We start from the raw sequence: 60,948 nt of genomic DNA, 5'->3' as shown, positions 1-60,948 counted from the left end.
AGAGGACGGATCCTAAGTGACACTGATGATAAAGTCCTTGTGTTGTGTGAGTGCAGAAAAAAGTTGTTGGCAGAGGGAATCCCAAAAGAAGTGCGCACAGACGCCAGCACAACCGGATGGCCACTTATCACAGCTTTTGACACACCTGCTTCTGAAGATGACTTCTACATGAAACTAAGAACTCTTCTACAAACAGAAAGAAAGACAGTTGATGATATACAGGCATTGTTCACAGAGCTTAAGCAACCAATGTCCTCTTCCACAGAGTCATTTATTCGTGCTGTCACTGATTTGTTAGATAAGACAAACAAACCTGCACCTGAGGGTTCAGGGTATCGTCGCCTGCCTGTTTTCTCTGGAATTCTTCCTACTCTGGCTGGAGAGGAACAATTCAACCACTGGCTAGAGCAAGCTTCCCTGATGGTTGAGGAAAGCGGTGGTCCTGATAAAGATAAAAGGAGAAGGATCATGGAAAGTTTGAAAGGTCCAGCTCTGGAACTGGTTAAAGCAATACGCCTTTTGGAGTGTTTAGAGGCCCTCGAAAGTGCTTTTGGTGTATCTGAGTCTTGTGATGACCTGTATTTCTCCTTCAGACTGTTACAGCAGCAACCTGGTGAAAAGTTATCAGACTTTCTGAGAAGACTTGAGCGCGCCCTGACCAAAGTTGTGCAGCGAGGTGGCCTATCAGCCAGAGACATGGACAGAGCAAGATGGGAACAGTTACTCAAAGGCGCAGTCAATGCTGACTTAATGCTGTTGCTACTCCAAGAAAAAGAACAGAAAAGCCAACCTTCCAACTTTTCTTGATCTACTAAAAGAGATACGGAAAGAAGAAGAATACGAAACTTCCAAAGTAAAGTTGAGTCAGTCAGTCCACACTGTCCATGCCAAAGTTCAAGCTGAAAACAAACAGTCAAAGATTTAAAACTTAAGAGCTGAAATTAAAGAAGTTAAGTCAATGTTTGCGGCTCTCGCCACTCAAACTCACTCTGAAGTGGAAAGTCCAGAAAAGCATTCATCGCCAGCTGAAAGTGCAACCAGTGTGGATCCTGAAGTACAGGCTTTAAGGAAACAAGTTAAACATCTTCAGCAAAAGGTGAACGTCAAAGTTTCGGTCAAACCACAGTAATGGCAGTAAACTCACCTGTGAAATCCTCAAGTGAAGTAGAAGAACGTTTCTGTTACCGCTGCAGTGAAAATGGTCACTTGGCAGGAAAATGTAACAGACCAGAAAACCAAACAAAAGTTATACAAAGACTTCTTCAAGCACTCAAGAGAGCCAAGGCAAACATTCCGCAGCCCAATGCTGAAAAGTTATCACAAGACCCCGCCTGCACGGTGAGGAAAAGTGCTGCTGAAACCCAACTGTTGTCCGGCATACCTGAAGGTTTAATTGGCCCACTCTCGATTGAGCCATTAGAAGTCAATGGACAATGGTGCTATTGGATAGTGGCTCTCGAGTGAGCATCATCTTTGAGTCTTGGTACCGAAAGTACCTGTCAACTACTTCCATTTACCCAGTAGCCAAACTTGACATCTGGGGCCTAAGTGACTCAAGCTACCCCTACCTCAGCTATGTAGTTGTAGACATGGAATTTCCAAAGCAAGTGACTGGTGCACCCACAACTATGTCTGTTTTGGCCCTGATCTGTCCAGACCCGCCAGGTCCTGATCAGACACCAGTCATCATTGGAACTAATGCCAAAGCCAGCCTATCAAAGAGGTTGTCCAAACTATGCATAGACACACCAGGGGTCCGTTTCATGAAGCAGGTTCAACAAACTCTGAGTATGTATGTTAACTCTGAGTTGACAAACCCTGAGATGAAAAACTCAGAGTTTCCTGTTTCAACAAAGCGGATTCGCATTAGTTTTGTCGACTCTGAATATGTTAACTCTGAGTACGTTGAGGCAAGCTCGTGCACCGCGACCATAAAAAAGCCATCATCAACGGAGCCCGGAGGAGAAAGAAAGCGCTCAACATATTTTTCACCACTGGAGCTGGAAATTTTGATGGAGGCGTACGGTGAATATCAGTAAATATTCCGGAAAAAAAGTAACACGGCAGCAGCGGCAAAAGAAGAGAAGAAAAGTGAGAAGAAAATCACTGCTCGAGTCAATGCGTAATTTTTGTGTTTAATCACTCATAAAATATTGCATGTAAAAAATGGTATTGACCCTCTGTTCATGTAGGTGCAACCACGGAGGTGAAAAACGGGTGAAATATAAAAATATAATTCAGTCAGGTGAGGCGGAAACATACCATGCCTGGTTGTATCTCACTTTGCTAACGTTTGACATGTCAAACTATTTAAATGTATTTAAATGATTTAATTCTGTACAATGCTTTCATCCCCGCATGATGTTCTCTGTAATGTTTCATTAATTAATGTGGTGAAGTTAACATCTGACTCCTGTCTAGCCAACAGAAAGAGGGCAGAGGCCCCTAAAACGGGTGGAGGATCCGCACCACCACCTCTAACAGAGGCAGAGGAGATGGCCCTTAGCCAAACTACTGGAAGGCCAGTGGCTGAGGGAATCCCAGGGGGCAGCTCATCTGAGCCAGTCATCCCCCAGGACACAAGTGTCTTCATATATGTAAGAAGTCCACACCTCTATAACATTTTTTGTGAAGCCTCTTTTAGAGACAGGACATTTGTTCTTTGTTTTCTGGGAGGTTTTCTGGGAGGTGGATGGGGTCCTCCTCATGGTCTTCTGTTTGTAGGGCAGGGTGTTGCTCTCCTCTAATAGTTGCAATATTATGGAGAATAACATATGCCACACTTATGTCACAGGCTCTCTCAGGGGTTACTCTGAGATGGCGTAAGCACTGGAAACAGGCTTTCAACAGGCCTACAGTCATCTCTACCCTGGCTCTTGTCCTGCAGTGTGCCACATTGAAGTGCTGCTGGGGACCTGGTTGAGGGTCTGGGTAAGGGGTTATGAGAGTCGGTTGGCAGGGGTAACTCCTGTCACCCAGAAGGAGGCCTTCAATCTCTCCTGCAAGTAAAGTCACATTTATTTAGTCCTGATATTTTTCACAGACTAATTAGACAAAGATCTTTACAGTGACAAACAGCCACCAGTGCAGTGTTTCAGGCCACTTGCCACAGTATATTCTGTTGCTCAGAGTAGACCATTGATATATATACAGGAGTCATGCACAGACTCAGGCCACTTGGCTTCCACATTTGTGATGATGTGAGCTGCATCACAAATGATTTTAACAGTACAGAAAATGAGACAGGTTAGTTGAAATCTGTGGGAGGACTTCATATTCACATAATATTCATTTTCTGAAGGAGCAGTGATAGGAATGTGAGTGCCATCAATGCAGCCAATCACATTTGGAAATCCTAAAAGACATTCAAATTTTTGCTCCCAGAGGTCTCAGAAACATGTTAACAGAAAAATTATTATTCATTTGAAATTATTTACCCGCAGTCCCATTTGATGGCTCTCACAGGCTTGTGGCCAGGAAAAACAAGACAAACTGAGAGAAACCGTTTCAGAGCGAGGCTCACCTTTCTGACAGCTCTGCAAACAGGTGCTTTACTTATGTGCTCTGCATCTCCAGTGTTGTATAAAACACTCCCATTTGCAGAAACGTAGAGCAACGCAAAGTATCTGCTCAGTGGTGAGTGCATGGCCACGGTGGGTGATGTGAGCGATAAGAGGACGGATGAGGTTGTGAATGTATTGCAGTGACTGTAACGAAAAACGCTCATATAAAAAGTGGGAACAGGATGAAAAATTACCCAGACGTGCTCGGAAAATCCTCGCCCGACACAATCACATTTCTCTGTGAATCAGTATTGCTTCTTCGTCTACAGGCTCCTCCAGAAACAGACGCTCGATTTTCGTAAACTTAGCAGGTTCGACGGAGACTCAGTGAATAAGGAAACGGTTCAGGCTTATGTTCTGTAAAGGGGAGGAGTCAGAGACAAACTCAGGGTTTCTGGGATAAAACCTGCTCCCGACCAGGTTATGTTCACAGACTAAGTTACCGCGGTAACAGACTCTGAGTATGAGTTACCTCGCTTTATGAAACGGGCTTAACTTACTCCTGAACTCAGGGTTAACTTACCTCGCTTCTTGAAACGCTTAACTCAGGGTTTCGCTGATTTCAGGCTTAACATACTCCGAGTTTCCACATAACCTGCTTCATGAAGCGGGCCTCAGGTGTTTCTGCACATTCTGCTCTGTTGTTAGTCGTCTTTGTGTTGCTGATGTAGTCACCTCAATGCCTCGCCATGAGTCCAAGTCTGAAACCTTTGACACAAGCCAGATCAACTTTGGGGAGTCGCCTATCCCTGAAACCTGGAAGGCCAGGCTGTGTCAAAAACTAGCAGAAAGATCATCTGTTTTCTCCTTCGATGAGCTGGATGTGGGACAGGTTACGCATGTCTGATCCGAAGCCATTCCGTGAACGCTCTCGACGCATTGCCCCTGCAGACGTGGATGATGTGAGTCGCCACATTCAAAAACTGCTAGCTGCAGGCATTATCAAGGAGTCCAGGAGTCCTTATGCGTCTCAGATTGTGATAGCAAGAAAAAAAAGTGTTGGTGTATTTGGATGATTTAATTGTGTTTGGACGGACATTGGAAGAACACGAAGAAAGGTTGTTGAAGGTCCTTGACCGCCTTCAGGAAGTTGGGCTGAAGATCTCGCTGGATAAGTGTCAGTTCTGCCAGACCAAGGTTCAATATGTGGGTCACATAGTCTCCGCAGATGGCATTTCGACTGATCAAACAAAGATTGAGGCCGTTACCAACTGGCCTAGACCCCACAACCTGAAGACCCTCAGATCCTTTCTCGGGTTCTGTGGGTACTATCGACGTTTTATCAAGACTCGTCGATTGTACGCCCACTCACAGACCTTACCAAAGGTTATCCTCCCAAACAAAAGGGGAAGAGCCCCACCAAGGCACAAAAGAGTACCTACCTTGATGAGAAAGAGCCATTTGGATCAAGATGGGACGAGTCCTGCACGGAGGCATTTGAAAAGATCAAGCACTGTGATCAATGCCCCAGTGTTGGCTTTTGCCGATCCAAAAAAGCCATATGTGTTGCATGTGGACGCAAGCCTAAGTGGAATAGGAACTGTCCTCTACCAAGACTATTCAGAAGGGCTAAGGCCAGTAGCATTTGCAAGTCGCAAACTGAGCCCATCCGAAAAAAATTACCCTATCCACCAGTTGGAGTTTCTTTGTCTCAAGTGGGCAATAGTGGAAAAATTTAATGACTATTTATATGGAGCAAGGTTTACTGTCTGTACTGACAATAACCCGTTAACATACGTCCTCACCACGGCAAAGCTTAATGCCACAGGACACCGGTGGCTGTCGGATCTCTTGGTGTACGATTTCGACGTCATCTACCGACCTGGGCGAAATAACATTGGTGCTGATCTGTTGTCGAGGATGGAGATCGGAGAAGATCCGGAATGGCAGAGTATCTCGCATTCCGGTAAGTCAATCTGTCAGTGTGTTGGTGCCCGAGATTCTCCCAAAGAATCACCTACGTACGCAGAGCAACTAGGAGCCCCTTCGGAATGTATTCCTGAGGTGTATGCATATCCAATACGCATGCAGTTGAATTCACTTAATCAAATGTCAAGACAAGAGCTTGTAACGGCTCAAAGCCAGGATGCAGTGATCCAGGCAGTTCTGCAGGCAATGAAGTCTGGTGAATGGCCTGAGGATGTGAAATCAAACCCTGACATGTTGGCCATGAAAAGGGAAGTGGGAAAGTTAGTCATGAAAGATGGACTGTTACATCGTGTGAGTACTAACCACACCGGAATGCAGATCAACCAACTGGTATTGCCTGCTCAGTTTCGGACAGCTGTACTTAAGTCCCTACATGATGATCTTGGTCATCTCGGAGTGGAAAGGACCACAGATATGCTCAGGAGCAGATTCTTTTGGCCCAAATTGCCCACACACGTGGAACAATATATAAAAAACTGTGGAGAGTGTGTGCTACGGAAGACTCTGAGTCAAATAGCAGCCCCGCTGAATCAGATTGTGAGTACAGGTCCGGTGGATCTTGTGTGCATAGACTTTTTGTCCATGGAACCTGACGCTAAGGGAATTAGCAATGTATTAGTGGTAACCGACCACTTCACACGCTATGCCCAGGCCTTTCCTACTAAGAAGCAAACTGCTCTCACTGTTGCTAAGATCCTAGTGGAGAAGTATTTCTTTCACTACGGTTTACCTTTGTGTATTCACTCAGATCAAGGTAGAGACTTTGAGTCCAAGCTTATAAAAGAGCTACTGCAGATTCTGGGGATACGCAAGTCTCGTACTACACCCTATCACCCTCAGGGCGACCCTCAGCCCGAGCGGTTTAATCGTACCTTACTGTCAATGCTGGGTACGCTAAGCCAAGAGAAAAAGAAACAATGGAGTCAGCTAGCCCCAGCCTAGTTAAGCGAGCATGAACTGATGAAGCCTCTTGGATGAGAGGTGAAACGTCTTCAAAGACAAATAACTAAGTCCAGTTGCGTTCGATTGAATTTCCTTGAGATAACCATGACCTGGGTGAATGAGAATATTCACAGGCTTAATGGAGTCAGCATGTCACACATCTGGTGCATGCTTATAACAGTACCAAATGTGACTCTACTGGATATTCCCCGTACTTTCTAATGTTTGGGCGAGAAGCAAAGCTCCCTGTTGACTTGTCCTTTGGCACAAGTCCTGACAACAATGGAGAAGCAATGCACTCAGCCTATGTCACCAAGCTGAAGCATGACCTTCAAAGTGCATACAAAATGGCAGCTGAAGTGTCAACCAAGACACATATGAAAAACAAGAAGGTCTATGACAAGAGGGTAAGATATCAGAACCTTGAACCAGGAGACAAAGTCCTAGTGAAGAATCTTGGGTTGAAGGGAAAAGACAAGCTTGAGAATCGTTGGTGTGAAATTCCCTATGTCATTCTACGACAACTGCCAAATCTTCCTGTGTACGAGATGAAACCATTAAATGGCAATGGCAGAGTAAGAACACTTCACCAAGACAATCTTTTGCCAATTGGAGATCTTGTGAGGATCCCTGTGCAAAATGAAGATGGAGAAGTGCAGAGAAAGCCACATACCAAAAACAGTGTGCAAAGACGACAAAGTCATTACTATCACTCGGCCCAAATGGAAAGTGAACTGTCATCCGAGTACTCAGACTTTGAGTATATTCAACCTCGAAGATTCTACAGAACTTACCTGGAATAAGTGCTGCGACAAAGACAAGACACGAGTCGTAACACACGTGGACAACCAGATGAAGAAGACAATGTTCAAGAAGAACACCCACCAGATGATGTCCCTCAATCAGATTCAGATCCAGAACCTAACTCAAAGATGTCAGACAGAGTCCTCAGAACATACCACTGATGCAGACACATAGACCAAGACGAACAGTTAAACCTGTCGTCAGACTCACTTATGATCAGCCAGGTAGATCAAAAGATCAACCTCTTACCATTGTACATAGAGGTATTACCATTCATATTGGTAAAAGTTAATTGCACTCCACACATAGTCACGTTAGTCAGATGAGGACATCAGACGTTTAGAATGGGGAGGGTGTAACCTGGATAGAAATGTACATATACTAAGAAAAGAGTGATACAAGTTCATAATATAAGGTACAGTTAAAAAGGATTAAAAGCATAAATAAGTTATAAGTTACATAAACACAGTTAAAAATATATTTCATTTAGTAAGTAATGTGTTTGAAAACAGTTAAAAGCTGTACAATGTATATTGCAGTCGATGTATTTTATTTTGTTTTATTTTGGAAATCTACCGGAAGTGCAATGTGTGTGTGTTACTGTTTCTGGACTGTCTTTGTATTAGCTTGACTCATGTTGACCCAGATGATGTGATGAGACTTGCTGTTGAGCTTGACCTAGAGAAGGAAGTGAGCAGATGAGAGGAGAAGAGAACGTGTCTAGTTGCAGATGGTAGAAACTAATGTCAGGACTGTTTACTCGAGAGTCCGATCTAGAGAGTTTTATACTTTTTGAAGTGTACACGGACAGTTGTCAGCCCGAAAACGGACTGGCAGCTACAGCTACTAAGTATTCTGATGCGAAGTATTGCTGTTAGCTTCAGTCATTAGCATGCGCTGGCTAAGCGTATCTTTGGACTTTAATTAAGCTAACCCAGCTTGATAAAAAAAAGACTTTCTCTTGTGTTCGGCGTGAAGCATGAGAGGTTGCGAGGAGAGGAGCTGTACATCTCAACAAAGAAGGTACACTTTTATATTCTTTTATTTGGCTCGTAGAGTGAAACAGCCATTTGGTTTTAGGCCTCACCGCTCCCAAGCATTGCTCAGGCCTGCAACATAAGACTAATATTTACGGTAGAGCTCTTGTGTTGTCTGTGTGTGCGAGTGGTTGGTGACTGTGGCCACTTGAATGTTGATTATTATTTCAATTATTTGAAATGATAGACAATTGCATTTGTGAACAATTGAATTTATTAATACAGTAAATTTATTGTTCTTTCGTTTAAACAGGTCTGATCATTTCCAATTATTTTGAGTGTTTAAAATGTTTACTGGTGTTTAAAAAAAGTGTAAAGAGTGATATTTGGAGTTTAGACAGTGAGTATTTGATTTCTATAAATTTAGTTCACTGTAGTTCATGAGTTAGAAAGAACTCAGGGGCCCTTACCTTATTTCATTGGGTTTAAGTGGGCTACAATTCTCAACATTAATTTTAGGAAGTTGTGTAATTATTTTAGCTTGTTCCCATTTCCTATAATGGAGATCAATTTATGGACCTCAGTATTTCTAAAACCCTGACCACCTCAAAATACTCAATTGCATGTTTCTGCTTAATTTAGTCAGTGTGACCCTGGTTTGATCATTTTAACCATGACACTGTATTGTACTTCATAAACAAACCTGTGACAACAGTGATTTGTTAAAAACCACTTAGAATAGTTGGAATGAAGCGACTGAGAGGATGATGTGTATGTGTGTATTTTCAGCAAGAACAGAATTAAGCTCCCTGCTTTAAATAACAGCATATTTAACCAATTTTAACCCAAACACCTCATTTATATGTCACTCATCCATGCACACCTCCATCTGTTAAACCGTAGCACATAATACTGTAGTTTTAGACAATGCATTCCTCAGGGCATCAAAATAACTGCATGTATTTATGATCACCTGATTACTTAGGGATCGTATCAAATGATCAATGTGGGAAGTCAGGATTGGAGGAGGATTATGTATATTTTCTTTTTGTTGAAGAGAGGGTAGTCTGACTTTTTTGGGAGAGCAGGGTAGGATGCAGTACTCTACACAGCACTGGACTGCTCCCTCCGCACCGCATGTCACTTTAACCTGTTATGTGCCATTAGTTTTATATTTATATTTACTGACTTTTATCTGAAATAGTTTATTTTGCATGTCCTTAGCTTTTTATATTTTTTATCTTTACATTTTTTAACTTTACTTCTACTACACAATTTCAATCCTCTGTATGTGCTGCACATATGGCAGAATTCACAATAAAGTTGGCTTCGACTTGACTTTGACTTTGTTTGCAGCTTGAGCACAGGAGCCATGTGGACTAGCATGAATGACATCTCAATTTAAAAAAATGATCCATGCTCCCAGAAAAGATTAAAATTATCAATAAAAGCTGTGTAAGGAGCATCCTGACTGCTGCCACATATCGAGAACGAGCAGCCTTGTTCTTCCTTTTGAACTGAGGAACTGGTTGTAGGGTGCGTAGTGAACTGTACACAGCCAGGTCATGAGGAGAGGGGATGTTGTTGAGACCAATGGTTAACAGGACAGACGAACAGCTTGGAAACAGTTGTGGAGAATGGATGCAGACAAGGGCCGTGAGGCTCTGGAGAGGATAGGGGAATGTGGTCATAGGGGAAAGAGAAACAACTATGGCACTGGTCTAGTCTGACCAACTACTCAAAGCCCATTACAGCAGAAGGTATTAAATAGCCAGGAAAAGTATGACAGTTTCTGACCAACAAACAAAACACAGATACATGCTCAATGTCAGTGAGATGACCTCTCTGTAAGGTCAGTGGTGCACCACTGTCATGAAAGGTGATTCAATAAACTAAAATTTATTATTATAAGAAGTGACATTATGTAAAAAATTGACATAACATGTTATCAGGAGGAGCATGGTGGTTCAGTGGTTAGCACTGTCGCCTCAAAGCAAAAGGGTTCCAGGTTCAAATCCTGGTCTGAGCCCTTCTGTGTGGAGTTTGTATGTTCGTTGCATGTTCCTGTGCCTACATGGGTTTTCTCCGGGTACTCCAGCTTTCTCCCACAATCCCAAAAACAGCCACATTGGGTTAACTGGCTACTCTACATGTCAAGTCAAGTCAAGTCAACTTTATTTGTATAGCCCATTTTTACAAGCAGTTTGTCTCAAAGGGCTTAACATAACATCAGCAACATCCTCTGCCCTTCGACCCTCACATCGACTAAGGAAAAACTCCCAGAAAAACCTTTAACAGGAAAAAATGGAAGAAACCTCAGGGTGAGCAACAGAGGAGGGATCCCTCACCCAGGACGGGCAGACGTGCAATGGATGTTGTACAGGCAGGAAATCAATTAACAACATGAGAAATGACATTACTGAAAAGATAAGCAAAACAAAATCTCAACTGTTTAGTTTCACTTTTTGCTACCACCTCAATATGATTTTAACATTTCACAAGTTATAAGAAAATTATAATAATGAAAATTATAATGAACTGCTGTAACATTCATGTATTCTTTTTTTATGTGATGTTGAGAATCACTATCATATCAGTTCGATTTCGGCCCGTAGGGAGAACCACCCCGCCCATAGTCGGTACATAGAGGAATGACAGGCAGATGTCAACAATACACATTGGGTTGGTCATAGAGCCGGCTACAGTTCAACTTGAAGATCTGGATGGAGAGATACCTGCAGAAAGATACAGAGAGAGAGAGAGAGAGAGAGAGAGGGAGGGAGGGAGAGACACAAGACTACGAGGAGCACTGGACACACAGTTAGTGACATAAAATAATGAACTGCATGTTAATCTGACGAGGGGAGAGGATAGAAGAGGAGAAGGAGGAGGGGAAACTGCTTGGTGGATCATGTTTGTGTCCCCCGGCAGCGTAGGCCTATAGCAGCTTAGCTATGATAGAGATTTAAAGATTAACAGTTAGTCAGACCTATTCTACCTGTGGCTATATATCATGAGGTGAGTGAAACTATGCCTACCAGCCCTACACACTTTATTTGGTGCTAACTATATGCTTTACTAAACAGAAAGGTTTTAAGTTTAGTCTTAAAAGTGGAGGTGGTGTCTGCCTGTCGAACCCAGATTGGCAACTGGTTCCACAGCAGGGGTGCCTGATAGCTAAAGGCTCGTCCTCCCGTTCTACTTTTATAAATTCTGGGAACTGTAAGTAAACCTGCACTCTGTGATCTGAGTGATCTATTGGGAGTATATGGGACTATTAGATCCTGCAGGTATGATGGGGCTAGTCCATTTAGGGCCTTATATGTAAGTAGGAGAATTTTAAAGTCTATTCTGAATTTTACCGGAAGCCAGTGAAGAGAAGCTAAGATGGGGGAGATATGATCCCTTTTACTGATTCCTGTTAAAACTCTAGCTGCTGCATTTTGGATCAGCTGCAGGTTATTAATAGAATAATTTGGACATCCTGACAATAGTGAGTTGCAGTAGTCCAGCCTAGAAGTAACAAAAGCATGAACAAGTTTTTCAGCATCACTCTGAGAGAGGACGCTCCTAATCTTAGCGATATTACGGAGGTGAAAGAAGGCGGTCTTAGAGGTCTGTTTAATGTGATGAATAAATGACACGTCTTGATCAAAGATAACGCCGAGGTTCCTTGCAGTCGTACTGGAGGCCAAAGTAATGCCGTCCAGAGAGAGAATATTATCAGCTATTCTATTTCTAAGGTGTTTGGGGCCAAAAACAATGACCTCAGTTTTGTCTGAGTTTAATAATAAAAAATTGGAGGTCATCCAGTCCTTTATGTCCTTAAGACATGCCTGGAGTCTGGCTAACGGCTCTGTTTCTTCAGGCTTTAAGGATAAGTACAGCTGAGTGTCATCAGCATAACAATGAAAGTTTATGTCATGTTTCTGAATAATATTTCCTAGAGGGAGCATGTATAAAGTGAACAGGATCGGCCCAAGCACTGAACCTTGTGGAACACCGAGGCTAACCCTTATATATGAAGAGGAAACATTATTAACTTGAGCAAAGTGAAATCTATCTGTTAAATATGATTTGAACCAGCATAGCGCAGTCCCTGTGATCCTAGTCTCATGTTCTAATCTGTGTAATAAAATGCTGTGATCTACAGTGTCGAAAGCAGCACTGAGATCTAGCAAAACAAGTATGGAGACAAGCCCCCGGTCTGATGCCATGAGGAGGTCATTTGTGACTTTAACCAGTGCTGTTTCTGTGCTGTGATGGGCTCTAAAACCAGACTGAAACATCTCAAAGAGACTGTACCTGTGTAGGTGATCAATCAACTGATTTGCAACCACTCTTTCGAGTATTTTAGATAGGAACGGGAGGTTGGATATCGGCCTATAGTTTGCTAAGATGTCTGGGTCAAGTGAAGGTTTTTTAAGTAAAGGTCTAATAACAGCGGTTTTAAACGCCTGTGGTACATAACCTGTTGTTAAGGATAAGTTTATCTGATCTAAGAGGGAAACGCTAATCAAGGGAAAGACGTCCTTGAGGAGCTTAGTTGGGATGGGGTCTAAGAGACATGTAGTTGGGTTAGATTTGTTAATGCTGGAGGCACATTGCCCCTAGGTATGAGTGTGTGGTTGTCTGTCTTTGTGTCAGCCCTGTGATTGACTGGCAACCAGTCCAAGGTGTACCCCGCTTCTCACCCATAGTCAGCTGGGATAGAGCCCCCCCGCAACCCTGACGGATAAGCAGAATAGAGCATGGATAGATTGATGTTATTTGCATGTTATATGCATTTCTACTATGGGGTGTGTGCAGTATGTGTGGAATGTTTTACCATGGGATGTGTGCAATACTGATGTGCAATTTTCTGTTGTGATGACACAGCTGGTGATGTTTGTTGCCGGCTGGTTGTTTTATAACTGTGTCTGTCAAGGCATTTATTGGTGCAGTCATTAAGTCCAAGACAAATTTCCCTAAGGAGACAGTATGAAGTATAAGATTTTTCAATGCCATACATTATGGATTTTGTTATTTTACACAATATATTTATGTGATTATTTCATACTAGTGAACACAGGTGATGATCACTGTGGTCAGCAGAAAAATTACAACAAGGTTGATGGACGCATGATGATGAAATAAAAACAACTAGCATAGCATTTATTGGATAATGAAATTTACATGAATAAACAGAAAACTGCTTCAAGGCTACACAGTTGAACCAACAAAACATCAAATTTTCTTTCCATTATCTCTCTTTTGTTTGCATAAATCACTTTCTCCCAACACTTCCTCTGTCTTTGTCTTCATGACAGGCTGGTATCAGCCATAAGGTCTGCTCTTCTAATATAATGGATAAGACACAGACTGGTGTCAAGCAGCATTACCGTGCATTTTGGTCTGTTTCTGTGTGTCTGCTCTGTCTTGTGTTTGTTTAGAGCTGGGTGTGGTTACCTGCTCCTGACTCTTTCCTCCTGTACACCTGTAGCTCTTCCAAGCAAGGCATCCAGATACAGAGCACATGTTCATGCAAGATGGAATAAGTTGTCACTTTTCCAAGTTATCAGCAATCACCATGGTGAGAACAATGTTACAATCACAGACAGAAATAATGGACAAAGCTATAACAATAAGATAAAAGTCAAAATACACCGGAACTATTTTTAACACTAAAACTAATTAACAGTTCTAAATCAGACCCTTTCAAGAGTAGGACAGGCAAGAATGACCACACTCTTCAAAAAGTGTCAAACCTCTTCAGTGTCAAGGTTCGAAACTAACTGGTTATTTAAATAACCAGTTAGTTTATTAGTTACCAGCTAGTTTATTATTTAAATAACCAGTTAGTTTAGTTTGAAATATACTGGAGCCACAGCACCAGCTGGAGCTCACTTCACTGGGGGACTACCAACTCTGTCAGCAGAGAGAGAGAAAGCAAAATACACAAAGTCTGTGTGTGTGTGTGTGTGTGTGTGTGTGTGTGTGTGTGTGTGTGTGTGTGTGTGCACCATCAGTCTGTATCATTGTTTCATGTTGCTCAGTCGCACTGCTTTTTCTAACTCAAACTGACGATGGTCGACCCTCTCCAAGAATTTCTTCCGCTCCACGTACCTAAACACACACATTAGACTTGTTTAAATCATAACAAGCGCAAACACACCCTCAAAATACAACAAAAGCAAAGTGCGCATCATACTCACATGCAATTCCACCACCAAACTGTACAGCTCTTGAGAATAATACAACTTTCCTGCAGAGTGAGTGTGTGTGTAATTGTGCATAGCATTCACTAACCCTAACATACAAGGATTTACTGTATAAAATATTAACATCTGCTGTGTCTTTGTGTAAGATAATGTGTAATTGTTTTGCACTATCCATAGTCCTTGTGCACTTTGAATAGTCCTGTGCATTAAGTATAGTCTTCAGCTGGTTTTCACTATGTACAGTTATTATAGGTGTATTTAAATTCTAGTGTAGCACCGGGTCCTTGGAGGAACACTGTCTCGTGACACTGTTCATTAATGTAAACAACTGAAATGACAATAAAAAATATCTTGACTTGACAGTCATCCATTTTAGTTGCCTTCTGTAAGGACTAAGGACTGTACTGGACTTTCCTTCTCACCCCCTCCACAATGTGCTGATCAGATACAGGAGCTCGTTCAGCAACAGACTCTTACTCCACGATGCACCAAAGAGCAACACAGGAAATCATTCCTCCCTGTCGCCATCAAACTGTTAAACTCTGCACTGTGACGGACACACATTCTTTTATGTATACAATGTATATATGTACACATGTAAATACCTGTATTTTCAGATTTATACTTATCTTGTTGTTTATCCTATTTTTATATCTTTCACTTTCTTTCTTGGTCGGGAAAACTGCAAGTGCAATGTCTGTACAAAACTGTCAGTTAGCAAGCAAGGCTATTGTCTCTGGGTGGCACTAATATGTTTGATCTTAGTCAATCAGCCAATTAATGCTACATCTAGTGCTGCAAATACTCATTGGATGCAACCTCTAATTTTGCCATGTCAATTTCTGGCGTGACCAGATATAAAATATATTAAACATGTCATATTAGCGATTACAAATGTTAGTTTAAAGATATGGGATCTTACCCCTCTTTGCCTCTGTTGTGGATAGCCAGCTCATCAGTGATGCCCTCCTCTGATTTAAAAGCCTCCCAATCCATCTTAGACTTTTCCAGGGTTGTCATTTTCTGTTTCTTTCCCCCGATATGACTCAGGATGCTCATCATGCCTGGAGGTCGCTTGGTGCTGCACAAAAAAGAGGAGGAAACTCCAGGTGACACACTGAAGACTCACACTCAAGGTGACACTTGACAGTAGTCCAACTATGTATCTGCTACACATGGACGAAACTTGATAATAAAGGACTAATGTCAAAAATCAGTCTTCTCACTCAAAATGAAAATTTAAATATCACATGGACAAATCACTAATGCCAAATATGAGCCAGTTTTCCTTTTGTCACAGTAACTCGGAGTGTCTTTTCAGGAAAGGTAGGTATGTCATATTATCTTGGCTGATGCTTACATTATTTGCACATTATTTTCAGACAGACCTTTTATACATTATTTCATTTGAAGAAATCTGCTAAATTAGAGAAAATTATACAATAATAATTTAAAAATAACTGAATAGAAAACTGAAAGTCTTTATAATGACCTACAGACATGACATCCACTGTGAGGGTGAATCCACAATGAAAGCAACTTTACTCAATTTAACTTTAACACATTTTCGCACAATGGAAATAGAATCTGATAAATGTTAAATGGACTGTACTTAAATAGTGCTTTTCTAGTCTAGACTGACCACTTGAAGCACTTTTACTATACTGTCGCATTCACCCATTCACACACACATTCACGCATTGATGGCACTGACACTATCTATCAGAAAGCATTGCTCTAACCATCTGCACACATTTACACACCAATGCAGCATCTTGAGCAAGTCAGGGTCAACGACACTTTGTCATGCAGACCGGAGGAGCCGGGGATGGGACCACCAACTTTCGATAAATGGACGACCACCTCCACTACCTTCTGAGCCACAGATTCCCATGCATAGTAGTGCAAACAAGGTTAATTAGGGAGTGGTGCTGATGACTCTTTCCTGTTGTGGTGGTTCTCTCTCTCTCTATCTCTCTCTGTCTGCCTGTCTCTCTCTTACTCACACAAACACACACACACACACACACACACACAAAAACTGAGATAAATAGGAAATAGTTTGTGGACACACTGTACTTCCCGTCTCTTGCAAGATGATTTCCTGTTTCCTCTCTGGGGTTTTGGAGGGAAAATGTGAATATCCACAAATGATTTATTACCATGGCAACAAAAGGTAGGGAAAGAGGTAAAGAAAAGTACACACAGTCATGTTTCCATCACTTCTGGGGACATTACATAGACTTACATTAATTTTCTAGAAGCTTAATCACCTACTCACTACATCTACTCATAACAATAAACATAACTTGCCTAATCTTTACATTAACCTAACCTGACCGAAGAATGGGAAGGAACAACTTTACCTGATCCCTGTGCCAGTGCATTATAAACCAATTTTTTTTGGAAAAAATAAGACTAACACTTCCCTCACCTAAGGATCCGACATAGATTCACTCCACCGAAGATGTCATGAGGGGTATGGGGAAGTGGGGGGTTAGCAGTCTTGCCCTGGCCCCTGTGCCAGTGCACTAAAAACCGCAAACCTGGTAAAAAATAAAACCCAATACCCCCAAGACCTAACCTGACCGAAGAATGGGAAGGAACAACTTTACCTGATCCCTGTGCCAGTGCATTATAAACCAATTTTTTTTGGAAAAAATAAGACTAACACTTCCCTCACCTAACCTGACCTAACCAAGACCTAACCTGAACCTCTAACTAACCTTAAAGCAAGTCTTTGCCATTTAATGATTTGGGGACTTGCGTTTTGTCCCCATAAGTAAGGTGTATTTTTGTCCCCACAACTACAGGAATACATGTCCACTAACACACACACCAACACACATTCCACTTCATTGGTGTCAGAATGAAGGGATAAAATTAAAAAAGAGAGTTTGGCGCTCACTATAGCTGGTCACTGCTCCTAATAAACTTAACGGTGAAAATATAGTGCAGGTAGAGATGATAACTGTAGGGGGTCACATGACGGGCTGGCTGAAGGCTGCGTTTTTGCGGAGCTCCCGCTCTAATCCCAATATTTTCATCTTTAAAGCACCTTAAAAGCACCTTTCAACCTACCTGACGTTTCTCTAGCGATATTATAAGATGACTACTAAACCTGGCAGTCAGCCTCAGAGAGAAAGACCGGCTGAACTGAGGCAAACTCGAAGATTACTGATCACCCGTTGCTGCCTAGCATGGCAGCTACATGCTCTATGAAAGCTAGCAGGACGGAAGCTAGCGGTATGGACATGTCCGAGCTGGTGCGAAAAGTTACTGAAAACATAAGTGAAATAATGGAGCAGAAGCTTTCAAAACTAACCGACACACTGGACAAAATCGCCGGCAGCCTGGAAGGCCAAGCTAAACGTATTACTGAAGCTGAACAACGGCTCTCCTCCGTGGAGGATCAGGTCACCACCTGCGAACTCCGTCTCACACAGGTCGAGAATAAGCACATGGCCATGGCCAAGCAGATCGACGACGCGGAGAACCGCAGCAGACACAAGAGCATATGGCTCTTAAATTTGAAGGAAGGGGCAAGGGCAAACATCCTCTTGAATTCTTTGAATCCTGGCTACCTACGTTGCTCGGTTTGTCTGCTGCAAAGGGGTGCATTAAGCTGGACCGCACGCATCGCACCTCTGGACCGAGGGGTGACCGACCCAGACCAGTCATCATCAAAGTCCACAACTCCCGGGACAAGACGCGGATCCTGGCAGCTGCAAGAAAGGTGAAAAATCTGGAGCATGAGGGATCACGTATCTTCATCCATCAGGACCTGTCCAGCACGGTTCGTTGAGTTATTATATCTTACACCGGTACGGTATTGCTTCTGAGGCCTTTCATCTTGGTCGAGGCATGAGACAGGGCTGCCCCCTGTCCCCTCTGCTATTTGCTTTGGCTATTGAGCCATTAGCTGAGGCAATAAGGTGTGCAGATAATATTTTTGATGTCAATCTCTGTGGAACTGTTCATAAACTGGCATTTTACGCAGATGATCTTATTCTCTTTCTAACTCAACCTGAATCTTCTGTAACTGTATACAGTTATTTGGCAGGGTCTCAGGTTACAAAATTAATTTTGACAAATCTGAAGCACTGCTGTTGGGTGATTTTGGGGATAGGGGTGCAATGCCCAATTTTCCCTTTAAATGGTTGGACTCTAGTTTCATATATTTGGGTGTTAAGATCTCTGCCAACCTGAACAACATGTGTAAGCTTAATTTTTCTCCCATTTTGTCTTGCATTAAAAGTGATTTACTCAGATGGTTTGTCCTCCCCCTTTCCTGGATGGGCAGGGTTTAATCAAAATCAATGTTTTTGTTACATCCCTTTGAGGATAAATAATTCTGTTTTTTCTGATATTGATAAGGCTATTTCAAGATTTATTTGGCATGGGAAGAAACCGTGCCTCAGCCTGAAAACACTGTGGCTACCTAGGGAGAGCGGTGGTCTCTCATTACCTGACTTTAAACTTTATAACTGCACATGTCATATGCATATAGTGCTTGGATGGCTGAAACATTTTATGGATCCTATACAGGAAACCCTAACTGATGCATGGCACTGCCCTCTGTTGTCTCTTGAGAAGTCTCTGCTCCCAGTTAAGGTCAAAAACAGCTCCATTATAATGTACACAATCAGAACATGGGAGAGGAATTTAAGCCCACTCAAAGTAAAGGTCCCACTCCAGCCCTTCACCCCATTATCCAAAACAAAGTCTTTCCCCCAGGTCTTGATACAAATATATTTCAGTGCTGGTGCGATCATGGTATTAAAATTGTTTATTGTTTATTAAAAATTTGTTTGAGGTAGATAAACTGCTGTCTTTTGAACAAATAAGGGCCAAATTTGGTGCACCATCCCAACTTTTTTATGGCTACCTCCAGGTCGGATATTTTATTAATTTAATAATAGACTATTAATAAAATTATTAATAGCCTAGGTCTCACTGAAGCCCAGTCAATAACCTCACCTATTGACTCATTTTTGTTACAATGTGAACATAACAAGAAAATTATATCGCATTTTTATAGAAAACTACAGTCCCTCACTTCATGTAACATTGACAAAATTAAAGGTTTATGGCACAGAGACTTGGCAACTGAGTATGGGGAGGAAGCATGGTAAGATGCAATAGCATCAAAAGACAAGATCTTTTTATGCAACAGACTACCTGAGAGCCAGTACATTACAACATATTACTTTACAACGCATACCCTAGTCTCTAAATACTTTCTATCCTGATATCTCTCTCCTGTGTGGCAAATACAAGCAGGAGGTGGGGTCTTACCTACATTATATCTGGTGCTGTCCTATGATATTTAAAAATTGGGGAAAAAATCTCACAGGAAATTAATAATTAAGCTGGAGAGCAAACTGGCCCAAAACAACACCAGGGAGGTGTGGAATTGGATGAGAAGAAGAAGAAGAAAGAAGAATCACTTTATTGGCAGCATATATATTTTTACATACACACACTGAATTTGTGTTCTGCATTTGACCCATCCTTAGTTGAACACACATGCAACACCTGGCAAATTACATGCAGTGAAACACACACAGCAGTGGGCAGCATCAAGCGCCCGGGGATCATATTGGGGATTAAGTGCCTTACTCAAGGGCACATCAGCCGGCTAATGGAGGGGGGGAGCAATTTTTTCGCATTAATCACTCCACCACACCCAAATTTTTCCGGCCCGTCCGGTGGGGGAATTGAACCGTTTTGTTTTTTTCAGCACATTTTCCAACTGAACCTGAGCATAAAGGTCATTCCTGCTCTGTGGAAAGCAACATGCCTGGTTCCAGTGCCAAAGAACAACCACCTAAACTCACACAGTGCCTACATACCCTTGGCCTTGACATCACATGCCATGAAGTCACTGGAGAGGCTGGTCCTAAAGCACGTCTGATCAGTGGTGGAACTATACCTGGACCCCATTCAGTTCGCATAGCAGCCATGTATTGGAGTTGACGACGCCATCATCTACCTGCTGCACAGAGCCATGTTTTTCCACTTTTCCAGTGCTTTTAACACCATAAGATCTGCTCTACTCTGCGTAAGCTCCTGGACATGCAGATGAAGGACTTGCTGGTCACCTGGTTCGGGGACTACGTCACTGGCCAGCCACAGTACGTGAGGCTGCAGAACACCACCTCGGACACCATACTGAGCAGCACAGGGGGTCCTCAGGTGATCAGTTCATCAGGAGAGCTGGCTCTGTCCTGGGAGTGGAACTGCAGAGGTGTCTGAGCAGAGGATGCTGAGGAAACTGCTCAAAAACATCCTCACAACAAGTCACACCCCCTGCATGCCACACTGGAATCCTACCGTAGCACCTTCAGTCATAGACTGAGACCACCGAGGTGCTCCACAGAACGCCATAGGAAGTCCTTCCTCCCTGTGGCTATCAAACTCTTCAACCAAATAGGACAAAAACAATTTACCTTGCACTACAATTAACACTTTAAGATTGTATCCGCACTTTATCCGTTGCCATTCTGCACCTTATCTGCCGTTATCTAACTATACCTCATATATACTCTGTTAATTTTTATAGTACTCTGTTATGTTTTTATATATTACTCTGTTATTTTGATATTTTGTGTGAAAAATGACTTGCTACTTTTGTATGCTTCTTTGTATTGCAACCCTGGCACAACAATTTCCTGCAGGATCAATAAAGTTCTTATCTTATTTTAATTTTCGCTAAGAACATACAAATAGTTCCTGGTTTATTTCTACTAAATCTCTCTGAGGAGGGACTTTCTGAGACAGGTCTTCAGCAAAAACTTCTGTATAAATTACTTCTGTTCTGTATCGGTAAGCAGTATCAGTATCGATAAAATCTTAAAAATCCCAACTCAAGCAACCCTGGAGCTTCTTTGTGCCAGCCTTTTACTGGCCCTATCACCTGTCACATCTGTCCAACACACAGGAGTTAAAGGTAAATCTGACTAAATGTTTTTTCAGGCCAAGTCATAGTCCCTGTCCCTTCATTAGCCATCAACACCTAGTAAACAAATATCACAATATATGAAATCATGAGACTTCAACACCAAACAACACATAACCATTGCTGAAAGCTGTAAAAGTCCTTTGACCTAAACTTTCTTTCAGTTTTCAAGACCAATAGTGTTTTAAGGGCAGAGGATGCTTTTGAACAGCTTTACTGCTCTGAGTTTCACAGAATTATTTTATGTATATTTATGAAAGGGGTGAGGAGGGAGTCTAAGTATAAGGGTAAAACGCCTGCTCGAAATGCTGATAAAACCAACGAGATGCAGCAACAGGGGGATGCTAAGGCTAATGTTAGCTCTCCCTCGGATAGCAATCAAGTGGACGATGGAGAAACGTCAGCGGACCTATCTCTGATCCTCAAAGAGATACATGAATTCAGACGAGACAATAAAAAACAACTTGAAGATATCAAAGGAGAAATAGCCAAGACTAATTCTAGGATGGATTAAGCTGAGGCGAGGATTGTGGAGAATGAAGAGAGGCTGCAGAGTACAAAGTAGGCACTAGCAGAAATGAAAAGTGCAGCTCCAGTCAAAGTTAGCAGACCAAAAAGAGTGCGCAAGGAGGGAAAATGTGAGGATACACGGGGTACCCTTGGGAGCTGAAAACGGACCCGCATCAATGATTCCATTTATATAGAAACTGCTCAAAGAGAACCTTGAAATTACAGATACAAAGGATTTACAAATAGCGAGAGCCCACCGAGCAATAACACCCCAGCCCCCGGGGAGTGCACAGCTCAGATCAATCCTCGTCAATTTCCTCAGCTTTATAACGAAAGAAGAAGTGCTCATGGCAAAAGAATGGCTTCACATGGAACAACTATACACCGATCATCCTGGCCAGATCAAGGGAATACGCGGAGACACAGAGGCACGGAGGGTCCTGAAGGAAAACAACATAAGATTTCAGACCTTGTGCCCAGCCTGGCTCGAAGTTTTCTACAAGGACGGGAGTAAAACCTACAAGATGGTGGCAGAGGCAACATCAGAACTAGCAGCTCGGGGATTGCCGGTGAAAGTAATCACGGAAACCGTTTCTGGAGAGGATCCAGCGGTGGTTGTGGAAGCCGGCATGAACTCGGCGCACGTCTCGGAGCAGCTGAGCACCAAACTACAGGGAAAAGCTGCAAGATTTCAGACGTGGAGAACACAGACTGACTTAAGTCTGGAGAGGATCAGGAATAGGTTCATAATTATACAGAATATACATTACACAAAATAATTTAAATCTTAGTGATACGGTTGAGACATAAAAAACAAACAAAAAAGAAAAGCTGGCTTCCTGGTGAACTTTTATCGCTGTGCAATTGAAAGTATCCTGACCAGCTGTGTCACAGTATGGTATGGGAACTGCTCGGTTGCAGACCGCAAGGCGCTACAGCGAGTGGTGAAAACCGCCCAGCGCATCACAGGGACTCCACTTCCAGCCCTTGAAGACATCCAGAGGAAACGCTGTCTGCATCGAGCTCGCAGCATCCTCAAGGACTCCTCCCACCCTGCTTGTGGTCTGTTTGCACTCTTGCCGTCTGGCAGGCGCTTCAGGAGCCTCAAGACCAGGACCAGCAGGCTGAGCAACAGCTTCTTCCCCAGGGCTGTCTCCTTACTGAACTCAGCCCCCCACTAACACCCTCATCCTACACCACACTCCACTACACCACCCTACCCTAACTGAGTACTAGGTACTGAGTGTTGCACTAGTTCCTCTACCTCACTGTTAATATAGTTAGCCTACTGCCTATTGCTGTATACACTATATTGTCCATTGCACTAGTGATTTATAGCTTAATTTAACATCTGTAAATATCATTTGTAAATTTTGTTATAGTTTCCGCCTACACTGGATGCACCTTAAAGCACATATCCATCTGTATAGTATGCTTATAGTACTTAGAAACCTTGTATATTATGACAACTACCTGTATATCATGTTTATAGTATATCTGTAGCATAGACACCTGTACATACCCTGTACATACTGTAAATTACTGTATTCCTGGCACTTACTGCTTATTGCACTTCTGGTTAGATGCCAAACTGCGTTTCGTTGCATTGTACTTGAACATGTGTAATGACAATAAAGTTGAATCTAATCTAATCTAATCTAAAAATATTCTTATACCACCACGCAAACAGTATTTCCTTTCAACCAATTTAAGTCTTGCAGCCCTCCAGTATTTGTCGATGATTATCACTTTCCACTTACAAATCAATTTCTAAATACTATACATATTTTATACATTAATGATATGTGAGCCAACAACAAATTTCCATGTGCTTCCTGTCACATGATGTTGAGTTCCTGTTCTGCCTTCCTAATGCATGGCGAAGACAAACCCACCAAAGAAAGGGTCATGTTCATATAATGTTGTTTTGTTATGGTGACACATATCTACTTTATCCTCAAACTCTTTAGAATCAACCAGACAATAGAAATATTTAATGGGATGTATAGTTTTTCTTACTGAATCATTTGCTCCGCAGCTAATATTAGTGCTGTTGGGATCTCTGGGCATGTGGTAATAAAAAGGCACTGCAACCCTCAGACGTGGCTTTTCCCCATGCATCGTTGTGACACTGAGTGCTCCAGGCTTTCCTTGGTGTCACGGTCGCTGAAAGGGAGCAACCTATTACCATCACCTTTGAAACCCTGGGTCACAGTCTTCAACTTGCAGGCCGAGTAATAGACTGCTGTGTTTTCTTTTTGTCTCCTTTCACTTGTAAGTGCTGCATTTCATTTGGTTACAGATTGTGTGGTATAATTTCTATGTAAGTTATGATGAGCTAAAGTTATAGCATGCAATGCAGTATGATAGCATGAAGTAGTCATGTTATGTTCCCATTAAGATTGAAAGAAGAGCAAGATACAGCTGTATTAAAAGGATACAACTAGTTAAGGGCCTGTAAGCTATAGTAGGTAAAACTGTAATTGTGAAACTGTTTTATGGTAGTGAAACACTGTCTATGGTAGCCATACACTGTCAATGTAATCTCATTGTAACTGCTGTAAACCTGAAAAAGAGCATTTATTGTAATCCTGCATAAAACAATTATTTTTAAAAAATAGCACAGAAAGAGGCCTGGAGATAATGTGTCAGGTGTCAGCTGAAACTTAGGCTGAAATTGGAAGGCAGCTCAGAGAAGAGAACTAATGGTGTAAACTGTGCACAGAAGCACATAAAAATATAATGGTGTAAATTGTGCACAGAAGCACATAACAAAATAATAATAAAATAATAAATAAACAGGTGCAAGATAAGGCCAGTGGAAAGTCCCCAGAAAACCTAGGACAGGCCTACCTAATGGTGTAAAAAGTAGGCGTGGAAAGGTCCAAACCTTAAGGTATATAATGTGAAGCCACCAGTCATTCTGTGAGAGACCCTTCATGTGTACCTAGTGTGCTTTGTGAACGGTTTTTCCCTTTTTTGCCGGCATTAAAGTCTTTGCTCCTCAGAATCCTGTCTCCTGTTGATGATTCTACTGGACTTCGAGGGAAGATTTTCCTGAACAATTTGACACAGCTAAAACTTAGAAATTAATGTGGTGTGGCTTTGAGTCTCCGCTCTGAGCCTACACGAAAATTGCCCACCCTTATCAGTCCAGTGAGTTCACATATCACCATTTAACTGATGCTGCTAATGTGTGGTGATAATGCTAATGTGTGGGGACTCAAAAACTGAGGTGGTGATTTTTATTGGGCTCTTTATTCTTCTTCACACTTTTACACTGGACATTCAGGCTGCCACAGGGCCCGAGCACGCGATCACGAATCTCCTTACGGAACACGTGAAACTCGAGGGTCTTACCCACTTTGTTTGCCACGTAAGCCACACCCCATGGCCACCCGCCATCTTGGCTCTAAGGAGCACACCCCGGCGCCATCTTGGCTCTTACTGATACGTCACTCACGTGACTCAACTGCCATTTTCCCTCTTTCTCTATGCCCTCCACACACACACACACACACACATTCTCTGTCCCTAATCTGTACACCTATATATGTATGTATGTGTGTATACATATATAGATATATCCTCACTGCTGTACCTGTGTTACCCATTGTAGTTAGTAGTTAATGTTTGTAGATAAAGTTGGATTATAATTGTGTTCAGTACAAAGTGATACTTATCTCCGGATGGTTGTTGCTATGTTAATAAATCCTGTTAAAATTTAACTCGTCACTGTCTGTGGTAGGGATGGAAGATATGTTATCGTTCACGATATATCGTCAAAAACATTCCCCACAGTAAGAATCTGTCCCACGGTAAAAACGATAAATTCCCACTGATGACGTATGCAAATGCGCGACACACTCGCAGCCCAAAACGTGTGGAGTATTGACAACAATGCAGATATGAGAGAGCAGATATGCCAGGCAGCGAGGAGCTTGTTCCTAAACGGGGCTCCAGCTCCATTATCTTGAACTGGTTTGGTTTAAAAAGTCTGATGTGGAGCAGCAATTTACCACGTGCAAGGTTTGCAAACAGTAACACAACTAATTTGTTCCACCACCTCAAATACAAGCACAAACCGGAATATGACAATAGTCAGAAAATGCGCAAGGATGCCGAAGCAGGGTCTACTTCATCCAAAGCCTCCGGTAAGAAACCATCAACTCAGACGAAACTTGCCGATGCATTTGGTCATTCCATACTGTACGATAATCAGAGCATTTGACAACTGGACTTCCTGTTGCGGTAAGCGTCCTACGTCATTTCCTGTTGTTGTGTGTTAGTGGTGGTACGAGCAGCTCCGTCTGCGCTTTAATTAAAGATCGCTTAAGTTGTTCTAATATTCGCTGTAGCGAGTAATTTCACACTGTTACCTTGATCGTCTGTTCTAGTCATAGACTTCATCACTCACTTTATTAATTTGACGCTAATCTTATAACCGATTAGCATTTGCCAAATTCCGCTAAGCTAGCCTAGCCTGTTCATTAGCGATGGCTTCTCTGTCTCCCTCTCTCTCTCCTGCTCGGTGTGTCAAATGTTTAGTTATTCCTCTGCCTCCTTTAGTGAAAGTGGTAAATGTAATAAATGTAGTTTACTTGTAGCGCTGGAGGCGAGGCTTAGTGAATTAGAAGCACGGCTCCGCACCATGGAAACAAAGTCTCTAGCTACTGTTGTTAGTCAGCCCCCATTAGCCGGTGCGGACCGATCTAGTGTAGCTCGTAGCCTGCCCCCGGTAGTTACCGAGCAGCCGGGAAACCAGGGAGGCTGGGTGACTATATGGAGGAAGCATAGTCCTAAGCACAAGCCCACGGTTCACCCCCAACCAGTTCACGTTTCCAACAAGTTCTCCCCACTCAGCGACATACCCGCTGAGAAACCAACTCTGGTGATTGGCAGCTCTGTAGTCAGAAACGTGAAGTTAGCGACACCAGCGACCATAGTCAAATGCATTCCTGGGGCCAGAGCGGGCGACATTGAATCTTATCTAAAACTGCTGACTAAGGACAAGCGTAAATACAGTAAAATAGTAATACATGTCGGCAGTAATGACACTCGACTGCGCCAGTCGGAGGTCACTAAAATTAATGTAGAATCAGTTTGTACATTCGCAAAAACTATGTCGGACTCCGTAGTTTTCTCTGGACCCCTACCCAATCTGACCAGTGATGATATGTATAGCCGCATGTCATCATTCAATCGCTGGCAGTCGAGGTGGTGTCCAGCAAAAAATGTGGGCTTTGTAGATAATTGGCAGACCTTTTGGGGAAGACCTGGTCTCATTAGGAGAGACGGCATTCATCCCACTTTGGATGGAGCAGCTCTCATATCTAGAAATCTGACTGACTTTCTTATTAAACCAAAACCCTGACAACCCACAGTTGAGACCAGGAGGCAGAGTTGCAGTCCTACACGCCTCTCTGCGCTTCCATTACAGTTACCCACCCAATATCCCATAGAGACTGTGTCTGTCCCCCGACCACTTAAATTAATTGAACCAAATTCAAAAAGAGGAGTTATACATAAAAATCTAATAAAGATCAACACCAACACCTCCACAGCTACAACAAATAGGAGAATTAAATGTGGACTGTTAAATATTAGATCTCTCTCATCTAAAGCTGTACTAGTGAATGAGTTAATATTGGACAATAATATAGATTTATTTTGCTTAACCGAAACCTGGCTTCGGCCAGAAGAATATGCCGGTTTAAATGAATCCACTCCCCAAAGTCATATTAATACTCACATTCCTCGGGACACCGGCCGAGGAGGTGGAGTTGCCGCCATTTTTGACCCAAACCTATCATTTAGTCCAAAGCCCAAAGTCAACTACCATTCATTCGAAAGCCTTATTCTTACTCTCTCACATCCTACCTGGAAAACAATACAACTAATTTTTATTGTTGTAGTGTACCGCGCTCCTTGCCCATACTCTGAATTTTTACTGGAATTTCCAGAGTTCCTATCGAGTCTGGTCCTTAAAACTAATAAAGTTATTATTATGGGTGATTTCAACATCCACGTGGACGATAGTAATGATAGCCTTCGCGCAGCATTTATCTCTCTCTTAGATTCAATCGGCTTCTGTCAGTGTGTACATGAACCCACTCATTGCTTCAATCACACTCTTGACCTTGTTCTGACATATGGTATAGATGTAGAACATTTAACTGTCTCTGAACAAAATCCTCTTCTGTCTGACCATTGTTTAATAACTTTTGAGTTTATATTATTTGATTTCATACCACCAAGAAAAAACTCCTACACTAGATACCTGTCTGATAGTGCTGTGGCTAAATTTAAAGAAACAGTTCTATTGTCATTAACTTCAGTATCATGTCCCCATACGAGTGAACAATACAATAATCCCTCTGAAATCGACCATTTCGTGAACAGTGCTGCAAGTTTACTAAGGACAACTTTAGACTCTGTTGCTCCGCTAAAAAAGAAACTCATAAAGCAAAAGAAACTTGCACCCTGGTATAATACAGAGGTTCGCAAATTAAAGCAAATGTGCAAAAACTTGAGAGGAAATGGCGTTCCTCCAAACTTATTGAATCTCGCTCAATCTGGCAAGACAGTCTTAGATTATATAGGAAGGCCCTACGGACTGCCAGAGCAGCCTATTACTCAAAATTAATTGAGGATAACAAGCATAATCCCAGGTTTCTCTTCAGCACTGTAGCCAGGCTGACAGAGAGCCATAGTGCTATCGAGCCTTGCATCCCTGTGACCCTTAGCAGCAATGACTTTATAACCTTTTTTAACGACAAGATCTTAAACATTAGAGACAAAATTCAGCACCTACTGACCTCAGCTGATCCTGATGTAACATCAAACACTAGTGTCTTAGAACCAACAGTAGAAACAGATAATCATCTTGACTGCTTTTCACCTATTGATCCCCATCAGCTATACTCACTCGTATATTCATCCAAGCCAACAACATGCCTCTTAGACCCCATCCCTACCAAACTTCTCAAAGAAGCTTTACCCTTACTTAGCACCTATCTATTAGACATGATCAATCTGTCCCTGATAACAGGCTATGTACCCCAGTCCTTTAAAATAGCTGTAGTCAAACCTCTCCTTAAAAAACACACACTTGATCCAGAGGTTTTAAGCAACTATAGACCAATATCTAATCTTCCATTTCTTTCCAAGATCCTTGAAAGAACAGTCGCCAATCAGTTATATGACTTTCTTCAAAATAATAACTTATTTGAAACTTTTCAATCTGGCTTTAGAGCTCATCATAGCACAGAAACAGCATTGGTCAAAGTCACAAATGACCTCCTCCTGGCATCAGACAAGGGATTTATCTCTGTCCTTGTACTGTTAGACCTTAGTGCTGCATTTGACACCATTGACCACTCTATATTACTGCACAGATTGGAACACCTAATTGGCATCAAAGGAACTGCATTAAGCTGGTTTCAGTCGTATTTATCAGATCGATTTCAGTTTGTTCATGTTAATGATAAATCATCCACACTCACAAAGGTTAGTCATGGAGTTGCCCAAGGCTCTGTCCTTGGGCCAATATTATTCAGCCTGTATATGCTCCCCATTGGTGATATTATTAGGAAACACTCCATACCTTTTCATTGTTATGCGGATGACACACAATTGTACTTATCAGTGAAACCAGATAAAACAAATCAGCTAGTCAAGCTTCAGGCATGTCTTAAAGACATAAAAACCTGGATGACCAGCAACTTCCTACTTCTAAATTCAGAAAAAACTGAAGTTATTGTTCTGGGCCCCGAACACCTTAGAAACAAATTATGCAGTGATATTGCAATGCCAGATGGCTTAGCCGTGGCCTCAAGCTCCACTGTAAGAAATTTAGGAGTTATCTTCGACCAGGACATGTCCTTTAACTCACACATAGCGAATATTCCAAAGACTGCATTCTTTCACCTCCGCAATATTGCAAAGATTAGGCACATCCTGAGTCAGAAACATGCAGAAAAATTAGTCCATGCATTCATTACCTCCAGACTGGATTACTGTAACTCCCTCAGGCTGCCCCAGTAAATCTATAAAGACTCTCCAGCTAATCCAGAATGCTGCAGCACGACTACTGACAAGAACCAGCATGAGAGATCATATTTCTCCTGTACTGGCTTCTCTACATTGGCTACCTGTAAAATTCAGGATAGATTTTAAAATTCTCCTCCTCACAGATAAAGCCCTGAACGGTCAGGCACCATCCTATCTTAAAGAGTTAATAGTGCCCTATTATCCCACCAGAGCTTTGCGTTCCCAAAATGCAGGGCTACTTGTGGTACCTAGAGTCCTCAAAAGTAGATTGGGAACCAGAGCCATTAGTTATCAAGCTCCTCTACTATGGAACCATTTTCCGGTTTCGGTCCGGGAGGCAGACACCCTCTCTATATTTAACAGTAGACTAAAAACTTTCCTGTTTGATAAAGCTTATAGTTAGGGCTGGCCTAGCCTGGCCCCTAGTTATGCTGCTATAGGCTTAGACTACTGGGGGCCCTCCCATGACGCACTGAGCTCTTTCTTCCTCTCCCTCTGCACACATCTATGTCCCATTAATGCATATTGCTAACTCAACTTCTTCCCTGGAGTCCTTGTACTTTCTTGTCCCGCAGATTCCTATCGATCGTGGTTGGACCTCCTGCTGTTGTCCTGCTCGAAACCTACTGCGATTACTACTGTTTAGGCATAATCTGATTTAATTCTGTTACGACTCTGTACAGCTACTACCATTATTATTGTTACTACTATTGTTATCAAAATCACCATAACACCTTTTGTATACTTCATTGTCATTATCTACAGTTCCAATACTTCTGGTATTATTACTGCTGCTATGCATCTCTGCTTGTGTGCTCCTTCTCTCACACCCCACCCTCTTCTAAAAGGCAGTTTTTCCTCGCCACTGTCGCCAAGTGCTTGCTCAAGGGGAATGTTGGGCTCTCTGTATTACAGTTTAATTAAAGAGTTTGGTCTGGACCTGCTCAAATTGGAAAGTGTCATGAGATAACTTTTGTTGTGAATTGGCGCTATATAAGTAAACTGAATTGAATTGAACTGTACTCTGCTCCTGACACTGCACTGAAATCACTGCTCTATCCTTAAAGGATCCGATACACATACCGATTTAAGTTTTATTTTTATTTTAGTCTGTTTAGATTTATGAACCCTGGTGTGAAGCATTTGTAGGTTCTACTTGTATGTGAATGGAATAATGCTGAATGGAATCAATAAAAAGTAAATGAAAAAAAAAAAAAAAAGGATCCGATACACACAGACACACACAGTATGGATGCATGTATGTATTAACATAAATTTAACAATAATTAACAGAGATCTGTTATAAGGATACAGAGCTTTTATAAATAAAGGAATTCTGATTCTGATTTTATTCCTGAAGAAAACATATAGTGCCATTAGTTACCCAATGCATGGAACATGGATGTTTCTTAACCCCTTACAATTTGCCTACCAGCCCCATTTAGGAGTCGACGATGCTGTCATCTACCTGCTGCAAAGAGCCATTTGCATCTGGGTGGTGGGGGAGGCACTGTGAGGATCACATTATTTGATATCTCCAGTGCTTTCAACACCATTCAACCTCTGCTACTGGGTGAGAAGCTGCGGGTGATGGGTGTTGACGACGCAAGGATCTCCTGGATTACTACTTGACGGGCATGCCACAGTTTGTCTGTCTGGGCAACGTCCTGTCTGATATGGTGGTCAGTGATGTAGGAGTTCTACAGGGAACTGTGCTTTCTCCCCCCTCTTCACCTTCCCTTCCTTATACACCACTGACTTTCAGTACAATTCTAAGACATGTCGCCTGCAAAAGTTTTCCGATGACTCAGCTGTTGTCAGGTGTATTAAAGAGGGAGAGGAGGGAGAGTACAGGACACTGGTGGACAACTTTGTAGAGTGGTCTGAACAGAATCACCTCGGACTTAATGTCAACAAGACCAAAGATATGGTGATCGACTTCAGGAGAAAAACGACGCCTTCACAGCCACTACGGATTGGGGGGTGGAGGACTACATATACCTGGGAGTGGTGATTGGCAACAGATTGGACTGGACATCTAACACAGAGGTTGTATACAAGAAGGGGATGAGCAGACTCTATTTCCTGAGGAAACTGAGATCCTTCAACGTGTGCAGCAAGATGTTGGAGATCTTCTTCCAGTCTGTTGTTGTCAGTGCCATTTTCTCTGCTGTTGTGTGTTGCAGCAGCATCAGAGACAGCAACACTAACAGACTTGATAACATCATCAAGAAGGCTGGCTCTGCACTCGGTCTCAGGCTGGAGTCCTTTGAGACCGTGGTGGAGAGGAGGTCGCTGAACAAACTGTTCAAACAACCCCATCTGAAGGAGCTCAGCAGTTACAGGCCAGTGTGTAACTGACGTCTCACCTGATGAAGACTCTGGAGAAACTCGTCCTCGCCCACCTGCGCCCGCTGGTGAGCTCATCGATGGACCCGCTGCAGTTTGCGTACCAGCCAGGAATTGGAGTGGAGGATGCCATTATCTACCTCCTGCACACATCCCTATCTCACCTGGAGAGGGCTGGGAGCACTGTGAGAATCATGTTCTTTGACTTCTCCAGTGCCTTCAACACCATCCAGCCCACCCTACTGGGAGACAAGCTGAAATGCCACCTCAGTGCCTGGACCGTGGACTACCTGACAAACAGGCCACAGTATGTGAGGACGCAGAGCGGTGAGTCTGACATGCTTCTCTGTAGTACAGGTGCACCACAGGGAACAGTTCTGGGTCCCTTTCTGTTTACTCTCTATACCTTAGATTTCAGGTACAACACCCCAACCTGCCACCTACAGAAGTTCTCAGATGACTCTGCGATCGTCGGCTCCATCATGGACGCCCTGTACAAAAAGGGCCAGAGCAGACTCCACCTGCTCAGGAGACTGAGGGCCTTTAGGATACAGGGTCCACTCCTCAGGAGTTTTTATGACTCAGTGGTGGCATCAGCCATCTTTTATGGTTTGGTCTGCTGGGCAGACAGCATCTCTGCCCGGGACAAAAAGAGGCTGGAAAGACTGGTGAGGAGGGCCGCCTCAGTCCTGGGCTGCCCCCTGGACTCAGTGGATGAGGTGGGTGACAGGTGCTGGAGACCCCCTCCCACCCCATGCAGGGCACTCTGACAGCACTGGGCAGCTCCTTCAGTGACAGACTGCTACACCCGCGCTGTGTGAAGGAGAGATACCGCTGCTCCTTCCTGCCCACTGCTGTCAGACTCAAGCACAGCTGATAGACTGGACATTTAAGCTGTTGAATGTGTTAACTGGACAATAAATCATGTGCAATAATGGGACAAATGGTCCCGCTAGACCTGCAATAATACATGTGTAGTAATAATTGTGCAATAATCTTTACTCATGTAACACTGTTACTAGGATCAGCACATACATACTTAGTCTTTTCCTGAAACAAATCGGTACAATAATCAGTCCATCCACTAATCATAACTTGAGGGACTCTAGTGTGAATAGTCTTTTTCTTTTCTGTACTGTGTACAGCTGCAGGTACTTGTTTTCTGTGCATTTATTCTTTTTGAATGCTCATCCTTCCCTTATTCTTGCATGCTTTGCACCCTCTATATCCTGTTTGCTGCTGTAACATTGTAATTTCTCAGTAATGGGACTAATAAAGGATTATCTTATCTCATCTTATCCATGGACAATAAAGAGCACCCTCTCCATCACACAGTTGACAGACAGCGGAGCACCTTCTCCCACAGGCTGCTGCAGCTCCGCTGTCAAAGGAACAGATACAGGAAATCTTTCCTGCCGCATGCCATCACACTGTACAATAACAGCTAACATCTAGTCATAACCTACAGTCACTACGCACTTTATATGTGTTACACACTCGGTTCATTGCACCTTACATTCTACTTTATTTTGCACAACATTACAATGTTTATTTGTTGTATATATACTTTTTTATATTGCCTTGTATGCTGCTATTTTTAACATTTTGTATAGCTTCTTGTGTGTATTGCTGCTGCTGCACTCTGATGTCCCAGCCTGGGATCAATAAAGTATATCTATCTATCTATCTATCTATCTATCTATGCGGCATGTAAAGATGTGTGTGTACCTGGGGCCAGGAAGCGGCGGTTGGCTGGGTGATAAGCTCTTCTCTTCGTCCTCATTCTCCTTCAGTTTGGTGCTCTGGCTCTTCAGATAATTCTTAGCTTCTCTTGATTCTGCTGATACCTCTTTATTCACCCTATAGAGGGAGACAGGTGTAGGCTGAGCTAAACTTTGTATGGAAGAATTGCACATGGATAAACTTTCACATACATACATACTCTACATACTGCAATATGGAGAAATTAGAGGTTCATTCACACAGCATGTAATTTCACCAGATATGTGCAATGTATTACTCAATTAACACAATTCAATTAACACAATTTTCATGTTTGGGTACTTTAAAAGTCTTTAAACAAGTGTGCCACTCTTACCATACTTGGTTAAGTCAGCATGAAAATGTATGCATCTTTCTTGCTATCAGTCAAGTATCAAACTAAAAATGACCTCTTTCTATGTGTAAGCCTACGCAGTCAATTTTTAATTGACCCAAGTATATGAATGTATACTTGGTATGTGACTGGGTGGCACAGTGGTGCAGTGGTTAGCACTATCACCTCACAGTAGGTTCCAGGTTCGAATCCCAGTCTGGGCTAGTCTCTACCCTCGTGGAGTTTGCCTGGGCCTGCATGGCTTTCCCTGTTATGCATGCTAATTATATGCAGCCATAATTACACAGAGCACACTGCTCTGTCGAGGAAGAGCATTTTAAAAGAGTGAGTCTCATCTCAGGTGAAAGACGGATGTCTCAGTTCCAAGGAGAATAAATGAAAAAAGAAAAAAAATAGCAGCAGGCACAAGCGACAGATGTTCACATCATACGAGAGATGTTGACCACTTAAAGAGACACCGATCTACATGATGTGGTGTAAACTTTGCAAACTAATGCAGCAGAGACAACCAAATTATTGTTGGCAGAGGTGATATAATTTGTAAGGTTACACGAGGCTGAAACTTTCATATTTTCATTTATTTTTGTGACTGGTATAGTGGTATTTGTGTATATACTAATGGCGCAGAGACATGGCTACTATCTACAGGACAGGCATGCACACCTTGTTTTGCATTATTTTACCTAATAGCTGTCAGCCCTCAGTTCCAATCATGCCTAGTGCTTTTTAAGTTTGGAATCTTGTGTTTCAATATGCAAATGTTACTTTTTGTTCATTTTAGCAATGTCTCTGTTCAGAACATGATAGTTTATGTCATTTTTTGCAGGTTAATAGATTTAAACATTAAGGTGGTAGTTTCATTTGTGGTTTCCCAGCTGTCTTTTGCTAAACCACAAACTAGCATGCAGTCAATGCTTGATGTGGTATATACATGTGTAAACAAAGAACTGAATAAATAGGTCCCATTTTCTCCAATAACCAATCCATCTATTTGAGACTGTGTGAGGCCAATATCCAATTTGGATCGGTACATTCCTAGTTCCATCACAAATAGTATAACAAGACTCAGCAATGGAATATTCCTACTCATGAAATTATGCAAATTTTAAAACTCAATAACCAACTTCCTATTGTACAAAAGAGACATGACAGTCGAAGCTAGCCACATAAAACTAAACTTTAAGCCCAGCAACGGAAACTATCATCACACTGTATTTCATGGTGTTCAAACAGACAGCATTATTGTGTGTGGCACTGCCGACTGCTAATGTGAAAATGGATCAAAAACTAATTTGAAATCATCAGCATAATTTATTCACTTATATATGTCTATACTGTGCAGTATGGGGACTACAATGAATGGATGAAAAGAATTATACTAACAGAATGTCAGGAACTAGAGACAACATTCATATAGGTTCTTATTAATTGTAAGGGTGATCTAATGTATCTACTACCCTATATTTCACTTAAGTTATAACTTAATTGTGAACTTATTTTACTAAATTCAGTTATTTACATGTTTGTGGCCCTGGCCCAAAAAAATTTTGCGTTAAGGAGAACATCCTTACAGCAATTTTTTTGTGGCTGATAAACACATTTTAACAGATATTTTGAAAATGGGAGGATAATTCACCCATACCTAACTTCTTCTCCAGCGAAGTCATAAACTTTAGTAATCGTAACTTTTGCACGTTCTGATGCTTTTGTTTCTGTGCTTAGACAAGCAACCTTCAATACAGTGGAATCATCCTGAGGATAAAAACAAAATTCAGTCAGTCAAAAGGTGAGACAAAAATTCATTCATTCAAAAAATCATAAATAAAAATCACGAATTAATAATCTGATGACCTGGACTATACTGTTAAACTCTGTGTGTATATGTGTGTGTGCATGTCCTGTATGTATGATTTTTTGAAGCTGTATCCCAAGGCGGCCAGGTGGACGTTTGCAAATGCTTTCTGACATATACTCAAATGAAAACAGTACAAAGAAAATATATTTAATGTTCGACCTCATCAATTTTATTGATCTATGTCAATATATGCTTAAACCAAGGCCGAGGGTTGCCCTCCTAGAGCCCGGTCAGCTTCCAGGTTTCTGTAAATTTAAGAGTGTGAGTCTAGATCTGTTTTATTTGAAAAATGTCATGTTCAAAGTATTTTAAACATATTACCATCTTAATTACCTGTCTGGCTTAAGAACATATTTACCTTGTGTGTGGTACTTGATTGTGACACAGGTGTGCACTCTTTGGGTCTGTATCCAACATCAGACAGAAAACTTGCCCAGAGATCGTCTGATTTTTTCTTCTGTATTGCATCATCATTTTTCTCTACCTGGGTAGATGGTTTTTCCACCTCTTCCTGTGGTGATTGTGACTCGTGTGCTCCACTTCCACCCTTCTCTTCCTCGTCTACTTTTAGAGCTCCTTTCTTCCTCTTTCTACACAAATTTCAAGGATATCAGAGAATACAGGTCAACATTGGCATTATATTCTTTCATTAAGAAAAAAAACTTAAATTTTGATTTAGAATAAAGCAGTGTGCTAATTGGAATATTACAGATAATATTTAATCAGAAAGTTTTATAAAGTGAGGATAAAATATACTTTGATCAGCCATGACCAACCACTGACAGGTCGCCTGAACAAAATTAATAATATCTTTAAAATGCAATGTTTTGCAGGGAAAAGTTAGGTTCTGGCAATCATGTCAGTGTTCAGTGTCCACATCCACAAATGCTCTTACTTTATAACAATGTCCATTTTTTTCCTCTTTTTCTGGCTGACAGAGTCAGGATGTGGCACATCATCATGCTCATGCAGAGGGTCTTCCTTTTCACACTCATTAATGTCATCCTCACTGAGATTCTCATCTAAGAGGAGAAAGAACAGGAAGCACTGGGAATGAGGAGAACCAGGTATGACTACACATAGATCAGCAGATCAACAGATATTATTTATTATATATTAAATTTGAGTTGAGCTGAAATAGTTATTCAAGTTTCAAAATCAGAATCAAATTGTTTTGCCAAGTATGTTTACACATACAAGAAATTCATCTTGGCATAAGGTGCAAATACACAATATAAATATCGAATAAGAACTGGAAAGTTCAATATTTACAATGAGATATATACAGTAAAAGAATCACAAAAATATCAAAAAGTATGTACAGTGACATGACTGGAATTTTTAAATAAGAGAGTTGTACAGTTAGTGTAAAAATATGATCCTTCAATGTTAACAGTATTGAAAGAAAAAAAACACGAAGACCAGGATTGAGCATTAATGTAACACATAGAATACACATTAATGGAACATGTAATGAAAAGTTTTTACAGGACGGTGTGGGGTCATGCCTTGTTCATGAGACTGGTTGCAAAGGGGAAGAGACCGTTCTTGTGGCAGGAGGTTTGGTCTTGATGGACCACAGCCTCCTGCCAGAGGGGAGTGGCTCTAAGAGTCCATGTCCAGGGTGAGAGGGGTTGGCTATAATTTTTCCTGCCCACCTCGGGATCCGAGAGGCATACACATTGTGCAAGAAGGTCAGACTGCAGCCAATCATCTTCTAAGCAATACGAACAATACACTGCAGTCTGCTTTTATCCTTAGCAGTAGCAGTGTACCAGACTATGATGAAGAAGATGAGGATGGACTCAGTGATGGATGTGTAATAGCACAACATCGTCTTTGGCAGGTTGAATTTGTTGATGAGACAGCTGATGTTCAGCTCCTAATGGAGGTCCTGGATGATGATGACCATTCCCAGTAAGTGGAAATACTCCAGTGTTCCCATACAATGACTAATTTGAGGCAGCCCGCCACAGTACCAACACTGACAGCCACATAGTAAGTTTAGTTAGTAAAACAACACTATATAAATATAAAAACAACCAGAGTAACAAGATATAACTAGTGAACAGGGACCAGATGGCTGCAATATTTATAGCAGTATTGCAGAATTGTGCAAATGAAGGAATCGTGCATCCGTTTGCGTGCGATATTTGGCGCGGAGAAGACGGCTGACAAGATCTGGACTTCATGAAAACACATACACAATCAAACATTTCCAAAATGAAGGTTATCTCAGACAGGCTATTCTATGTCCTGAACACAATGTTCAACCCATGTTCAGATGGTCAATGATTGTGTCAAAAACAGAGCTCAAGTCCACAAACAGGATCCTGGCGTAGGTTCCTTGGAAGTCAAGGTGTTGGAGAATGAAATGGAAGGCCATATTCACAGCACTGCCTGCAGACCTGTTGGCTCTGTAGGTGAACTGCAGGTGAACTGTGAAACGTATTGAACCTCACTTAATCTGGCAAAACAGTCTTAGATTATATAGGAAAACCCTACGGACTGCCAGAGCAGCCTAATACTCGAAATTAATTGAGGATAACAAGCATAATCCCAGGCATCAGACAAGGGACTTATCTCTGTCCTTGTACTGTTAGAACTTTTGACACCACTGACCATTATATTTTATTACACAGATTGGAACACCTAATTGGCATCAAACTGCACTGAGCTGGGTTCAGTCCTATTTATCAGATTGATCTCAATTTGTTCACGTTAATGATACATCGTCCACACTCACAAAAGTTAGTCACGGAGTTCCCTAAGGTTCTGTCCTTGGGCCAATATTATTCAACTTTTATATGCTCCCCATCAGTGATATTATTAGGAAACACTACAATACGTTTTGCATTGTTATGCGGATGACACACAATTGTGCTTGTCAATGAAACCAGATGAAACAAATCAGCTAGTCAAACTTCAGGCATGTCTTAAAGACATAAAAACCTGGATGACTTGCAATTTCCTACTTCTAAATTCAGACAAAACTGAAGTTATTGTTCTGGGCCCTGAACACCTTAGAAACAAATTATCCAGTGATGCTAGATGGCTTAGCCGTGGCCTCAAGCTCCACCGTAAGGAATTTTGGAGTTATCTTTGACCAGGACATGTCCTTTAACACACACATATCGAATATTTCAAAGACTGCATTCTTTCATTCCATGAATTCATTACTTCCAGGCTGGATTATTGTAACTCCCTTCTATCAGGCTGCCCCAATAAATCTATAAAGACTCTCCAGCTAATCCAGAACGCTGCAGCAAGATTACTCACAAGAACCAGCATGAGAGATCATATTTCTCCTGTACTGGCTTCTCTACATTGGCTACCTGTAAAATTCTGGATAGATTTTAGGGTTAGGGTTAGGTTTGCAATAGATGTAGGTTAGTTGCTAATCTCCCACTGAGTGTCTAATCACACTGCCCAAAAATTATTTTGTCAGTGCTCACTCCACTTTAACCTCAAACACTGTGTGAATCTGACCACATTTATTTGGTGGCAAGCTGTATGCAAATTTATTTAAGTGAGTCTAATAGCATTTATTAGCGGTGATAAAACTTGAGAAACACAGTAGTCAGTCAACTTAACAATGAAACTGAAAACAACAAAATATGTTCATCGAAATGGGTGTTTGCTGAGAAGCAGAATACCAACACATCACAGTTTTCTAAACAGAATGAAGAACCCAGTCTCTCAATGCAATACTGCTGTATTAACGTTAAGGGTACCAAAAATTATGAATATTACACTTATTTATCATGTTCAGAGCGCAACGTTACCGCTTGTGGATGAGCTAATATTAGTCATCTTACAAACAAAACAGACAAATTCATTAGCGACATCATTTAACAAAGCCTTTCAACCTATTTTTTCCCAACTAACGTTAGCTTAACTGTAACCACTGCGTTAAACACAACGTTACACTCCTCACCTGATGGGACGTAGTCTGCATCTTCATTAGACGAATATCCATCAGAGTCGTAGTCAGAATAGTTCATCATTTTGGAGGAGAAGCTTCAAGCGAAACGTTATATTGAAGTAAGAGGGAAAGAGCTACCAGACGGCAATATGTTTCCTACTATGTTAGCTTATTTAACGCCACTGCTACCCTAACAGGTTCCAAATGCCTCCATACTCACAGAAGCAAACTTAAAATGCTACTTTTTACGTCATATAATGATACAAATAAGTTAACCGCGCAAATGCGTGAAAAAGACAGTCTAGTTTTGGCAAATGAGGAAAACAATGTGACTTTCTCTGCGGCGACGGCAAGCTCAAAGGTTCAAACTCACCACCTACTGCACTCGTCTTCTCTTCTTTTGTGACGACGACAAGCGATGTTTAAGATGCATTACTGCCACCACCAAGACCTGTGTCGGGGTGACCTTACTGCATCTCCAGTTCGCCCATTTTTCTTCTTCTCTATCTTGTATTATTTTTGTCACGTTTTGGCCATCTAGTGGCCATTTATTGAAATGACTTTTCTGTAAATGTATGTCACAGATGAAAAGTTTTGGTCAAACCAATGGGGAGACAAATTATTTAGTCATGGTAGAAATAGATCAGCAGGTGGGGAGGTGGTAAGTAAGATTAAGACTAAGATTCTTTTGGTCACTGGGTAATTTGTGTTTGCAGTTATTGGTCAATTTCTGATATTAGCGAATATATATGCATACACTAACCATAACCAAAGCAAAAATCTGATTGCTGATATGTGACAAATGCTGTAAGACCTATGTCAAAGGTACAAAACTGAAGACTTTATTTTGGAGGTGATTTTAATATGGTGATAAGATAAGATAAGATGAACTTTATTGATTGTTGTGCAAAAACAGTTACAAAAAATATAGAGGTAATAAATCAACAATTTACAAGTACAGTAAACACAGTACAATATACAGCTATATGCAAGTCCTCATAAAGGAGGAAAAAGGGACTAGACCATTGAATTGTGTAGTCTAACAGCAGTGGGAATGAAGGACCTGCAGTAGCGCTCCTTCCTACACTAAGGGTGTAGCAGTCTGCCGCTGAAAGAGCTGCTCAGAGCCTCCATCGTCTGATGCAGAGGGTGAGAGGTGTTGTCCATGATGGTTGTCAGCTTGGCTAACATCCTCCTCTCACCCACCTCCTCCACGGAATCCAGTGGGCATCCCAGGACAGAGCTAGCACTCCTGACCAGCTTATTTAGTCTCCTCTTGATGACTCAGCTGTACTTATCCTTAAAGCCTGAAGAAACAGAGTCATTAGCCAGACTCCAGGCATGTCTTAAGGACATAAAGGACTGGATGACCGCCAATTTTTTATTATGAAACTTAGACAAAATTGAGATCATTGTTCTAGGCCCCAAACATCTTAGAACTAGAATAGCTGAAAATACTGTCTCTCTGGACGGCATTACTTTGCCCCCAGTACGACTGCGAGGAACCTCGGCGTTATCTTCGATCAGGACGTGTCATTTGTCCATCACATCAAACAGACCTCTAAGATCACCTTCTATCAACTCTGGAATATTGCTAAGATTAGGAGCGTCCTCTCTCAAAGTGATGCTGAAAAATTTGTCCATGCTTTCGTTACTTCTATGCTGGACTACTGCAACTCACTATTGTCAGGATGTCCAAATTACTCTATTAATAGCCTGCAGCTGATCCAGAATGCAGCAGCTAGAGTTTTAACAGGAATCAGTAAAAGGGATCATATCTCCCTCATCTTAGCTTCTCTTCACTGGCTTCCGGTAAAATTCAGAATAGACTTTAAAATTCTCCTACTTACATATAAGGCCCTAAATGGACTAGCTCCATCATACCTGCAAGATCTAATAGTCCCATATATTCCCAATAGAACACTCGGATCACAGAGTGCAGGTTTACTTGCAGTTCAAAGAATTCAGAAAAGTAGAACGGGAGGACTAGCCTTTAGCTACAGGCACCCCTGCTGTGGAACCAGTTGGTTTTGGTTTGATAAGAAAGTCAGTCAGATTTCTAGATATGAGAGCTGCTCCATCCAAAGTGGGATGAATGCTGTCTCTCCTAATGAGACCAGGTCTTCCCCAAAAGGTCTGCCAATTATCTACAAAGCCCACATTGTTTGCTGGACACCACCTCGACAGCCAGCGATTGAATAATGACATGCGGCTATACATATCATCACTGGTCAGATTGGGTAGGGGTCCAGAGAAAGCTACGGAGTCCGACATAGTTTTTGCGAATGTACAAACTGATTCTACATTAATTTTAGTGACCTCCGACTGGCGCAGTCGAGTGTCATTACTGCCGACATGTATTACTATTTTACTGTATTTACGCTTATCCTTAGTCAGCAGTTTTAGATAAGATTCAACGTCGCCTGCTCTGGCCCCAGGAATGCATTTGACTATGGTCACTGGTGTCGCTAACTTTACGTTTCGGACTACAGAGCTGCCAATTACCAGAGTTGGTTTCTCAGCGGGTGTGTCGCTGAGTGGGGAGAACTTGTTGGAAACGTGAACTGGTTGGGGGTGAACCGTGGGCTTGTGCTTAGGACTATGCTTCCTCCGTACAGTCACCCAGCCTCCCTGGTTTCCCGGCTGCTCGGGAACTACCGGGGGCAGACTACGAGCTACACTAGATCAGTCCGCACTGGCTAATGGGGGCTGACTAACAACAGTAAAGACTTTGTTTCCATGGTGCGGAGCCGTGCTTTTAATTCATTAAGCCTTGCCTCCAGCGCTACAAGTAAACTACATTTATTACATTTACCACTTTCACTAAAGGAGGCAGAGGAATAACTAAACATTTGACACACCAAACAGGAGAGAGCAGGAGAGCGAGAGGGAGACAGAGAAGCCATCGCTAATGAAAAGGCTAAGCTAGCTTAGCGGAATTTGGCAAATGCTAATCGGTTATAAGATTAGCGTCAAATTAATAAAGTGAGTGATGAAGTCTATGACTAGAACAGACGATCAAGGTAACAGTGTGAAATTACTCGCTACAGCGAATATTAGAACAACTTAAGCGATCTTTAATTAAAGCACAGATGGAGCTGCTCGTACCACCACTAACACACAACAACAGGAAATGACGTAGGACGCTTATCGCAACAGGAAGTCGCTCCAATGATGCGGAGCTTTATATAATAAACTTTTTATACAAGCAATACGGTGTCAGTGGAGATCTCCTTTAACATCTTTACATCATCGCTATCAATTATACTATATTATCATCTTCCTGCTGCACAGGGCTTGCACTTGCCTTGAGGAGGTGAGCTTTTTTTTATTTTTTCAAATTTTCCAGTGCTTTCATCACCATACCTGCCTTGCTCAGCAATAAGCTGCTGGACATGCAGGTGGAAGATTCACTGGTCACCTAGATAACCAGCTACCTATAGGTTGGCCAAAGTATGAGAGGCTGCAGAACCTTGTCTTGAACATTGTGGTGAACAGCACAGAGGCCCCTCAGGGGACAATCCCGTCAGTGTTAGAAATACTGTATTATGTACTGTATTATCAGCGCCGTTGCTAGCCATTTGGGTGCCCTAAGCACAAATGCTTTATGGTGCCATATCGTTACTAGAACCTAGCCTATTGTGATGATTTCTTCTCGCACCTGATTTTCTGTGCCCCTGCTGGCACTTGGTGCCCTACGCGCTGTGCGTAATGTGCGTGTGCGGAGCAACAGCACTGTGTATTATGAACAGTGCAGCTCATCCACTGCATGCTATACTGGAGTTGAGACCACTGAGGAGCACCACAGAATGCATCATGTTCACAGGAAGACTTCTACCAGCGATGGAGAATAGAGAACTGTTGGAATGCTACTACCTGCTGTTCCAACATCTGCAAACGACAACTGCTATTACAACCATTAGATACCATTATCACAGAGGAAAATGGCTACATTGTGAAGGGTTGTAAACTTGTGGAAAATGTGGAAAACACCTTGCCAGTCACTAAATGTCCAGAACACACAAATAAAGCAGGAATCTGGGGGTTCTGACCCATGAGATTCTGACGGATCAGACACTTAATTTCCTGCAATTTTTATACATGGATCAATTTAAAAGTCCTCTGCTAGTCTCAGTATGAATGTTATATAAAGAGTCAATATGAGTAAAGCAGCTGCACCAAGAATTATAAGTGCTGTCAAAATAACTCCACCCTGCAGACTCTGCCCTTATGCTGCTCAGACATAGTAGACACTTGCTGAATAGGGACATCAAGCAGTGAAGTATTGAGGTGTTTGCTGACATTAAGAAAAAAAACCAAAAAACTCCACCACTGTCATGACAGTCTCCATAACTGAGGCAAAGATAAACTGTCCCTGAGTGACAGACAACTTGTCTGTCATTCTGATTTAAAGCTCCGCTACTATGTCTCTGGACACTATTTCGGTTTTATTATTCATCATGCCATTCCAAGCATGTAATGTATGTGTGTGCAACCCTGCTGCAAAGATTCATGTTACAAGCCATATGTATCATCTTTATCTAGGGTTATTTAGATATTACAGTGCATTGAAAAGGAATTATCATTTAAACTGCATACATTATCGGTAAACATAATCATTTAAACAGCATTAAATACATAAATCTTCAATGTGCACAGAGTATTAGTATTTCCAAATACAATACTAAGTGTAACAATTAGTTACGAAGTTGATGCACACAGAATGAAGAAAGCATTACAATCTCTCTAATTTACTGCAATAAATAACTATGACTGCGGATGTCTCACCCTAGCTGTGGACATTTTATATGGCATTTAGAACTGACTGATAACCAGCAGAGGATGCTGTTTGATTAAATTAACTCTGAGCCTGAGAACTTTGTGGAGTACCAAAAGACTGGAATGAGACCCAAACATATATATCTGCTTTAATGTATATTATCTCTGATGCATGTTGTTACTAGGGCTGCAACTAACTTGATTATTTTTATTACCATTTTATTTTATTATTATTTAAGTTGCAAACACTCACAATGAATGTCTGTCAGTCTACTTATTCTGTTGTCTTTTAGAGCTAATGAGGACTCCAAATAAGCAAAGACAGACTGGTAAGTTTGTATAATAAAAGTCTTGACCGAGCTGCTCACATAAGATTACAGGCAAAATACTGATAACCCAGTGAGTTCAAAACTACAACCAAGAATCAGGCAGCAGATGAATGCAAAGGGTCTGAAGAGCTGGCATAGCAGATATTTAAACAGTTGCAGCAGTCTGATAAGGGGATTTGACATGATGAGAACCAGTGTGCACATAAGTGGCTGATAGGTGAAGAAGACTGCTCTGCCCCACTTCACTCTGTGTTGGACTGGAGAACCAATTCAAACTTAGACTGATGAATAACAATAGACAGGGAGGAGACATGGGAAAAGACAGAGCACAAAGAGAAACAAAAAACACAAGATGGCAATCCTGACAGATTCAGTAATCACTGAAGCTTGAGTTGAAGTTATGATGTTAATGGTTTAAACATGTCATACATGTCAGACACTCCATGAAGGTTGTTTATTTAATAGGTGATTTCTTGTTACCAACAGGAGCAGTTGCTGAAGCGACACAAGCCAGCTTTTTTGATGAGGTTATTTGAGAGGTGCCATTGATATCTGCACTCTCTCTGCTACAAGAAGAAGAAGAAGAAGAAGAAGAAGAAGAAGAAGAAGAATCAGCTTTATTGACAGTATATATTTTTACATACACACACTGAATTCGTCTTCTGCATTTGATCCATCCTTAGTTGAACACACACATGCAGCACCCGGCAAATTACATGCAGTGAAACACACACAGGAGCAGTGGGCAGCATCAAGCGCCCAGGGAGTGTTTGATGCCTTGCTCAAGGGCAAATCAGCCAGCTAATGGGGGGGGGGGGGGCATTTTTCACATTAATCACTCCACCAAACCCAAATTCTTCCTGCCCGTCCAGTGGGGGAATCGAACCGGTGACCCTCCAATCACAAGCCACTTCTCCAACCTCTAGGTCACGGCTGCCCCCAACATAATAGGATCAAAAGTTAAAAAAAATAAAAAATAAAAAATATGAATGCTAAATGTAATTAAATCAGTGTGTAGAATGTACAAAAAATTCTCAGGACCTGCTAAATGAAGCACAATGGAATTCCACCAAGTCACAGCTCATACATAAACTGAAGCAAACCATTGACCATTGTCACGGAAGCGTTACTGTTAATGGTAAACTATTGACTAAAAGGAAAACTATATTTGCCTATATTTAATTATTTGTATTAGGACAGTGAACAGAATATATACAGTGCTTATAAAGTATTAACCCTTTGGATGTTTTCCCTTTTTAATGATTTTATAAATGGAATCATGGTTAGTATAATTTGTTTTTTTGACAAAAATTTGTGAAAGTAAGATTTCCCTACAATTTTGTACATTCATTCTACCTTAACCATTTTACCTTAATAAGACTTCCAGGGCCTGCTACTGGGAAGCATCCTCACAACATGATGCTACTACCACCATGCTTCATGGTGGGGATGGTGTGTTCAGTTCAGTTTGCAAAGACTCTGGTTTGTCATACACACATAGTCACCTGTACTCCCTGTTCAGCTCCACTGATCAGCTCTGATCTTGCTGAGATCCTGTTATTCAGGGGGCCACTCTGGTCCCTCACAGAGTGTTTGTGGTGATGTGCAATTTTTGGTGTCTGTGAAACTCTGAGTCTAGCAGTGGCAGGCCGTGCATTTGGTACCTGTGCCTTCAGTGGGAACATACCTGTTGTGCACTAGTAGGAGCAATTTGGTTATTGGCAGAATAATCAATGATTATGGGGAATAATCATTAAAGTAAAATCAGTGTATGCTTTATACACATAAAAATCGGGGCACCACCCTGTCACCAGGGACCAATAGCCAAATTAATTAATAGGAAATAACAGTCTCTTAAAATTATGAAGGATGATTCCGAGCACTGACTGTCATGAATTCAACTGTTATTACAAGTACATTCACAATAACCACAGACAACGACAGGTTAAACTATAACAGGATTTATTAAACAGCAACAACCATCCAGAGATAAGTACACTGTAAACCCAGATAAGTTGAATTTACTTTAAAATTTTGAGTAAACCGGTTGCCTTAAAAAATTTAAGTAATGTATGATGAAAACTTAAGTACACTCAACTTAAAAGCTTGAAGGTACTGGAATTTTTATTTTTAGTTCAGTATACTAAATGCCAAGTTGATTCAACTTAATTTTTTTTGCAATGTCAAGTGCTTTGCACAACTATTGCACGTAACATCTTTAAGTTAAACACACTAACTTCCAAGTTGATTTAACTTTAAATAGTTTACAAGGTGAATTGTTTTGCACAATTATTACACTTAATATATTTAAGTTCAATGCATGCAAGTCCAAGTTCACTTATTTTAAACTCACTTGTAATGCTCATTTATTTCCCCAGTTAGTCCAGTTAATATCTTCAAGGTGTTGTGTGAACCTTTAAATAGTAAAAATAAAAAAAAAGAAAACAACAAAGTGGCATCGCTTTTGTGCTTTATTTCGCATAAGAAGTTAAGAAGTTTTAGCTTAAAATTCAAGCTAATCAAATTACAGTAAAATGTTTGCAATGCTTTAAAATTTCACATAAAACTCTGAGCACTGCACTGTGCTACAGGATGGAGATCCATGTTTTTGACAGATGAGCCTTGAATCCTTAGCTCCTGAGAACATATTTTGTATAAAACGTTACAACAAATTTAAAGGCCTAGAAACAATCTTTGTCAGCTGTTTTAACTTTGGATGCCTAAATATGTTCACACTATGTTCAACAAATTACATCAAAATTATTTGTAGAAGTGTAGTGTAGTAGCATCTGAACTATAAGCCACGTAAGTAAACATACACAGCAACATGTCAAAAGTGCAACATTTAAACCAAGCACCTGATATCTGCACCAGTCAGGAAATGACTTTACACTGTGAGCTGATTTTTCAAAGACTGAATTTTGGGTGCCAACTGACTTTTACCCAGCCTGAGCATACGCCACAAGATTCAGGATCAGTGGGCCTCAGTCATGAGGGGATCAGTTTACACCATTGCCCCTAGGGATGATCCAGTCAGAATCAGACGGGTCCACCGATCTTTGCTGAAGGTGGTGTTAGGGATTGATTCCGCAGGTGGTGCTGCTGCTTCCTCTCCACCTCCCCCTGAGCTTTCTCCGTTGGAGGATGAGTTGCTGGGTAATGGTGATTGGTTGGTTTTAAGGCCGCAGAACCCTTCGCCTGCTCCTGTTCAAACAGAAGCAGTGGCTTACCCCATCTTTCCATGGATGGGTTCACCATCTGAACCAGCCTCCCTTGTGCAGTTTTCATCTGTGGAACCTGCAACGACAGGTATTGCTCCTTCTGTTCCAATTACTGAAGGAGCTGCTCCCCGGCGGACCACGAGGTCGACTGCCGGTTACCACCCCAATGTCCATCGACTCCCACGGTCTGTGGTGGGGACTGAGCAAGGAGTCGGCCCCCCTTATCCAGTGGCTAATTCAGTAGCTGTGCTATTTAGGCCTTGGAGTTAAGGTTGTTTGGTTTCGGTCACCCCATCATCGGGACGACGATTTAATCAGTGGCGGTGGATTGTGGCAGGATGGTGGTCCGATTAATTCAATTCAATTCAATTCAGTTTATTTATATAGCACCAATTCACAACAAAAGTTATCTCATGACACTTTCCAATTTGGTCTAGGTCTAGACCAAACTCTTTAATTAAATTGTAAAATAGAGAGAGCCCAACATTCCCCCTTGAGCAAGCACTTGGCGACAGTGGCGAGGAAAAACTGCCTTTTAGAAGGCAGAAACCTCGGTGCAGACCCCGGCTCAAGATGGGCGGCCATCTGCCTTGACCGGTTGGGTTGAGAGAGAGGGAGAGAGCGAGAGAGAGAGAGAGAGAGAGCAAGGGAGAGAGGCAGAGGGGGTGGGGTGTGAGAAGAGAGAAGAGCACACAAGCAGAGATGCATAGCAGCAGTAATAATACCAGAAGTATCGGAATATAGATAATGATAATGACAATGAAGTATACAGAAGGTATTATGGTGATTTGGATAACAATGGTAGTAACAATAATGGTAGTAGCTGTACTGAGTCATAACAGATTTAAATCACATTATGACTAAACAGTAGTAATTGCAGTAGAAGAAGAAGAAGAAAGAAGAAAGTGACATATTTTGTCATTGGAGGGAACTCACTCCAACGAAATTTGTTCTCTGCATTTAACCCACCCAAGTGACGTGCACACACACACAGCAAACCCGGGGCAGTGGGCGACCGCGTGCAGCGCCCGGGGAGCAGTGGGGGTTAGGTACCTTGCTCAAGGGTACCTCAGCCATGGACACCGGGACGGGGAATCGAACCAGCGATCCACCGGTTACGGGTCCGACACCCTAACCGCTGATCCACGACTGCCCCAGTAGGTTTTGAGCAGGACGACAGCAGGACCGCAGCAGGAGGTCCAGTCATGATCGCTAGGAATCTGCGGGACAAGAAAGCACAGGGACTCCAGGGAAGAAGTTGAGTTAGTAATATGCATTAATGGGACATGAATGTGTGCAGAAGGAGAGGGAGAGGAAGAAAGAGCTCAGTGCGTCATGGGAGGGCCCCCGGCAGTCTAAGCCTATAGCAGCATAACTAGGGGCCGGCCTAGGCCAGCCCTAACTATAAGCTTTATCAAAGAGGAAACTTTTTAGTCTACTCTTAAATATAGAGAGGGTGTCCGCCTCCCGGACCGAAACCGGAAGATGGTTCCATAGTAGAGGAGCTTGATAACTAAAGGCTCTGGTTCCCAATCTAATTTTGAGGACTCTGGGAACCACAAGTAGCCCTGGATTTTGGGAACGCAAAGTTCTGGTGGGATAATAGGGTACTATTAACTCTTTAAGATAGGATGGTGCCTGACCGTTCAGGGCTTTGTAAGTGAGGAGGAGAATTTTAAAATCTATCCTGAATTTTACAGGTAGCCAATGTAGAGAAGCCAGAACAGGAGAAATATGGTCTCTCATGCTGGTTCTTGTCAGTAGTCGTGCAGCAGCGTTTAGTCTTTATGGATTTATTGGGGCAGCCTGATAGAAGGGAGTTACAGTAATCCAGTCTGGAGGTAATGAATGCATGGACTAATTTTTCTGCATGTTTCTGACTCAGGATGTGCCTAATCTTTGCGATGCTGCGGAGGTGAAAGAATGCAGTCTTTGAAATATTTGCTATGTGTGAGTTAAAGGACATGTCCTGGTCAAAGATAACTCCTAAATTTCTTACAGTGGAGCTTGAGGCCACGGCTAAGCCATCTATCAATGCAATATCACTGCATAATTTGTTTCTAAGGTGTTCGGGGCCCAAAACAATAACTTCAGTTTTGTCTGAATTTAGAAGTAGGAAGTTGCTGGTCATCCAGGTTTTTATGTCTTTAAGACATGCCTGAAGCTTGACTAGCTGATTTGTTTCATCTGGTTTCATTGATAAGTACAATTGTGTGTCATCCGCATAACAATGAAAAGGTATGGAGTGTTTCCTAATAATATCACCAATGGGGAGCATATACAGGCTGAATAATATTGGCCCAAGGACAGAACCTTGAGGAACTCCATGACTAACTTTTGTGAGTGTGGACAATGTATCATTAACATGAACAAATTGAAATCGATCTGATAAATACGACTGAAACCAGCTTAATGCAGTTCCTTTGATGTCAATTAGGTGTTCCAATCTGTGCAGTAATATAGAGTTGTCAATGGTGTCAAATGCAGCACTAAGGTCTAACAGTACAAAGACAGAGATAAATCCCTTGTCTGATGCCAGGAGGAGGTCATTTGTGACTTTGACCAATGCTGTTTCTGTGCTATGATGAGCTCTAAAGCCAGATTGAAAAGTTTCAAATAAGTTATTATTTTGAAGAAAGTCATATAACTGATTGTCGACTGTTCTTTCAAGGATCTTGGGAAGAAATGGAAGGTTAGATATTGGTCTATAGTTGCTTAAAACCTCTGGATCAAGTGTGTGTTTTTTAAGGAGAGGTTTGACTACAGCTATTTTAAAGGACTGGGGTACATAGCCTGTTATCAGGGACAGATTGATCATGTCTAATAGACAGGTGCTAAGTAAGGGTAAAGCTTCTTTGAGAAGGTTGGTAGGGATGGGGTCTAAGAGGCATGTTGTTGGCTTGGATAAATATACGAGTGAGTATAGCTGATGGGGATCAATAGGTGAAAAGCAGTCAAGATGATTATCTGTTTCTACTGTTGGTTCTAAGACACTAGTGTTTGATGTTACATCAGGATCAGCTGAGGTCAGTAGGTGCTGAATTTTGTCTCTAATGTTTAAGATCTTGTCGTTAAAAAAGGTTATAAAGTCATTGCTGCTAAGGGTCACAGGGATGCAAGGCTCGATAGCACTATGGCTCTCTGTCAGCCTGGCTACAGTGCTGAAGAGAAACCTGGGATTATGCTTGTTATCCTCAATTAATTTTGAGTAATAGGCTGCTCTGGCAGTCCGTAGGGCCTTCCTATATAATCTAAGACTGTCTTGCCAGATTGAGCGAGATTCAATAAGTTTGGAGGAACGCCATTTCCTCTCAAGTTTTTGCACATTTTGCTTTAATTTGCGAACCTCTGTATTATACCAGGGTGCAAGTTTCTTTTGTTTTATGAGTTTCTTTTTTAGCAGAGCAACAGAGTCTAAAGTTGTCCTTAGTAAACTTGCAGCACTGTTCACGAAGTGGTCGATTTCAGAGGGATTATTGTATTGTTCACTCGTATGGGGACATGATACTGAAGTTAATGACAATAGAACTGTCTCTTTAAATTTAGCCACAGCACTATCAGACAGGTATCTAGTGTAGGAGTTTTTTCTTGGTGGTATGAAGTCAAATAGTATAAACTCAAAAGTTATTAAACAATGGTCAGACAGAAGAGGATTTTGTTCAGAGACAGTTAAATGTTCTACATCTATACCATATGTCAGAACAAGGTCAAGAGTGTGATTGAAGCAATGAGTGGGTTCATGTACACACTGACAGAAGCCGATTGAATCTAAGAGAGAGATACATGCTGCGCGAAGGCTATCATTACTATCGTCCACGTGGATGTTGAAATCACCCATAATAATAACTTTATTAGTTTTAAGGACAAGACTCGATAGGAACTCTGGAAATTCCAGTAAAAATTCAGAGTATGGGCAAGGAGCGCGGTACACTACAACAATAAAAATTGGTTGTATTGTTTTCCAGGTAGGGTGTGAGAGAGTAAGAATAAGGCTTTCGAATGAATGGTAGTTGACTTTGGGCTTTGGACTAAATGATAGGTTTGGGTCGAAAATGGCAGCAACTCCACCTCCTCGGCCGGCGTCTCGAGAAATGTGAGTATTAATATGACTTTGGGGAGTGGAGTCATTTAAACTGGCATATTCTTCTGGCCGAAGCCAGGTTTCGGTTAAGCAAAATAAATCTATATTGTCCAATATTAACTCATTCACTAGTACAGCTTTAGATGAGAGAGATCTAATATTTAACAGTCCACATTTAATTCTCCTATTTGTTGTAGCTGGTGTGGAGGTGTTGGTGTTGATCTTTATTAGATTTTTATGTATAACTCCTCTTTTTGAATTTGGTTCAATTAATTTAAGTGGTCGGGGGACAGACACAGTCTCTATGGGATATTGGGTGGGTAACTGTAATGGAAGCGCAGAGAGGCGTGTAGGACTGCAACTCTGCCTCCTGGTCTCAACTGTGGGTTGTCAGGGTTTTGGTTTAATAAGAAAGTCAGTCAGATTTCTAGATATGAGAGCTGCTCCATCCAAAGTGGGATGAATGCCGTCTCTCCTAATGAGACCAGGTCTTCCCCAAAAGGTCTGCCAATTATCTACAAAGCCCACATTGTTTGCTGGACACCACCTCGACAGCCAGCGATTGAATGATGACATGCGGCTATACATATCATCACTGGTCAGATTTGGTAGGGGTCCAGAGAAAGCTACGAAGTCCGACATAGTTTTTGCGAATGTACAAACTGATTCTACATTAATTTTAGTGACCTCCGACTGGCGCAGTCGAGTGTCATTACCGCCGACATGTATTACTATTTTACTGCATTTACGCTTATCCTTAGTCAGCAGTTTTAGATAAGATTCAATGTCACCCGCTCTGGCCCCAGGAATGCATTTGACTATGGTCGCTGGTGTCGCTAACTTCACGTTTCTGACTACAGAGCTGCCAATCGCCAGAGTTGGTTTCTCAGCGGGTGTGTCGCTGAGTGGGGAGAACTTGTTGGAAACGTGAACTGGTTGGGGGTGAACCGTGGGCTTGTGCTTAGGACTATGCTTCCTCCGTACAGTCACCCAGCCTCCCTGGTTTCCCGGCTGCTCGGCATTAGTTTCAGCTGGGTTGGGATTTTGGCCAATCATTGTGGGAGGAGATTGCTTAAAAGCGGATGGGAAGCACCTGTCTTCCGTTTTGGCTTGTCAGAGGCTGGGTCGTAGCACTTCCTGGCGTTCCCCCAGTTCCGTCCCGGCGTGGTGGTAGAGGCCGTTGGGGATGCACTATGCTTCACTGATTGCTTGCTGCGGGTAGGTGTGTTGTTCTCCTGTGTCCTCCTATTTGGCGTTGTACTCGTGGCAACCTGTACATTTGTTTGCAGGTAGTTTATGTGCGGCGTCTATTCCTCTCCTCCATGCTGTGTCGTCCAGGTCTGCCTGATTGGTATGTAGGCTAACGCTTCGGTCCCTCCTCCAGCCACTTCTGAGTTGTTTATGCTGTATGATTATGATTGTAGGGGGAAGTATAACCCAGCTGCATATAGCATATAGTTTCTTTTTTTTCCTTTTCATGTGTTTTGTTTTCTTGGTTAGTGGTTGCTTGTTTTCCTTTTTATAACCTGTTGATTTTTGTGGTTTCCCCGATTCAGGTGCTGAACCTACGGTGGTGGACGGTCCTGGTGGCGGTGTTCCTTTTGTGTTGTTTGCACGCCAGGTGGATTTTGTTGTCCCAGTTTTGGTTTGCTTCACGTGTGGTGTTCCAGGGGTTCTTTTTTATTATTGTTCGGATCAAGCCCAGGAGGTTCAGCCCTGATTGGTTTCTGTATTATTTGAGTGACAGGTTTGTGTTTTTTTTTCTGAATTCATGTATTTTCAGTGTCTGGTTTCTTCTTTTTTTTATTGTAAATAAAATGATTATTTTTATGAGCTACAGTCTCTGCCTCAGCTGTGGACGAACCTGAGTGTCACCTATTCTTGGGGAGTTAGTCCCCTGGAAAGAGTTCCCTGGGTGAAATTCCCAGGGTGGCGTTGTCTGGCAACTGGTATCGATTTCCATAGCCCTTTTACTTTAGCACGCGGCGGTCCCACCCTCGTGCCGCCACAATTAGAAAAGAAGAAAAAGGAGACAGAAGATGGGAGGTAAATATATGAGATCAAAAGATGCAGAGGTAAGAAACAGAAAAGAGGGAAGAATAGAGCAAAGGGGAAAAAAGAATAGAAAAAAACAAGAAAGTACCAGAGGTCGAATAAAAACCTCATAAGACAGGGATGATGTAGACAACTCACCTTTGTATGACGTAAAAGCTCAGCCAAAAGTTGCCCGGTAAGGCCTCTCTTGTTCCTGAAGAGGTCCATCAGATTTGGAGAGAAATGGTTGAGTGTATCAAAGAGGTTTTCTCTGAGATTTTTCCCCACCACTCTACTGAACTCAAAATAAACCTGAAACATAGTAAAACAATATATCAGCACATGGTCAAACTGCCTTATCGGACACCCTCAAACAACAGGAGACACAATATTTAATGGCCAACATTACAGTTGAAACACACATAAAAACATTTATAACGAATACCAAAAACATGCATACAAACCTGACTTTCTGTGAAAAGAGCAGGCCATCTATGTACCATCTGGCTTATGGCAGGGTTGCCTTGGACAACTTCCTTTCTGCGAAGAGCAAATGTCATATCCATCTCTTTCTTAACCAGGGACCCATTTGGCTTTTTCTTCATCATTTCATGGACCAGAACCTGACGAGCTACCTCCAAGTTGTGTTCCTCCATCCCCTCAGGATAATCAGGAAGAAAATTTATTTCCCCTTTCCTTGGCTTCTTAATGTCTTTGTTGGGAGGTTCACCACTTGGAGAGTTTCAAACTCTTCCTTTATTGGGTATGCTTTAAATGCATACATTGTCTCTGCCAATTTTTCGAGGATGTCATGTTTCAGTTCTTTTGTCACTTTCAGATAGGTGGCATCCCTGAGATACAGCAGGTTACCTTGACGTAGTCTATATTCAACATCACCTGGAAATTTGGGAATTTCAGATACCCTTGGCCACTGAGAACTTCTGTCTGAAGAGGAGATGGACAGGATATGAAAGATGAAAGTGACATATTTTGTCATTGGAGGGAACTCACTCCAACGAAATTCGTGCTCTGCATTTAACCCACCCAAGTGACGTGCACACACACACAGCAAACCCGGGGCAGTGGGCGACCGCGTGCAGCGCCCGGGGAGCAGTGGGGGTTAGGTACCTTGCTCAAGGGTACCTCAGCCATGGACACCGGTACGGGGAATCGAATCAGCGATATCTGTGTCTGCCTGGCTGCTCGTGTCACTACAAATTTCATTGACTGGTACAAGTTCGATCACTGGAATGATTTTGATAGTTGGTTTCTCAGGGAGCTCAGACAGATCTGTGAGGTTACACAGTTCATTGTTAAACTCAGGATCTTGGTACTGTAAGCCAAAGTTGTAGCTTGCTTGGAGAGTGCCTTTGAGCCAGTCAATCAAATCTTCAAGTGTATCTGGTCGTGTTGTCATTGTCAACTTTCTTATATCTCCCTAAATTTCTGTTGCGTAGCCATCTGGAGAGAAATTATGGACAGTTACTTAGCAAATAACAAATTGTCTCAGTGTTACTATAAGCTCTCCTTGTACCCTGTACGCTGATAATGGGAGGATATCATTTAACCTGTAACCTGTGACATTTCAACTGACGGTCTGAAAAAAGAGCTACAATCAAGGTGGTAACTGATTGCCTGCTGGTGCTTTGTCGCAAGTGTCATGGCAACGTTTTTGAAGTTTTGGGCAGTGCGAATTGCTCTTTTAAAGAACTTCTGCTTCCCCTCAAAGCACATTGTCCAAACCTCACACAGGGGACCAAACTTCCTGATAAGCTGAGGGTAATGTTCCACAAAGTGGTGTTTTAGCCTCAAATGAAAATCTGGAAAGGTTAGCTGCAGCAAGTGCCTGTGCTCTGCAATCTTGCAGTCCAGAAAATGCAGTGTCTCCTCAATATGCCTTGGTGCAAAAGCTAACTCCACAATGTCCTTGAGAAGCATGAGGATTTCCCAAGCATTGTCACCCTCAGGGACATAGTGACCAATAAGAAGTGGAAGGAGCCTTATGAGACACCAGCTCTCATGGGCATTTCCACCAAGTCAAGTCAAGTCAACTTTATTTGTATAGCCCATTTTTACAAGCAGTTTGTCTCAAAGGGCTTAACATAACATCAGCAACATCCTCTGCCCTTCGACCCTCACATCGACTAAGGAAAAACTCCCAGAAAAACCTTTAACCGGAAAAAATGGAAGAAACCTCAGGGTGAGCAACAGAGGAGGGATCCCTCACCCAGGACGGGCAGACGTGCAATGGATGTTGTACAGGCAGGAAAGCAATTTGCAACATGAGAAATGACATTACTAAAAAGATAAGCAAAACAAAATCTCAACTGTTTAGTTTCACTTTTTGCTACCACCTCAATATGATTTTAACATTTCACAAGTTATAGGAAATTTATAGTATTGAAAATTATAATGAACTTCTGTAACATTCATGTATTCTTTTTTTTTTTTTTTTTTTTTATGTGATGTTGAGAATCACTATCCTATCAGTTCGATTTCGGCCCGTAGGGAGAACCACCCCGCCGATAGTCGGTACACAGAGGAATGACAGGCAGATGTCAACAATACACATTGGGTTGGTCATAGAGCCGGCTACAGTTCAACTTGAAGATCTGGATGGAGAGATACCTGCAGAAAGATACAGAGAAAGAGAGAGAGAAAGGGAGGGAGAGACACAAGACTACGAGGAGCACTGGACACGCAGTTAGTGACATAAAATAATGAACTGCATGTTAATCTGACGAGGGGAGAGGATAGAAGAGGAAAAGGAGGAGGGGAAACTGCTTGGTGGATCATGTTTGTGTCCCCCGGCAGCATAGGCCTATAGCAGCTTAGCTATGATAGAGATTTAAAGATTAACAGTTAGTCAGACCTATTCTACCTGTGGCTATATATCATGAGGTGAGTGAAACTATGCCTACCAGCCCTACACACTTTATTTGGTGCTAACTATATGCTTTACTAAACAGAAAGGTTTTTAGTTTAGTCTTAAAAGTGGAGGTGGTGTCTGCCTGTCGAACCCAGATTGGCAACTGGTTCCACAGCAGGGGTGCCTGATAGCTGGGGGCAGTCGTGGATCAGCGGTTAGGGTGTCGGACCCGTAACCGGTGGATCGCTGGTTCGATTCCCCGTCCCGGTGTCCATGGCTGAGGTACCCTTGAGCAAGGTACCTAACCCCCACTGCTCCCCGGGCGCTGCACGCGGTCGCCCACTGCCCCGGGTTTGCTGTGTGTGTGTGCACGTCACTTGGGTGGGTTAAATGCAGAGAACAAATTTCGTTGGAGTGAGTTCCCTCCAATGACAAAATATGTCACTTTAATCTTTAATCTTTAACTTTAGCTAAAGGCTCGTCCTCCCGTTCTACTTTTATAAATTCTGGGAACTGTAAGTAAACCTGCGTTCTGTGATCTGAGTCATCTATTGGGAATATATGGGACTATTAGATCCTGCAGGTATGATGGGGCTAGTCCATTTAGGGCCTTATATGTAAGTAAGAGAATTTTAAAGTCTATTCTGAATTTTACCGGAAGCCAGTGAAGAGAAGCTAAGATGGGGGAGATATGATCCCTTTTACTGATTCCTGTTAAAACTCTAGCTGCTGCATTTTGGATCAGCTGCAGGTTATTAATAGAATAATTTGGACATCCTGACAATAGTGAGTTGCAGACAATAGTGAGTTGCCTTAAAATGTCCATCGAACCTGTTAACGTTAAACGTCCTACTCCTCACAAAGATTAAAACAAAAAGTCAATTTTCTCACCAGTAGTTTCTCGAATTCACGCAACAGCAATAACGGTTGCGGTACGGCTGGAGAACGGTGCACGGCGGTCTGACTTGGACTATGCGTTGTATGTGGTCGCGGTCATTGACGTTTAGGTTCCCGGCATGCATCAAGCCACAACGTCGTCACGAATCAATACCTCGCTGTACTTTATTTTTATTTGCGCTTTACAGAGTGGCGTTGTTAAACGTAAAAGTGTTTTTTGTTTGTTTGTTTGATGTCGTCTTCTCTTTATGTTTTAGTTTTTTATTATCCATTAGGTTGTACATGTGTATGAATGAGTAGGCTATGATAGCCTATAGAAAGTTAATAAAAAATAAAATAAAACAAAACAAAACAAAAAACAACTTAAAAGCAGATAGTCCAGTACTGCAACTCGCAACTGCAAGGGCCTCTCATAACTTTTAAAAAACAGAAGTGGTGTGACAAAAACTTAGAAATTTAAGGTCATTTGACTTAAAATTATTCATACATTCGCAAATATCTATAAATTAGTAGAATTTGCTCAGGATTGTTTAGAAATGGCATCTAACTTAGATTTTTTTAAGTGTATTGTAATTCAGTTTTTAATTAGATATAAAATCTGGGCTAACAGTGTATCACTTTGTAATAAACACTATTATAATCAAAGTTTATCAACACACATTCACTATTAACTAAAGATAACATAGGTACAGCAGCAAGAGTATATCTATACATGAGTGTGCATATATACAGGAGTGTATGTGTCTGTGTGTGTGTGAGAGAGAGAGAGAGAGAGAGAGAGAGATAGAGGTGGAGACCAGGATGGCAGAGGGATGACGCGGGGGGGACGTGTTCCTGGAAGCCACGATGGCGGGTCGTCGCGTGAGTGACGTCAGCAAGACCAAGATGGCGATAGAGTGGCATGCAGGACGTGCAGGTCAGAGCCAAGATGGCGATTTCCCACATAATGTGGCTGACGTGGCAAACAAAGACTACAAAGGCAAAGATCCTCGAGCGTCATGTGTCTCACGAGGAGATTCGTGGTTGCGTGCCCGGACTCATGCCCATGTAAAAATGTGTGAGAGAGATAAAGATAGAAGAGGAACTTAGAGAATTAAGAACCCAGCAAAGATCATCACTTCAGTTCTTTTGAGTCTCACACTATCACCACACAATAGCGGAGTCAGTAAACCGGAGTTTATCTGCTCAGATATTGGTCTTTTAACTGGTGACGCGCAAGCTCACGGAACTGATGGATTTGGGTGATCAGTAACAAAAATTAAATGAGTGCAGCACAAGAGTCACACGTTAGCAACTCTAGCATAATGCTGGTAACAAAAATTAAATGATTGCAGCACATATAAGTTGGAGTTGGTTTAAGATGGCGCCGCAGACAGTCGCCTCGGAGTTTCTCTCCACCCTCTTTTTTGTAGTTTTTGTTAGTTTTCCGGTAGTTTTCTCATTTCAATACACCAGAGAAGAACTCTTGAGCATAAGAGATACATCTCTACCCAATTTTCCACCACTTTTCCACAATTCTGGAAGTTTTCCGGGGTTTTTGGTCAGAGGCGCAGCGGCTCTCTATGGAATTACGCGGAGATGGAGACGCCGTCGGGGGAAGCGCGCAGGAGCGCTCGTTAGGCTGAGGCAGCGGGGGTTACGCACGGCGCTCCCGTCTATTCACCTGGCAAATGTTCGCTCCCTGGCAAACAAAATGGACGAACTGCTGCTTCTAATCTCCAAAAACTCCGACTTTAGGAACTCCGCCGCTTTGTGTTTCACTGAAACCTGGCTCAGTGAACACATCCCGGACGCTTCTCTCCAGCTGCCCGGCTTCCGGCTCTTCCGTGCGGACCGCAACTCGGAGCTCTCTGGAAAGAAGAGGGGAGGTGGAACGTGCTTTTTTGTCAACGAAGGTTGGTGTGAAGATGTCACAGTGTGAAGGAAATCATGCAGTCCTCATCTTGAGTCTTTATTCATAAACTGTAAACCATTTTATTCACCGCGGGAGTTCTCCTCGTTCATCCTGGTCAGTGTTTACATTCCACCTCAGGCATGTGTAACGGAGGCGTTACAACATCTAGCTGACCAGGTATCAGACATGGAGGCTAAACATCCAGACTCCCTGCTCATCATTCTTGGGGATTTTAACAGAGCAAACCTCAGCCAAGAACTCCCAAAATACAGACAACTGATTAAGTGTCCCCCCAGGGATGCTAACACACTGGACCACTGTTATACTGTTTTAAAGGACTCATATCGCTCTGTTTCCCGTGCTGCTTTGGGACTCTCTGATCACTGCATGGTCCATCTCATCCCAACCTACAGGCAGAAGTTAAAATCAGCAAAGCCTGTAGTGAGGACAATTAAGAGATGGACAGCTGAGTCAAAGCTGGAGTTACAGGCCTGCTTTGACTGCACTGACTGGAGTGTCTTCGAGGCTGCTGCCACAGACCTGGATGAACTGACTGACACTGTGACATCCTACATCAGTTTTTGTGAGGACTCATGTGTGCAGACCAAAACCTTCTGCACATACAACAACAACAAACCATGGTTCACCAATAAACTCAGGA

At 42.1% G+C, this 60,948-nt stretch overlaps 1 protein-coding gene across 1 annotated transcript; it reads right to left on the bottom strand.

The window, feature by feature from the left end:
* Positions 1-13,340: 13,340 nt before the first annotated feature.
* Positions 13,341-40,657, bottom strand: cfdp1 (craniofacial development protein 1). The gene is made up of 8 exons (XM_046394486.1): positions 40,557-40,657; positions 40,196-40,278; positions 37,154-37,280; positions 36,617-36,848; positions 36,046-36,155; positions 34,016-34,147; positions 15,338-15,496; positions 13,341-14,320 (listed from the first exon to the last, which is right to left on the bottom strand). The coding sequence occupies exons 2-8, from the start codon at positions 40,263-40,265 to the stop codon at positions 14,230-14,232; spliced, it is 921 nt and encodes a 306-aa protein (XP_046250442.1). The 5' UTR covers positions 40,266-40,278; positions 40,557-40,657; the 3' UTR covers positions 13,341-14,229.
* Positions 40,658-60,948: the final 20,291 nt, after the last annotated feature.

The sequence above is a fragment of the Scatophagus argus genome, chromosome 7 (genome assembly GCF_020382885.2).
Source record: "Scatophagus argus isolate fScaArg1 chromosome 7, fScaArg1.pri, whole genome shotgun sequence".
Lineage (NCBI taxonomy): Eukaryota > Metazoa > Chordata > Actinopteri > Scatophagidae > Scatophagus > Scatophagus argus.
Note: the sequence above shows the minus strand (reverse complement) of the source record. Positions and strands in the feature narration are given on the sequence as shown.

What these genes read in the sequence shown, in the direction of transcription:
- cfdp1 (XM_046394486.1), bottom strand. Translation starts at nt 40,265, where the DNA reads ATGATGAACTATTCTGACTACGACTCTGATGGATATTCGTCTAATGAA. An exon ending in AATCAAGTACCACACACAAG is followed by an intron (nt 36,156 to 36,616) that starts GTAAATATGTTC and finishes TTTTATCCTCAG; the next exon opens with GATGATTCCACTGTATTGAA. An exon ending in TTCGCTGGAGAAGAAGTTAG is followed by an intron (nt 34,148 to 36,045) that starts GTATGGGTGAAT and finishes CTCCCTCTATAG; the next exon opens with GGTGAATAAAGAGGTATCAG.